Genomic DNA, 72,089 nt, shown 5'->3' with positions numbered 1-72,089 from the left:
GGTCGGGCTGGATGTCAAGAGAGGGACACGTCACCAAGACAACGGCCGGGTAAGTATGAATTTCTTTTTACTTTTACTAGGGAAAGGGCTGTCCCTTCTCTGTATCCTGCACTGATAGAGAGAAGGGAAAGTACTTTCACCTCAATACGCAACGGCCAGTCCGCATCAATTTAATGCCCATTTTAGGCAAAGCCGCAACAGAATCTGCAACGCAGATTCTGTGCGGCAATGATGCGGACAGTGTATGCAGAAAGACGCCACGTCTGGGCATGCCCTAATTGTGACCTCAGAATGCGCAGGTTATGCAGGTTCAGTATTCAGGTTCGTGTCTTTCTATCAGTACTTCTTCTATTAGAGGGAACTTCATCTCCATCACCAGTGATTCACTTGCACATTTCCGCAGCACCAGGAGCAAAGTGCTGCATAAAACATGCCCCAACGTCTACACGTGATTCACTCCTTGACTTTCCTTGTCCTGCAGCAGCTGATCTAGAACCTCCTAACATATAACCCAACTGTTCCAGAATTAAATACACCCTCCTGCTGCTCTAGAACACACCAACACATGTGTGCTGATCTAGAACACGATCATACACATTCTGGATAATCTAAAACGTCATAATCTCTACCCCAGCTGCTCCAGAATCTCATAATATACACCCTCAGCAGCTCTAGAACCTCACAATGCACACATTAGCTGCTCTAGAACATGATAGCAAACATCCCATTGCCCCAGAATCTACAGCCATCTGTTGCAGAACCTTATACTATACCTCATTATGCAACATTCGATGGTATGGAACCTCATAACACACAATAAATTGAATACAGCTGTTCTAGAAAATAATAACAACACATGTGCGCTGATCTAGAACATGATAATACACATTCCGGATGATCTGAAACTTAATAACACACACCCAGCTGCTCCAGAATCGCATAGTATTCACCCTCAGCTGCTCTAGAACCTCACAATGCATACATCAACTGCTCCAGAACATGATAGCACACATTGTATTGCTCTATAATCTATAGGCATCTGTTGTAGAACCTTATACTATACCTCATTGTGAAACATTTGATAATCTGGAACCTCATAACACGCAATAAAGCTGTTCTAGAAACCCATAAGAACATGTTTGCTGATCTAGAACATGGTAAAACACATTCGAGATAATCTGAAATATCATAATACACACCGAGCTGCTCCAGAATCTCATAATATACATCCTCATCTGCTCTAGAACCTCGCGACACACACACACACACACACACACACACACACACACACACACACACACACGCGCACACACACACACACACACACAGCTGCTCTAGAACATTATAGCAGACATCCGATGGCTCCAGAACCTATACCCATCTGTTTTCGAGCCTCATACTATACTTCATTGGGCAGCTCTCGCTAATCTGGAACCTCATGACACACAATACAGTTGTTCTAGAATCTCTGAATACACACCCCAGCTGCTCTAGACATCACAATACACACTCCAGCTGCTCCAGAACCTCATAGTCAACTCCTAACCTTTTTAGGAACTTCATACTACACTCAACGGCTCAACACAATCATAATACACACCCCATCTGATGAAAATATGCACTACAAATTCATAATACAAGTCATTGTTCTAGAACCATATAATACACAAAACCATCTGCTCAAGAACCCCACGAATATTCACCCACAAATGTTCTAGAACCTCATTATACACCATCTACACGTCCTACAGTCATGTGCTGCATAGCCTCTTTGAAAGGAGAATAATCGAAAGGTAATTGACCCAACGCTCCCATTTTTTTCCTTTTAAAAGAGCTTCTGCAGTAGCTGAGGCAGGTGGTAAAGATGTCATATATTCTCTAGTGTAGATTAGAAATAATATTACAAACCAATTCTAGGTTCTGTGGCCCGGCTACATTCCATATATAACAGGAAAACATTATAATCTATCAAAAACATTAAAAAAAAATAAAGAAGAATAATATAATATAAGACAAAAGCATCGTCCGGTGGATCATAATATAAAAGAAGAAATCAGCTTTCCCCGGCAGGAGCCTCTTCTGAGGTCTCGTTTCAGTGTTTTTCCCTCTGAAGAATAAACCCCATCTCATACCATTTATTGCTACAGGGATTTAATATATTTTTGCATCTCATTGAATGTAACGCTCACATCTATCTATTCCTTTCTCTGGTCACCTGGGTCTCTTCAGCACTCGAGGTAAATGATATTACTCATCATTCAATAACATCAGGTAAAAGCAAGGAGCTTAGCAGAAGAACCGTGTCAATTATAAGTGATATCTGCAGAAAGTAATAAAGTATATCAGCCCGGCCACGGAAATGAATGTTGAGGAGTCAATCATTGCAAAACATCCGAAATGAAATTTTGGTGCATTCCGGTATTCATTATTGTTCCCCCCCGTCATTAAAATATGGGAGGCCTGTATTACTACAGGGGATACACATAGTCCTGGCATTTAATTCTCGATGCCGATGCAGTAGGGTGGGCTACACGCATGTCGTACACGGATCTACATCAAATAGGTCAATAGTTATGTAAGAATTCCTGCATCGTTCAATGGGAGGGCTTTTCCAAACACAATATACCCGGTAAGCATGAATAGAATTAGGAATAGTAATGACCCATATGGAATCCATTAGAGAAAAAAAGATCCAGGGTGGTATTATATACCATATGTGCAGAATGGGGTCCTGTAAGCAAAGGGGTCCGCTACTACCTTTAGTTTATTTTTATAGTTTATTTACTATTGACATTCATTCTTGATATCTTGACATTTTTCTGATACAGAGCTCCAAATCCCCTGCAAGGTCATAGAGTTAAACAAGAAAAAATTCTGGCTACCTGCAGTCACCACTAGGGGGAGCTTACTGCATACAGATTAAACTCCTTAGTGACCTGCCTATTTTAGGCAATTTTTTTTCCGTTTTCCATCGTCGCATTTAACGAGCTGTAACTTATTTATTATATATATAGCTGTATGAGGACTTTTTTTTTTTTTTTCGGGATTAGTTGTATTTTGAAATGGCACCATTTTGGGGTACATATAATATTTTGATGAACTTTTATTAAATTTTTTTTGCAGGGGAATAGAAAAAAAAACCCCAGCAATTCCACCATTGTTCTATGCGTTTTAAATTTACACCGTTTACCGTGCGGAGCAAATAAAATGTTACCTTTATTCTATTTGGCGGTACGATTACGACGATATCACATATTTGTAGTTTTTTTTAATGTTTTACGACTTTTGCACAATAAAAACTATTTTAAACTAAAATGATTTCTTTTTGCAGCGTCGCTTTCCAAGAGCCGTAACTTTTTTTATTTTTCCGTCAATGTCGTGATATGAGGGCTTGTTTTTTGTGGACAAGACGTAGTTTTCATTGGTACATCTTGGGGGTGCATGGGACTTATTGATAAACTTTTATTATTACTTTTTTGGGGGGCAATGGAAAAAAATAGCAATTCCGCCATTGTTTTTTGCGTTTTTTTTTACGATGTTCACCTTGCAGATTAAAATACATTTTAACTTTATTGTTTGGGTCGTTACAGTCGCGACGATACCATACTTGTGTCATTTTATTTCTTTTTTACACTTTTACTAAATAAAACCACTTTTTAATGGAATAAAATGTTGTTTTTTTACCGTAATTTTTTATTAATAAATCTTATTTCACATTAATTACTTATTTTTTTTAGTCCCACTAGGGGACTTCACTATGCGATCTTTAGATTGCTTCTATAATGCTTTGGTATACTTACCAGAGCATTATTGCCTGTCAGTGTAAAACTGACAGGCAATCTATCAGGCGTGCCCATGGCTGCCATGACACCCATTAGAGGGAGGCCCACAATTGCATTTGCGGGCCGCCGATGGGTGAGAGAGGGAGCTCCCTCCCTCTGTAAACGACTTAAATGCTGCGGTCGCAATTGACCGCAGCATTTAAGGGGTTAAACGGCCGCGATCTAAGTCATCAGACAGCCGAGCTCCACGGGACACCCGTGCAAGACTTAGACTAGGCTGCCGTGAAAAAGCGGCGGCCTAGCCTAAAGCCCCTTAGTGACTGCCGTAAAAAAGGCATATTGGTGGTCACTAAGGGGTTAAAGAGCTCATTGGATTCCCTTGAATCTATAAATTGTAAGCATTGACCTCCCCCTAGTGGCTTCTGCAGGCAGTCAAAATCTTATCATTTAAAAAGGATCTGTCACCTCTCCTGTCTGTTTTAGTAAATAATTGTATTGCCCATGAAATTACAAATAACAATGACATAGAAATAAAAATAAATAAATAACTAAAGACAATAAGGGTATGTTCACACGGCTTATTTACGGACGTAATTCGGGCGTTTTCCGCCTCGATTTACGTCCGAAAATGCGACTCGATAGCGTCGGCAAACATCTGCCCATTCATTTGAATGGGTCTTACGATGTTCTGTTCCGACGGTCATTTTTTAACAGCGGGGCGTAAATAGACGCCCGCGTCAAAGAAGTGGCTGTCACTTCTTCAGACGTTAAATGGAGCCGTTTTCCATTGACTCCATAGAAATACAGCTCCATTTACGTCCGTAATTGACGCATGCAAAAAGCGCCTCAACATGCCATGACGGCTGAAATTACGGAGCTGTTTTCTCCTGAAAACTGCCCCGTAATTTCAGCCGTAACGGACGCTGCCGTGTGAACATACCCTAACAATCTGTTGTTCCTCCTAGAAATGTATGAATAATTGACAACTGGGTGTTACCAGTTAGGGGTGTGTCTCTACACAGACTGACACTATCCAATCAGGGCTGACAGTGAGACTGTAGGGACACGCCTCTTTGACAAGGAGAATAGTAATACCCAGTTGTCAATTTATTCATAAATTTACAGCAGGAATAACAGAGGAATGAAACAACACAAAGATCTAAAAAAAATATTTTCCAGAATTGTTATTTAATGGGGAATACAAGTATTTCCTATAACAGACACGTCAGGAGAGGTGACAGATCTTCCTTAAAGGTTTTTCCCATCAGTTATGACCATAGCTGTGGTATATCGCTAGGATATGCTCTTACTCACTGATCATGGGGGTTTAACCATTTAGATTGATGCCAGAGCATCCATGTTTATGCCAACACAGGCCGGGTTCTGCACCGACCCAAGACAAAATCCATCACAGCAGACCATTATTTCCCCAGGGGGTGTCTGATATTCCTATAGACATGAGGAGACATTGAATGTATCGGGCAACAGCTATTTAATGTCTATGGGTGTCTTAATATTCATGAGGCCTGACTAATATTCTAATAACATGCTAATATCCAGACGTTCAATCACTCGGCTGCTGACAGGAGTAATACCCATTATAACATTACATTTGGGAATTTCCAGGGGTTCCCTTGTTTTGGATAAATAAATCTTAATCATTGTTTAATTTAAAAAAAACGTTCTACTATACTTTGAATTTCCAATCTTCACCATTTTCATGATTTCTGCTTGCTGTCAGTGAATAAAAAAAACAAAACTACATCCAGAGGCTAAAAACCCTACAAACCTAATACTTTGGATTGCTGCAGGTTTGCTACAGTTGTATCCCGCCTAGACAATCTATGAGCTAAACAGTGTGGACTCCAGACCGATACATTTTACCTGCACTGTAAACTATCAGGACAAGAAAGTTGTCCTTCTGATGTATTTACCTCACAGAGGATTGTCTAGACTGGATACAATTGTAGCAAATTCTCAGCTATGACAGGTTTTCAGCCTCTGGATGTAAATGAGAATGTTCCCGTTCACTGACTGCAAGCATAGATTTTGAAAAGAGTAAGAAATTGGAGAATGTAGTATATTAGAAAGTTACACAACTAATATCTTCAGAGTTCCTGTTAGTAATTTATCCTGTGGCAGAACGCTGCAGTCCATTTGGGGGTGGCCTTTTTAGGGTGCGACAAAATATATTCAGTCCCCCTATGTTAATATCAGACCCCAGACCAGACCTCCTAAACATGTTCAAACCCCCTATATTAATATCAGACCCCAGACCAGACCCCCAAAATATATTACAGCCCCATACCAGACCCCTTTAATATTTTTAGACCCCCAGACCAGATCACCTAAATATATTCAGACGCCGGACCCCCTATATATATTCAGACCCCAGAACCACTAAATTAATATCAGACTCCTAACATAATTCAGACCCCAGACCCTTAAGTAAATACAGTGCGTAGATCAGGAAAAAAAATTATATTCAGACCCCAGACCAGACTATATACTTACCCTCCTTGCTCCCGCCGCCTGTGTTTTACAGTGTTACGACATTATATGCGGTGCTGCACATTATGTTCCGACGCTGGACGCGTGACATGGTTGGAATTCTTCCAATCGTTGCAAGTTTCCTGTAGGGAAACATTCGGGTTGCGTGACAATCGTCCCACAAAAGTGGTCGTAGAGCTGTAGCCTGAAACTGTTCAGAAACATGACTCAGGTAGGGGATGGACATTGGCTTACAAGTTAGCCACATAGAGATATTTTTCTTCCTTTTCCCATTTTGCTTGCTTTTCCCATTGCCTTAAAGGGGTTGTCCACATTTAAAAAAAGTTCCTGCTTTTTTCCGGAAACAGCACCACACCTGTCCATTGGATGTTTCTGGTATTGCAGCTCTATTGAACTGAATGCGGCCGAGTTGCAATATCACACACAACCTGTGAACAGGTGTGACGCTGTTTTTGGAAGAAAGCCGCCATGTTTTCCTAATCCTGGACAACCCCTTTAACAAGAATCGGTACCACCTTTTAAGATCATGTGATCATCCAGTTGACAGTGGAATGGCTCTGGTGGCCAAGGGTAAGTAGGATTTGATTTGCTCAGGGGCGTTACTGTAGGAGGGGCAGAGGTAGAAGCCCCACCCATTCCCTGCGGCCTGAGAAGAGCCCATTGGTCTGTCTGGCACATAAGAAGAAATAACAGAGGAAATAACTGAAGTCCAAAGGGACTTGTGAAGATCCCCAGAAGTGGAGATCTGCTCTACTGGCATCTTCGGATGGGGTTGTCCTCTTCTGAACCCAATCGGTCACGTTGCGGATGGTCTCAAGAACCTGACACCCTGGAAGATGGTCCAGTTGACCTCTGGGCTGCAGACAACCTACGATGACCAGGGTATTAGTAGAAATATCCAACACTATGACAAATCAAATAATCCATCTCTTTACCAGCCCCGAATGTGTCAGATTACAGCTGCTTTAATGTAATGGGAAAAAAGAGTGCAGTCTTATGGGTCGGCCCGGCAATATCCCACTATACGCCTCCCCGGGGGTTTAAATGTAGTTCATTTAGCTTCCAGCAATTACATGCGGCTGCAGATAGAATTTCTGAATAATGCAGATAACCCGGCAGTATTAGCACATTTCTGTGATTTCTGCTCTGAAGCATTAATGCGGATGCACACACACACACACACACACACACACACACAGGTCATGATTACAAATCAGCGTCCCCCAAGGACCATCATTTAGTCAGTAAAAATTTTAAGTAAGAAAAGTTGAAGAAGGCAGAGAGCTCCTGAATATTCATCATATCCACACTTCTATGTTCTCCCTCTGTTCAGGGACAAAATCCCGGCCCTCGAGCACCTGCAGATGAACTTTCTGCTTTGTATTCTCTCAATGAGGAATTTTGCGCAGTTTTACAGACGATATAAAGTCAGCCGGCATAGAGGGAAATAACAAACGACACATTTATTTCCCACTATAAACGGGGTTGTCCACCTACAGGAGGATGTAATGCATGCACTGCCTTTGGGCAATGAATAGTTTTCGTGATTCATCTCTGCTGCCCCCTACTGGCTGTTTCAGGAACAACTTCTCTTAAAGGGGCACTATAAGTTAAAAAAATTAGTGCCAACTTTTTAATTAGTGGGGTATGCGCAGGGAACAAGTGCTCCCCTACGGCCCACGTTGTGTCCTGTAAATGCTATAGTATAGGATCCAGAAGAGTAACTACTGTGGGCTGGACCCCATGCCACACTTTTTAATGACACCCACCCCCAGCATGGACGCCTAAATCAGGAACAACAAAAAAACTTTACTTACTTACCGCTCCTCTTGTCGTCAGGGCTGGACACACAAGGTCCATCTGCCACATCAGGACACGGCACAAGGTCCTGGTGCTGGGCATGCCAGATAGGACCTTTTTAAGGAGGTTCTCCGCTCAATAGGAATTACCTGGACAGCTATTGTTTAATGTTACCTGTGTAAAGCACATTCACAGGGGCAGTTCATTTTCCTTGGCGGGTTCTGCCGCAAAATCCGCCGCGGAATTATTCCTCCTCCTATTCACTTCAATGGGAGGTTCGGGCGGAATCCACCGGAGGATTGGGCAGCAGGACACTTCTTTTTCTCGCTAGCTGAAAAAATCAGTTAGCGGGAAACAGAAGCGAAAATGAACGGAATCCGCCCAAAGAAATTGCACTGTGTGAGCATACCCATACCCATACCCATACCCATACCCAAAAGGCTGTTTCTTCTACTACCACCCCAGGTAATTCCAAGGCAACGAGTGAGAAAACAGTAGCCATCTCCTCTGAACGATGGATTTCTTATAGGCAGCAGTGGTGTTGCTAATACCTGGCACCAGGGGCCCATGCCCAGGGTCTTTTGCCTGGTGCACCTGGTCTTTTGACATCAGTAATCACCATATTCAATTGTATCTGCATCCTCAGGAAGAGCTTCAAGGTGCCCCAAGTATCTTCATAGACTTCTCACATCACTGATAGACAGTATAAATGATGATGATGGGGAAAGGGGCAAATAGCCCTAAAGGGGCTTCTTCATGAGGATGAATGCACATTACTATAATTAGATAATGGACAGTTTTATGGGAATCTGATCTCTGAAGAATGACACAATAGCAGTCACACAGTCCAGAAATACGGCACCCTCACACTCAGGACAATGAGATGCTGATAGGACTGATAATTGGGATCCTAAAACAATGGCAAACTGATACATGGGGCCACAGAACAGACACATTGGCATTTTGGAATCCTGTGCAATGATACATGAGGTTCTAGAAAAATGGTACGCTGACACTCGGGGTACAAACAATGACACACTGACACTTGGGCTACAGGATAATAATACACTGACACTTGGGGTACAGGATAATAATACACTGACACTTGGGGTACAGGATAATAATACACTGACACTTGGGGTAAAGGACAATGACACTTGGGGGACAGGATAATGACACACTGACACTTGGGGTACAGGATAATGATACACTGACACTTGGGGTACAGGATAATAATACACTGACACTTGGGGTACAGGATAATAATACACTGACACTTGGGGTACAGGATAATAATACACTGACACTTGGGGTAAAGGACAATGACACTTGGGGGACAGGATAATGACACACTGACACTTGGGGTACAGGATAATGATACACTGACACTTGGTGTAAAGGATAATTACACACTGACACTTGGGGTATGGGATAATGATACACTGACACTTGGGGTAAAGGATAATTACACACTGACACTTGGGGTACAGGATAGTGACACACTGACACTTGGGGTACAGGATAATGACGGGTACAGGATAATAATACACTGACACTTGGGGTACAGGATAATAATACACTGACACTTGGGGTAAAGGACAATGACACTTGGGGTACAGGATAATGACACACTGACACTTGGGGTACAGGATAATGATACACTGACACTTGGTGTAAAGGATAATTACACACTGACACTTGGGGTACGGGATAATGATACACTGACACTTGGGGTAAAGGATAATTACACACTGACACTTGGGCTACAGGATAGTGACACACTGACACTTGGGGTAAAGGATAATGATACACTGACACTTGGGTTAAAGGATAATGACACTGACACTTGGGGTACAGGATAATGACACACTGGCACTTGGGGTACAGGATAATGACGGGCACAGGATAATGATACACTAACACTTGGGGTAAAGGATAATGACACTGACACTTGGGGTAAAGGATAATGACACTGACACTTGGGGTACAGGATAATGATACACTGACACTTGGGGTACAGGATAATGACGGGCACAGGATAATGATACACTGACACTTGGGGTACAGGATAATGACGGGCACAGGATAATGATACACTGACACTTGGGGTAAAGGATAATGACACTGACACTTGGGGTACAGGATAATGATACACTGACACTTGGGGTACAGGATAATGACACACTGACACTTGGGGGACAGGATAATGACACTGACACTTGGGGTAAAGGACAATGACACTTGGGGGACAGGATAATGACACACTGACACTTGGGGTAAAGGATAATGACACTGACACTTGGGGCCACAAAATAATGATACACTGACACTTGGGGCCACGGAATAATGACACACTGACCTTTGAGGTCTCAGAACAATATGACATTAACGTTTGTGGACCCAGAGCCATGACATATGAGGTTCCAGAAGAATGGCACACTGACATTTGGGGTACAGAAAATGTGACTCCTACTTTTGAAGTAAGAATTCATCCCCTACAGCATCACTGCACATTGAACCTTTAAGTGGATCAATCATGTCTCCTGACTTACCTGCCGCACAAGAAGAAGACACAGCAGTAATGAGATCATTAGCCCTTGAGCGCTACAGATGTGTATAACTGGATTCCGTCCAAACCCATACCCCACCGGTAGGACAAACCATTATAAATATTAATGAGGCAACAAGTTGGATGAATAATATTTATTTCATATAGAAATCCACTTCTCCTCTGTCAGTAGTGTGTACAGGGGCTCTGTCGTGGACATTTTACTAGGAGCACCGGTCTTGAATTGGGTAGGATTTCCCCTTTGCCCACAGAACTTTCTGAATTCTTCATGACGTGGATTCAGCAATGTAGAGAGTCTGGTTCAGGTGGACAGGATACCATCAGACAATTGCTCTACTGTATTGAGATGACTGTGCCGACACTGAACTTATTGTCATGTTCCTAGCATTAATATGTGCTGACGTGTGGTATGTGACATGACATGATATAGCCATTACTAAATATATATTCTGTATACTGTGCCAGGGATGCCCATGGACAGCAAGTAGGCTGTGGCATATAAAAAAAGACTAAGACATGTCACCTCTCCTGAAATTTCTGTTTTAGTAAATAATTATATTCCCCGTGAAATAAGAATTCTGGAGCATCTTTTCTTAGAACTCTGTCGTGCCTCTATTATTCCTCCTAGAAATGTAAGAATAAATTGACAATTGCGTGTTACTAGTTGGGGGTGTGTCCCTACAGAGACTGACACTGTCCAATCAGTGCTGACAGTCTCAGACTGTGTAGGGACACGCCCCTTTGACAAAGGACTGGTAACACCCACTTGTCAATTAATTCACACGTTTCTAGGAGGAATAACAGAGGAACGGTGCAATGTAGAGTTCTAAGAAAACATGTTCCAGAATGGTTATTTCATGGGGAATACAAGTATTTACTAAAATAGACATGTCAGGAGAGGTGCTCTTTAATTGGCATAGAATGCCCATTTAGTGCCATACATTGTCCAGATGCAAGATGTAGGCTACGCTGCCCAGAGTACCATAATTAGTCCAGATAGTGCCACACTGTGCTCACATAAAGCTTGCAGTGCCGTATTTCGCCCGCATAGAGCTAAACCGTGCTCCGAGAGGGACATATGTTGCCCACAGAGCCATATAGTGCCCACATACTGCCATAATATGCCAACATAGTGCCAAACAATGTACAAAGAGTGCCATAATTTGTCTTAATAGAGCCATACACTGCCCACATATTACTTCTCGTTTCAAACAGTGCCCAGAGAATGCCGTACTTTACCCAAAAGAAGTAGTGCCCATTTAATGCCTGCAGTCCAGCAACACATGTGGCTCTAGGACACTTAGGAGGGATGTTTCTTGAAATCCTCAAACCAAACTTTCTGGTGCCAATTATTCTACAGCCGCAAACTACTCCGATCCCATTCTCCACCATTCTGGAGCCAAAACTCGGACCATGTCCGCAGGGGTTGGTTGTCACCCAGCTTTCCTAGGGTCCTGAATGACAAATCTATCCAGTTCTGTACATCCCCAACTCTGGCCTTAATGCAGAACGTGGCAAATTTGCAGCCCAGGTAAAAGACCTAAGTAAAAAAAACAGCTGACATGGTTGTATTTTTTATTTTACAAGTCTCCAGTTGTACCCCATTAATAGTATCAATGCCCCTGGGTATATGCCCCCCTCTCAGTAAGATCCTTTGTCTATCCCTTCATTAGTATATTTCCATTTCCAGCCTTCATGTATAAAATGCTTGGGTTCCACCTGACAGCTTTGTATCTGGGCCAGTAAGATTAATTCGCCACCCTCCAGTCCTCAGCCTGCGCTCCAGCCACACTGAAGAGATGCACTTTAATTGTTCAGGGGAAAACTCCCCAAAGAGTCAATGATTAAGATGCCGCCGCGTATTAACGCTTTGAAGGGAAAAATGCAATAAAACAGAAATCCAGGGGATAATTTTGAAATGAAAAAGGAATCTTGGTGTCATTATACACGGCCGCTACCGCTAAATACCCACTATATATACACCGCCCCCCCCCCATATATACATGCTGACAAGAAAGTAGCAGAGGGGTCGGGAGACAGGATCAGGCGGCCGGGCTCGCCCTTATTGTTTGTCTTATATTCCAGGACAATATATATTCCAGCCATGTCTTGTGTGAAGGGTCTCGGTGCGCGCTGACATTGTGAGTGTCAGACCCAGATCACTTTAATCAGAGAGTGGATATGCATGATATCACGGATAAGGGACTTTAATCAAAAAATCCGCTGGTCTGGAAACGTGACGCAGTCTGCCAAACACTTCATCCCCATTCCTTGTGTCACTGCCAAGATTTTTATTTCATGAATATGCATCAGACATGATATTACATTAAATTGTGACATTGTTTTTTAGTATTAGGGATTTAGAACGAGGGGGAAAAAAAAATAGACTTCGTCAAAGTTTTCATCAATTGAACATTACTGTCACCGGATCAATTCTCACAGCTTATTTCTCAGACAGGATGGAAGTCGTAAAGCGTACAGTCCCGGAGCAAATACTAAAATAGTCGCCCACCATTGAAGATTTTTTTTCTAGGCTTCGACATTGAAAGGGCGTGGTTTGGGTCAGATCACGGGTCAGAGTTTTTGGATCGCTGATTATCATAAGACGGGTTTGAAATAATTAAATTGTCTTCCGAATATTTCCTATATACTGTCTTTACTATAAGGACAGTATAGAGGGAGGGGATTGACTACAACAGTGGCCTCAGATGGCATTTTCAGTTTAAAAAAAAAGACCAGTTACCTGCCCAAAAAATTGCACTTGACATCTGAGTCCGATTGCCGACACCTCACAGATTCTAGTGCTTTTTTTTTTTTTTACTTCTAGCCCCCACCGTTCCTCAGATACCGGTGAGATTAGTTGTGGCACCCGATATGCGAATGAGGACTTTGACAGTCAAGTGCAAGGGGGTGTGAACCTTGCCGTTTTGACACCGTCCCCTCGATAGAGCGATGTGTATGGGAAATCAGAAAATACAGAAGCGATAAGAAAAATAACTTCTGTCCCTCATGTGGACTTTGAAACTGGTGATCATGGGGGGCATTATGGCTGGCACTTATGGGACACTGGGGCTAATATTCATGGGAGGCATTGTGGCTGGTACTTATGGGGCACTGGGGCTAATATTCATGGGAGGCATTATAGCTGTTACTTATGGGGCACTAAGGTTCGTACTCATGGGAGGCATTATGGCTGGCACTCATGGGGCACTGAGGATGGTACATATGGAGGTCTGAGGCATGACACTGCTATGGGGCACAGGGGTTAGCACTTCTCTGGGCGGAGCTGTGACTAACACTCCATGGAGGCATTGTGGCTAACATTATGGGGGCACTGTGTGCGTTGGGGGCATTTAAGTTTATAGATTAGTTCCTTACCTAAGTGTAACGTCTGTGGCCGCGGACCGTCGTCCTGACTTACCCTCTGACGCCCGCGGCCATGGACGTGTGAGTTATCAGCGGCATCTCCCTCCTGAGAGACGCCGGCACTCAATTCCTGGTCCGGACACTGTCTCTCGCAGGGCGTGTGCCCCGGCACGTGCAAGGCCTTGAAGGGCCAGTGCGCGCACAGTTGCAAAAGATCTGCAATTAGCCGAGAATGCTGATGGACTATAAAAGGGGCTCCGCCCTCTTGTACATTGCCTGAGCGTTGTTGTGTTACCTAAAGTTTGTCATTGCAAATGGTCTCCTAGAGTTTTCCAGTTCCCAGTGTTACCCGTTCCTGCTGCCTGTATCCTGTATCCCGTGCTACCGTGCATCTGTGCCTAAATATAGGAAAAAGAAAAGAAACAGTAAGGAAAATTCACAAGATCAATAAACTTTCTTGTTCTATAGAAAACAATGTAAAGAGCCTCCAAAAAGGACAATGTACAGGGTGGTAGTTATAGGGAATTCAGCGATAGCAGTCACACCCAGGCTCCGGTGCCTGAGGGGCCCAAATGCCCCTCTGCCACATTAGAAGACACCAGTGTGGTAAATGGCACATGGTAGATGAGGACCCGTTACACATTTTACATTGGGCCCCAGGAGCTTCGATACAATAGAGAACTGCACAGTACTGCAAGTGATATGCGAATGAGGGGCCCTGGTATCCAGTTTGAATAGGGGCTCAGGGATCCAGTAACACCGCGGTGCAATAACGTACGCCATTTTACCGCAGGCGATTTTGAAGCCAACCATTTTGTTTCTCCTCCAGAGAGGATGTCCCCCTGAGGGATGACTGTACCGTCACTTTATCCTGCAGTCATTCTTTATCCTGGATCACGGACAACTCATTTTCACACTTCAAGTTTTATCAAATTAATGTTTTTTGGCGGTGCGTGTTGTGATAAACCGGCGCAGATTAATTAATTGCACTATATCATAGTTGGCTCCATAATCTCACCGTGGTGTTCAGACGCTGGCCGGAGCAGAGACACTGAGAAGCTGCTTCTTACTTGGAAAGGAACAAGAGATGTAGACAAAGTTGGGAATTGTGATTTATTTCTCCCCTGGGATCCAAAGGCCGATTAACAAAGGGGAAGAGCGGAGCAGAGAAAGTGTCAGCATTTCATTATTCCAGGACAAGAAGATATCTTAGATAAATACATTGAATAGAGAATTATACACGAAAGATCTAGATAGATAGATAGATAGATAGATAGATAGATAGATAGATAGATAGATAGATAGATAGATAGATAGATAGATAGATAGATGGATGGATGGATGGATGGATGGATGGATGGATGGATGGATGGATGGATGGATAGATAGATAGATAGATAGATAGATAGATAGATAGATAGATAGATAGATAGATAGATAGATAGATAGATAGATAGATAGATATGAGATAGATAGATAGATAGATAGATAGATAGATAGATAGATAGATAGATAGATAGATAGATAGATAGATAGATAGATAGATAGATAGATAGATAGATGATAGATAGATAGATAGATAGATATGAGAGATAGATAGATAGATAGATAGATAGATATGAGATAGATAGATAGATAGATAGATAGATAGATAGATAGATAGATAGATAGATAGATAGATAGATAGATAGATAGATAGATAGATAGATAGATAGATAGATAGATAGATATGAGAGATAGATAGATAGATAGATAGATAGATAGATAGATAGATAGATAGATAGATAGATAGATAGATAGATAGATAGATAGATAGATAGATAGATAGATAGATAGATAGATAGATAGATAGATAGATAGATAGATAGATATGAGATAGATAGATAGATAGATAGATAGATAGATAGATAGATAGATAGATAGATAGATAGATAGATAGATAGATAGATAGATAGATAGATAGATATTAGATAGATAGATAGATATATAGATAGATAGATAGATAGATATTAGATAGATAGATAGATATATAGATAGATAGATAGATGATAGATAGATAGATAGATAGGATATTGACATGTAGCTCTCATATCTGTCTATCTATCTATCTATCTATCTATCTTGTTTCACATACGACATATTCTTTCATTTTGCTCAGTTCCCCGCCGTCAGCTTGAACTAGCGTACAATATATACGTGTAAGGTATGTATAAAAATGTATACATATTTATTGTTTTTTTTACTTGTCCCCGGGGATAGTCTGTGCTACCCACACTAATTGTAGGTTTTTCTGTAAATGCAGCGTGAATCATTTATAAATAAAGAGATTTTAAAGTCCCTAAAAGACTCCCCACCGGGCCCTGTATTTCAGCATAAAATAGCTGTTAAATGGAGTTATTCTGAATTAGCTTTTTACTGGAAAGTGGTGAAAATACAAGGGGGGAAAAAGGAGAGAAAGTTTTCTTTTAGCGTTCAGTAATCTTTTACACAGCCACTCTGTATAAATGACAACCAATTTTCATAATTCAGGTTTTAGCAAAGAAATAACCTGAAGTGGCTAAGGACGGAAGGAGGGGGTTGTTATAAAAGCCTTGCTTTCAGGAACGCAACGTGAGGTGTCAATGCTAAGACCTGTGTTGAGACCGGGAAGTATAATTTCAGCTTTGTAATAAAAACAGAGGCACGAAAGCTCAGTAACAAATTTACACCCACCCTCCCACGCGCGCAGCTTGGCGAGCTATTTTTTCTGCAATTTTACTTTTTCTGATTAGTTTAATGTATAGATAACGAAAATAAAACACGTTCGTCCGGAGGGAGGTGGCGGCGAAGACGAGTGAGTCACCTGTAATGTGTTCACCTCCACCGTACAATTAAAGGGGACCCGCGCTTATTCTGGAGAACAGAAGACAGAGGAGGATTCTTGAAAATTCGTCCGGTTTGAGTGACAAATTGCCCTGTCAATCAGCTGCTCCTTCATCGTATCGTAAGCAGTAAATAAAATTATCTGTTCCGTGCATATGTTCCGAGGCTCTCAGCTTTGCAGAGTCATCTTCACAGATAAATAGTTACCATTATAGACTTGTATCTAATCATCTCCTGGTTGTTGGAAGACAAGCTAAATAGTGTCAATGCCCGACTCAGTCTTCCATCCTATTCCAGCCTTCTAGTAAAGCGGAAAAAGGTTGTTTGCTGTAGAAAACTCATTTTAAAATAGCCTTCTGCAGAGGTAATAGAGAAGGGGTCCCCCCATTTAGGACCATCGTCCATAAACCAGTTACAAAGAGCATCTCTCGCTCTGGAGGACCCGGCACATCAATGCAACCCATTGATTTTAATAGGAATTGTGTAATACTTCTTCTCACCTGTGGTGGCACTGCAGGGAAATTGAATACTTGCTACTAGGTTCTCTCCCAGGCTGGAGATCACCCATGATCAGCTTATCATCGGGAGTTGGTTCAAAGTAGACGATCCCTTTAACTTCACTTAAATGTTAAAAGTTCGGGTACGACTTCAGTTAAACCAAATATAACGCCCACACATTATGTCACACTCATTGGGGTCCAGGTAGCTGAGATATGAAGAGCTGTTTGATGGGTTACTTACTATGTAGAGTTGTTTTAGTTGTTTCTGCATCTGCCTTTGACATGGGGGGAACAATGATCCGCGGAGATGTTTTTGACTCCCTTCCCACCGAACGGCAAATTTCTTAGTTAGTAGAATGAAATCAATGATGACCACAGTGATACCACTGAAAAGCTTAAAGGGGTTGTCCACTACCGGACAACTGATGACCTATCCATCAGATAGGTCATTAGTATATGATCTGTGGGGCTCTGACACCTGGACCCCACATCCATCAGCCGCTCCGGCTGCCTCCGGGCACCAATCGTCCATGCCAGAAGCAGATGGGGTTCGGTCATGGAATAGCGGCCGAGCTGCAGTATTCAAGTGAATAGGAGCAGAGCTGCAGTTCTGCAGTGCAGCCGCTATGCAATGTACGGAGCCAAGTGCTTCCTGCTCCGTACATTGCATACTGTGCAATGACATAAGGTGCCCGCAGGCAGTCGGAACAGTTGATCGGTGCAGGGTCCGGGTGTCGAACCTGCACCGATCATATTCTGATGACCTAATCCAGTGGATAGGTCATCAGTTGTCCAGTAGTGGACAACCCCTTTAAAGAGGATGTCCTATCTTGTCAACCCTTGCCCATACAACTTGCTTGGTAGCTCCCTCTATGAGCCAGAGCGGAAAGGCGCTAGAAATAGTGGATCCTACTCTAGAGGACTTGGCGTGGCCATTTTATACATGGTTGCCCATTCAACTTCGGTCGTCGCCATATTGGACTGTAGTATGGTATTTTTTGTCACACAGAGTAGTCCCTTCAGATCAGATCTCTATGAGAATATATACAAACTATGAAGCTTATTGAAAACTGCCGTGCAACATGTAAACCAATCAGGCGGCAGCATTTGCTTTCTGAAACTATGCCGGACTGTTAAAGGCTACAAATGAAGCAGAGCTGAGTTTGTGTACATATTTGATATTCATGGTGATATCCCAAAGTGTCAGGTTTGACTTTTACAACTACTGAATTCAGTTAAAGGAGAACTCAACTTTTACAGTAAAAAAAACTGCATAAAATGTTGTGTAACTTTGTAGATGCGTTGTAGCTTACCTATGAATGGAAACCTAAAATAATTTAAAACTGAAACCAAAATACTAATGTATAGGGTTTACAAAATGTATCAGTATTTTGTGTGATGTGTATACAGTATTTTTGTATTGTGTTATTATGCTGTGAAAAGTTGTCTCTGCTACTTTGACAAATTCAGCTCTGCTACAATTACGCTGCATAAATAGATTGGTTCTATTGTAAACGTTTCTTATACATAGTGACAATAAATTGTCGGCTCAAATTAGAGTCCGATTCGGTTGAACTTTTGGAAAATTCGGACTGAACTCGATTTGTTTAGAACAGATTCGCTCATCTCTTTTGAGACCCCCTCACATCAGGACAAGCCTTAGCCGGCTATGGAAAAGCCACGCACTCCGCACCAGGTTATCATACACAAGGCATTTACACAGTGGAGTCCCATTATTATGATCACCTCCTGCATTAGACGTCGGCAGCGCGCAGCCCATGAAGGAAGTGATGTGTCGTGGCTTGGTGGGTATATAAGGTGTGCGATTGGCTGTCTGATCACATATTGTTCCCTTGGTAAAAGGGGCGATTTATCAGCGTTGTAAAGAGTGATGATTATCGGCTTTCGGGCCGGGGTGTCGGTATTTCTCACACAGCGCACTTTATAAACTGTTCGCGTGCTGCTGGGGTGACCGTGTATCGTGGGTGGACAAATGGCAGCATTGGGAATAACCGAGGTGGAAACTGTGGATCACCAAGTGGCATTGATGTAAGAGGTGAAAGTTGGCGATGAAGCTGCGCGAGGGCCGAGCGACACACTACAGTGGAGCCGCTCACCGTGAATATCAACCAGGGGGTGACCAGGCGGGGGTCTAACACAACAGTTCAGGGAACCCGACTGCGTATGCGGCTCCATAGCCGACGGATGGTCATTGCTCCTATGTAACAAAGGTGAATCGCAAAAAAAGGCTTAAATTTGCACGGCAGTATCGGAATTGGACCACCGATGATCGGCACAGGTTGTCTTCTCCAATGAGTCACGTTTTCTGCTTCATGGAATAGATAGACATTGGCGTGTCAGAATGAGAAACATCTGAGGACAAACACCCTGCAACCATTGCTGGAAGAACACAAGCCGGTGGCGGCAGCGTTATGGTCTGGGGATTCTTTCATGCCATTCTCTGGGTCACTCATCCATGTGGAAGGCTTTGAACCGACTTGGGTATGAATCCATCGTTGCAGATAATGTCCCCCCACCATACATGCTGTTTGTCTTCCCTGGGGCAGATGGAATCTTCCAGCAAGACAATGCGACATGTCACCCGGCTAGAAATGTCCGACAGTGGTTGGAAGAGCCCGACCAAGACCTCCAATTACTTCCCTGGCCCCCGAATTCTCCAGACTTGAACCCGATTGAGAATCTGTGGGACCTCGATCGTCTTGCTCTTTCTATGGATTCTCCCCCACGCACCCTCCAGTAAATGTGGGATCTACTGCAGTCAACATGGCCCAGATACCGGAGACCCCCGACCAGCACCTTATTGATCACTCCCAGCCTGTCTACTGATGTCCGTGCTGCACACGGCGGTTACTCTTGATATTCGCTGCTGCTCAGAATAATGGGACTCGACTGTGTATAATAATGTAGCATTACAGTTTATCTAGATATTTTACAAGACATCTTCCTTAGTCTTGGCCATAATCTCATTGTTCTTTTCCCAGCAGCAGAAATTGTATATTTTTTCATATAATGGCCCTTAGATTAAAATGTTTTTCATTGATATTAATGCGTCTGTTCTTGCAGTACAATATACATGAGTGTGTTTGTCATATCCGATAGGCACACATAGTAAATAGGATATAGGCAAAGAGCTGGGAGTCAAAGGTCAAGAACGCCGTATGGGATGTGGATTGACTGTCCTTGATCTGCCTATTGTTATGCACAGCAGTTTATAAGAAGTACAAACAATATACATATATATAATGTGTATAAGCCAAGGATCGGCCAAGACGGCTCAGAAGCTTTTATTTTACTCATCTACGTAAGAAGCCAGGAAAAGATGCATTAAAATAAATACAAGAAAATAATTGTTAATGGACAATACAGTGTGTAAAGGGAGGTCAGCCTGAGAGAGCGGAGGACAAGGCCACCAAAGACCGGCGTGAGCACTGTACCCGGGGAAAGAGTGGGCATGCTTTAAGGAAAGTGGGTGTGGCTTGACTCATAATGGCCGAAAAATAGGATACAAATAATCTTCGTGTGTTAGATTGGTTCCAGCAACTGGAATGTTATTAGATATAGTATACATTTTTTTGTTTGATAGGAGTTATTTTATATCATTCTAAAATATAAAAGTAGGCTATATAATAGCTATAAATAGATGTATATGATATAGATATATAGGGATAGATTGATATATGTAGCTAATATATACCATATACTGTCATATTTTATATATATATATATATATATATATATATATATATATATATTCTATCTTTTTATATATCAACATTCTATCTATCTATCTATCTATCTATCTATCTATCTATCTATCTATCTATCTATCTATCTATCTATCTATCTATCTATCTATCTATCTATCTATCTATCTATCTATCTCTCTCTATCTCTCTCTCTATCTATCTAACTATCTAACTCATATCTATCTATCTATCTATCTATCTATCTATCTATCTATCTATCTATCTATCTATCTATCTATCTATCTATCTATCTATCTATCTATCTATCTATCTATCTATCTATCTATCTATCTATCTTGTATATATTTTATGCATATATTATAAATATACCTGTATCAGGATTGCACACAGTATTTGGTACGTGAGAAGGTCACACAATAAATATTATGTATAATGAATAATAATAGAACTGATATATTGATAGTTCAGTGATGACATACAATTACACAGGGTACAGTGACATTATCTACAACATACCAGCTCTCCATCATCTCAGTCCCCCTGCCGCTCCAGAACTTCATACTGCATGCCCCGGATTCTGCAGAAACTCTTTTAGAAAGTATTCATATCAATTATTAAGTAACATATACTTCCTCTACAATAGAAATCACCTTGTTGTTTGAGGACCTGTATATATGCATGGCCATGATTCGTATGGCCCTCAGTGACTTGTAATATTCATATAATTTACAACTGGGGGTATAATCCTGAATCAGGGTCCCACAACTTTAACACTCACTGCTGTCCTCTTTTGTGTCAGGGGGGGCCACCAGACACGGTTGAAAGTACAACATCTGCATCCCCTATAGCAGCACCAATGATGTTATCCCAGATATATGTGCCAAACATAATGCCTGATCCGTTATGTATTTATGTTTTTTGGATTAAATTCCTGTTTTTTTTTTCTTTATTTCTTTATGTCGCTATGATAAGAATTTTTTTTTATTTTAGATAAATATCTTGTAGTCTTCAATCCTGGGCTGATCACTCTTTACACGTTCACTGTGTTGTGTGATATATGAACTGCAGCTTTATACATCAACATGCAAAATGGGTAGCAATAAATATTTCAGGTTTATTTCAAGCTTTTTGGCATCTGTAAAAAAAAAAAAAAAAAAAAAAAAAGATTCTAAAATCGCTACATCGGATTCTCTTTGAAGCTGAAAATATCTAAATTTAAAATAAACCTTTTTATAGAAATCAAAGTCGTATCTGCTATATCTGTTGTGACTGCCGGAAGCACCCCCTCCTCATTTTTTAAGGTAATCTCCAGAAAGAAGTTTGTCCTCATGTTTTCACAGTGATTAAATATGCAAAGTAATTTTCATGATTATCACCCGGTTCTGAACCAAATCAGATGCGGCCACGCTTCCCGCTGAATTTGGCAGATCATCGTTTTAAAAGGGGGCTTGTTAAGGTATTGATTAAATTAAACCACCCCTTTAAGAATATTTAGATCTGGTCTGCCAAGCAAAACCGTCTAATGGTTTTTGAATTAAAGACTGAGAACGCTGGTGCGGTCCCTTTGTGGGTCAACTAGGTATTAATAAATGCTAAGAAGTAATTTTTTTGTAGCCACCTTGACATCTGCGAAAAGACAAGAAGAAAAAGACCCTGCATTATGTGTGATTTTTTTTTTGCTAGAGAAACTGATATCAATATTTGTTGCTTTGGTGGCACTGCATTGGTTAAATGCTAAAATCTCTGGTCATTGAGAGTGATGTGACTCCTCAGAAGGACCACTGAGGTATCGCAGTATCAGTATTCCCAGCCAAAACTGAGCTACTCAACTCTTATGTGCTGAGCTACACAATAACTATGAGCTGACCATTCAGAATGACAGATGTCACAGAGATTAAAGGAAAACTCCTGCCAAAAGTGATACACTGTGCTGTGCCAGTGCAAAGGGCAGAGAATGGAAATCTATCTTTGATGTTGATTGGATCCTTGTGTCATGCTCCGCCCCCTCAGGCCCTGCACTGACATAACACAATGTATCAGTTTTGTTCCTTTAACTTGAGAGTTGTAAGCCGAAATGGACGGCATGTTGTTAGAACCACATTGGTAATGATTATATCTAATGTTGGTTATTTTAGGACAATGATTTTTACATCTTTGGGTGTCTGAAGGAGAATTAGCAGAAGATCTACATTGAAATCCCTGTGTTTAAAATGTGTGTAAACACATCCTATCTTATATATAATCACATCCCTTTCCTTTATCCATCCCTCACTTCCTTCCTTCCTCTCTTCCTTCCTTCCTCTGTTTCTCTTTTCTTCTCCTTCTCCTCCTTCATCCGTTGTGTTTCTTTTCTCTCCTCTCATCTGTTCTCCTCAACTCTTTTCACCTCTCCTCCCATTCTAACCTTTCTTCTCCATCATTTAATTTATGTATATTTTAAATACATCTTAATCCTAAATATAGTCAGTTTAGTTATTTTTTCTTTCTTTCTTTCTTTCTTTCTTTCTTTCTTTCTTTCTTTCTTTCTTTCTTTCTTTCTTTCTTTCTTTCTTCCTTCTCCTCTCTCTCCCTCCCTCTCTTCCTTCCTTCCTTCCTTCCTCCCACCTCCTTTCTTTCCTTCTCCTAATCCTCCACCTTCCTTCAATCCCTTGTTCTCCTCTCTCCCACCCTCTTTTCCTTCCTTCGTTCTCTCCTTCTCTTCTTTCCATCCGTCTCCTCTACCCCACCTTCCTTCCTTCTCCTATCTCCCACCCTCTTTTTCTTTCTTCCTTCCTTCTCCTCTATCCCACCCGCTCTTCCTTCCTTCCTCTCTTTCCTTTTCTCTTATTTCAACTTCTTTCATTTCTCCTCTTTTCACCTTTCATCTAATCTCTTCTCGTATTCTTTTCTTTTCTCCTCTCTTCGATTTCTTTCTCTTCCACTCTTTTCTTCTCCTCTAATTTTCTTTTCTTCCTCCTACCTCCTTCTTTTCCTTTCTTTCCTTCCTTCTCCTCTCTCCCAACTTCCTTCCTTCATACCTTCCTTCTCCTCTCTCCCACGCTCCAATCCTTCTTCCCTTCCTCCCTTCCTTCCACTCTCTCCTTTTCTCCTATTACAACTTCTTTCATTTCTCCTCTTGTCACCTTTCATCTAATCTCTTCCCCTATTCTTTTCTCTTCTTTTCTCCTCCCTTCCGTTTCTTTCTCCTCCACTCTTTTCTTCTATAATTTTCTTTTCTCCCTCCTACTTCCTTCTCTTCCTTCCTTCCTTCTTTCCTCCCTTCCTTTCTTCCTTCCATCCTTCCTTCCTTCCTTCTCCTCTCTCCCACCCTCACTTCCTTCTTTCCTTCCTTCCCTCCTTCTCCTCTCTCCCACTCTCTTTTTCTTCCTTCCTTCCATCCTCCCACCTCCTTTCCTTCCTTCCTTCCTTCCTTCCTTCCTTCCTTCCTTCCTTCCTTCCTTCCTTCCTTCCTTCCTTCCTTCCTTCCTTCCTTCCTTCCTTCCTTCCTTCCTTCTCCTCTCTCCCACCTTCCTTCCCTCCTTCTCCTCTCTCCCACACTCTTTTCCTTCCTTCCTTCTCCTCTATCCCAACCTCTCTTCCTTCCTTCCTTCATTTCTTCCACTCTCTCCTTTTTCTCCTATTTCAACTTCTTCCAATTCTCCTCTTTTCACCTTTCATCTAATCTCTTCCCGTATTATTTTCTCTTCTTTTCTCCTCTCTTACCTTTCTTTCTCCTCCACTCTTTTCTTCTCCTCTAATTTTCTTTTCTTCCTCCTACCTCCTTCTCTTCCTTCCTTCCTTCCTTTCTTTCTTCCTCTCTCCTTTTCTCCTATTTCAACTTCTTTCATTTCTTCTCTTCTAACCTTTCATCTAATCTCTTCTCGTATTCTTTTCTCTTATTTTCTCCTCTCTTCCCTTTCTTTCTCCTCCACTCTTTTCTTCTCCTCTAATTTTCTTTTCTTCCTCCTACCTCCTTCTCTTCCTTCCTTCCTTTCTTTCTCTCTCCTTTTCTCCTATTTCAACTTCTTTCATTTCTTCTCTTCTAACCTTTCATCTAATCTCTTCTCGTATTCTTTTCTCTTATTTTCTCCTCTCTTCCCTTTCTTTCTCCTCCACTATTTTCTTCTCCTCTAATTTTATTTTCTTCCTCCTACCTCCTCTTCTCGCCCTTCCTTCCTTCCTTCTTTCTCCTCTCTCCCACCTTCCTTCCTTCCTTCATTCTCCTCTCTCCCACTCTCTTTTCTATTCTTTCTTTCCTTCCTTCCTTCCTTCCTTCCTTCCTTCCTTCCTTCCTTCCTTCCTTCCTTCCTTCCTCTCTCCTTTTCTCCTATTTCAACTTCTTTCATTTCTCATCTTCTCACCTTTCATCTAATCTCTTCTCGTATTATTTTCTCTTCTTTTCTCCACTCTTCTCCTTCTTTTCTTCTCCTCTCATTTTCACTTCTTCCTCTTCTGATAATTTGTTGTGACCCCCACATACTGACAAGGCTGCCACAAATCCATTGTTCTGTAAGAGCAAACACTGCTTCAGGTGGGCTTCTTGTACTATACATATATGATATAAGGAGAGAATACATAAGAAGTCAGAACCAAGAACTGGCTGCATGTTTCAGAGTTACACCCCATCCGATTGTTGTCTTTGGAGCAACCTTTTAGTTAACCCCTTCAAAACTTTGTGTGATTTTAAAGGAAATAAGGACAGCTGCAGAATTATCGTCAAGAGAAATGTACATTGTTTAATACAAAAGAAGCTGAATTATTATTTCAAGCAAGGTCCTCCGAAGCCTAAATTACCCGTCCTATTAATACAATAGCTGACAATGCAGTATATGTAAAGTCCAGGGCTAATTATAACACTTGTAGTTAAGAAAGTGTCACATTAAACATTTTTCACAAGTCAGGCTCTTTTTGGTTCTTTTTGATCTAGAATCGTTCAATGCGAAGGAGCTTCAACCCCACAATTAATCTTCCTAAAAACTCTATTCCCATCTTTTGATGATTTTGTCACAAGTCATTTTCTTAAAGAATAGTTTCCATAAAAATGACTCTCTTGAGCCATAAAACATTATTTTGTAATTGATCATAAGGGGATTAATAGGGCTAAATCTGGCAGAAGGAGGACAAGGGCTCTAACTGGCCACCGCCGGTGCTTGACTACAAGCCAACTGTTCAATTAGCAGAGAAGAGTTACTGATCTCGTCACTAGTCTCATTTATTTTATCTCGAAGAAAAAGCCTTTTTTTGCCCATTGAAGATGAATGTTACATTTTTATCATCACAATTCCACAATTCCAAATCAATTTAAACATTTAAAGATTCATTCCTGGTAGCTGCATTCACTAGGCTTCAACTTAATCAATTGTCCACTTTGGAACCGATAAAAAGTATTTTGCTTTGGTGTGAAACTTTTTCCGAGGTGGATGACTTACAGTCTTAGGATAGCTACCGCTCTGTTGACTGGGAAGTCACAAGGAATAATAATTCTGGGAGCCACAGGTGTAGTATTTCTTAGTGATGGTAATCACTATCTGGTCAGGACACATAGAACTGTTCATCCTGTTCTTCCTGGTTCAGAAATAGAAATACATTGAAGACTGAACCTATGGAAATGACATCCCCTGTAGACAGTCATAGAGGCCATTAGGGTAGTTGTCACCTTTGAAAATCCAGCATCTGTTAGGCCAAAAATACATAGAAATGGCCATATAAAATATTAACCCCTTCCCACCCCTTCACACACTGGATAGATAAATAGATGCACTGATAGGTAGATAGATAGATAGATAGATAGATAGATAGATAGATAGATAGATAGATAGATAGATAGATAGATAGATAGATAGATAGATAGATAGATAGATAGATAGATAGATAGATATGAGATAGATCGATAGATAGATAGATAGATAGATAGATAGATAGATAGATAGATAGATAGATAGATAGATAGATAGATAGATAGATAGATAGATATGAGATAGATCGATAGATAGATAGATAGATAGATAGATAGATAGATATGAGATAGATCGATAGATAGATAGATAGATAGATAGATAGATAGATAGATAGATAGATAGATAGATATGAGATAGATAGATAGATAGATAGATAGATAGATAGATAGACCAGCAAAGGATGGATAGATAGATAGATAACAGTTACATCATAGATAGATAGATAGATAGATAGATAGATAGATAGATAGATAGATAGATAGATAGATAGATAGATAGATAGATAGATAGATAGATAGATAGATAGATAGATAGATAGATAGATAGATAATGAGATAGATAGATAGATAGATAGATAGATAGATAATAGATAGATAGATAGATAGATAGATAGATAGATAGATAGATAGATAGATAGATAGATAGATAGATAATGAGATATATAGATAGATAGATAGATAGATAGATAGATAGATAGATAGATAGATAGATAGATGATAGATAGATAGATAGATAGATAGATAGATAGATAGATAGATAGATAGATAGATAGATAGATAGATAGATAGATAGATAGATATGAGATAGATCGATAGATAGATAGATAGATAGATAGATAGATAGATATGAGATAGATCGATAGATAGATAGATAGATAGATAGATAGATAGATAGATAGATAGATAGATAGATAGATATGAGATAGATAGATAGATAGATAGATAGATAGATAGATAGATAGATAGATAGATAGATAGATAGATAGACCAGCAAAGGATGGATAGATAGATAGATAACAGTTACATCATAGATAGATAGATAGATAGATAGATAGATAGATAGATAGATGATAGATAGATAGATAGATAGATAGATAGATAGATAGATAGATAGATAGATAGATAGATAGATAGATAGATAGATAGATAGATAGATAGATAGATAGATAGATAGATAGATAGATAGATAGATAGATAGATAGATAGATAGATAGATAGATAGATAGATAGATAGATAGATAGATAGATAGATAGATAGATAGATAGATAGATAGATAGATAGATAGATAGATAGATAGATAGATAGATAGATAGATAGATAGATAGATAGATAGATAGATAGATAGATAGATAGATAGATATAGATAGATAGATAGATAGATAGATAGATAGATATAGATAGATAGATAGATAGATAGATAGATAGATAGATGATAGATAGATAGATAGATAGATAGATAGATAGATAGATAGATAGATAGATAGATAGATAGATAGATAGATAGATAGATAGATAGATAGATAGATAGATAGATATTTTTTTATATACTTAGGTTGAAAAAAAAATCTTATGTCCCAGGGTTTTGTTCCATTTGATCTTGTGATGCGGCAGTCTATTATCATAGCCATATATTAAAAAAGAAGCAGAAATGACACAACCACAATATACCAGATATAAAAAGAAATCCTCTATAAATGGTATTAAAATACTGAAATATTAATTTAAGTGGCATTAAATGATGAAATATTAACTTGTCCACTGATATAAATGATAACTTGTCCACTGATATAAATGATAACTTGTCCACTGATATAAATGATAACTTGTCCACTGATATAAATGATAACTTGTCCACTGATATAAATGATGTCACACTAAGTTATCTCTCAGTAAATAGAAAAAGGTTTTTTTTTGCATTTTACTGAACAGATTACTCAGAGTTTTTATTTTTTTATTTTTAACTTAAATTTTTTTTTTAGCTGCAGATTCCACTTTTCTACCTCATGGCCCAGATTGCATTTTATAATCAGAGATGTGATGGAAGAGCAGTCTTTACACTAAAATGCAATCACATTTAATCATATTTAATATGCTTATTTTTCACCTCATCAAACTTTTAACATTTGATTTCCAGCATCTGATTTCCTGGAGATACAGTATCTTGCATTGTAAAATATTACATTTCTTTCAAGTCCATCGCATGGCCGAATATTTATTTCTCTAGATCAGACTTTTTTCTCTGATTTGCCACAGTCGTTAGATCCTTAGAACTTGCTAAATTTACAGAAGGGGTTTTTCAAAAATATCAAAAATGTTCCTCGACCATCACAGTACATGTAATTTTATGATTGGTTGGTTCTTTTTATATAGGTCCTACACATCTGGAATATAAGTGTCAAAAGAGAGACAAAAACAGTAAAGTTTGTACACCTCCTAATATTAGGACTCATGCAACCGGCAATGCAATGCTTTAGAGTCTCCGTCGGACTCTGTACATATGTCTTGATGCAGCATTTGACAGAAAATAAAGTATTGTTCTATAAGTGGTTGTCTGGGCACGGGACATTTTTTCATACTGATGACCCATCCACAGGATAGGTCATCAGTATATGATCGGTGGGGGTCCGACACCCGGATCCTGCACTGATCAGCTGTTCCGGCTGCCTCCAGGCACCGGTTGTTATGCACTGTATACAGTGTTCAGTGCCGGAAGACGTGCTGCAGAACTATAAGGGCATGGCCAGACATAGCGGATTTGCTCTGGAATTCCGCAGCGGACCCGTTTCTCCATTGCCTTCTACAGCTTTGGGGTTGGGTTCGTTTGCACGTTGCGGACAATTCCGCTGCGGAGCATAGGCTGCGGTGCGGAATTTGGTGTCCGCAGCATACAATGGTTGTTGCGGACGTGTGGCGGACTGGTTGCGGACTCATTGCAGAATTTCTCCATTGACTTCAATGGAGATTCAAAATTCCGCAATGAAGTCCGCAGCTGTCATGTACATGTTATGTGTGCTGCGGAGCGTATTGGTTTTTTAACATGAAATTTCTTCATTCTGGCTGGACTTATGTATTTCTAGGTCTACAGCCAGACTGAGGAAGTCAATGGGGCTCCCGTAATTACGGGAGTGTTGCTAGGCGACGTCAGTAAATAGTCACTGTCCAGGGTGCTGAAAGAGTTAAGCGATCGGCAGTAACTGTTTCTGCACCCTGGACAGTGACTACCGATCACAATATACATCAACCTGTAAAAAAAATAGAAGTTCATACTTACCGAGAACTCCCTGCTTCTTCCTCCAGTCCGGCCTCCCAGGATGACGTTTCAGTCTAAGTGACGGCTGCAGCCAATCACAGGCCAATCACAGGCTGCAGCGGTCACATGGACTGCCGCGTCATCCAGGGAGGTCGGGCTGGATGCCAAAAGAGGAACGCGTCACCAAGACAATGGTCAGTAAGTATGAAATTCGTTTACTTTCACTAGGGAAAGTGCCGTCCCTTCTCTCTATCCTGTACTGATAGGGAGAAGGGAAGTACTTTCACCTCAATACGCAGCTGCTAGTCGGCATCAATTTATTCCCCATTTTGGGCAGATCCACAACAGAATCTGCAACGCAGATTCTGTGCGGCATTGATGCGGACAGTTGCGGAAGAATTCCGCCACGTCTGGGCATGCCCTAACTCTGCTCCTATTCACTTGACCCTGCTCATATTCACTTGACCCTGCTCCTATTCACTTGACCCTGCTCCTACTCACTTGACCCTGCTCCTATTCACTTGAATTGCATGGACATCTGGTGCCCGGAGGCAGTGGGAGCAGCTGATCGGTGCAGGGTCCAGGTGTCGGATCCCACCTATCATATACCGATGACCTATCCTGTGGATAGGTCATCAGTATTAAAAAATGGCCCATCCCCGGACAACCACTTTAATCTAAAAGCAAAAAAAGTTAAAATAAAGTAAAAAAAACTAAAACAATACTCACATGTTCCATCCCATGCTGCTCCAGCGACACCACTCTGGTGGTCCACGGCGGTCCTTGTTGACTTCCCCTGCAGCGATGACGTGCCTTACATACACCTGACCGCTGCAGCCAATCACTCCCACTCTCACTGGGCTTTGGAAGAACAACTCTATAGCAATTTAGCAAGAGAGGGTTTGGAATAACTGGGTGACAACCCCTCCGGGAGCTGTAATGGTGGGCATTTCCTGTTGTCACAACTATAACAAGAAAAGGTGTGAAAATAATTTTTAAAAGGGGTTTTTCCAGGATATTGATGGCCCCTTCACTGCAGTACCAGCCACCGTGACGTCCATACAAGTGTGACTGTGCCTGGTACTGCAGTACAACCATGCTAAAGTCTGTTCATTCGAATAGGCGAAACCGCAGTATCAGGCCCAGTCACACTCACATGGGCACCACTGGGGTTTACAAACTTTGTGCAATGTTCAATCAATATAGAAAAAATTAGAACAGGTGACAGTTTAACAAAATGATCGCAGCTAGGCTTACTTTCACCTAGCACAAAAAAAATGACTTGCATCTCTAGCTCTGTACCTACATACCCTGGCCAAAGCAGGGTGGCGTGTTGGCACCCTTCCTGGCCAGGGACGTAGTTATAAAGGGTGCAAAAGTACCAGTCACCACTGACACCTGGTACCCGAAGGGGACCAAAGGCCTCTCTGCCACCTACAAAGACACCAGTATTACAAATGGCACATGGTAGGTTGGAGAACCTTCTTAGAGATTTTGAATCGGGGCCCAGGAGCTTTAAGCTACACCTTTGCTCCTGGCACCCGAGGCACATGTCCTGCTATGCCCCTGCCAAAAAGTTGGAAAAATAAAATAAAAAAATCGCATTGCATAACTCTTAACCATTCACCCCGGTTGGAAAGGTAACAAATTCAGAAACACAATTTACTATTATGATGAGAATTTTATTAGCCTGCCGCCGATAACCCAGAATAATGGGCCATTGCTCAGATGCCATTGTCTCGGATAGGGAAGGAGTGTAATTTGGGGTGTAATGGGTAACGCCGCAGAGCCCGTTTCAGTCCGAGGATGGCGCCTCCTGATGAAGTTACAAGTTTATTGAGCCTCTTAAAATGAAATATTTAAACAATTGAGATTGCGCGGTTCTGGAGCATTAAGTCGATTCTAGATGTAAATCAAACAGCATCTGAATGGCCTCTGACAAAATCAATTATGTTATGTAAGTTTGAAAGAGATGTAGCGGCATTGTACGGGGATCAGACGCTGCTGATTTCCATGAATATTGAAAATTAATAATGCTTCAACTCTGCCTTATTAGAAATGTGATACCTTAGTAATGAGAGATGGAACGATGAAGCCGGATCTGTTTTGCTTGCAGATAGTCCGCTCGCTTGTGTTACCCAAACATGTCCCGAAATTTACCTATATTAGATTATGCAGATAAAATCTATGAAAATGCTTCTAATCTCCTTAGGTTCGGCAGAGTATAAGCATATACTTAGATTTGCATTAGATTTCTGACTTTGAAATCCATTATTATAAGTCACTTGCTGACTTTGATATCCCGTCTTTACATCTTACAGAAAGGTGGAACATTCGGTTATAGAGATCTCGCTTTTAGGATAAGGCCAGTCAAATCTCTTTTGAAGGTCAATTCGTCTCCTTATGATTTAAAAATAATATTAAGAAAGATAGGATCGGCGGAGTTAAGACTGATTGAGTTTTTCTTCTTACGAAAGGAACAGAAATAACAGTTGAGTCTTGGGAAGAGCTAATAGTCTTGGCGAGTCCAAACTAAATGTCATATCCTTCAAATGACCCTGACTTTTAAAAAGGAAGCATTGTGAATATAATTTTCGATTCTCTATATCAGGGTCGGCGTTAGCGGGGGAGCAAACTGGGCATTTGCCCAGGGACCCCATACTCTAAAGGCCCCCTGCCCACTATAGCAGCCATAGCGACTGCTACGGGGCCTGTGGCATGAGGGGGCCCACGCCAACCGGCACATATCATTTATGGGCCGGGCGTCACTGGCCCCCTCATATCGGGTGGCGCCGATAGCATCGGGGGAGCCCTGGTACTAGCAACTGCCACATTCAATTGTATATGTGTTTCCTCAGGACGCAGATACAATTGAATACTATAGGCTGCAGGCCACATAAGGCCTGCAGCCTATAAGACGCTGGGACCTCTCTAAAGAGGACCTGTCACCTCCCCTGATGTCTGTTTTTAGTAAATACTTGTATTCCCCATGATATAACAATTCTGGAACATATTATTGTAGGACTCTAAGTTTTGGCGTTCCTAGAAATCCTAGAAATGTATAAAAAAATTCACAAAACAATTCACAACTGGGTGCTGCCATTTCCCTGACAAAGGGGCGAGTCCCTACACAGTCTCACTCTGTCAGCCCTGATTGGGCATTTTCAGTCTGTGTAGGGACACACACCCAACTGCTAACACCCAGTTCTCAATTTATATATAAATTTCTAAGCGGAATAACAGAGGAACAGCACAACCTGGAGTTTTAAGAAAAGATTCCCAAGAATTGTTATTTTATGGGGATAAAATTATTTTAGTCAGGTGAGGTGACAATTTCTCTTTCACCAATCACACTTTGATGGCCTGGGTTTTTTTTCGCTTTGGACAATCCCTACTTGTTAAAAGTGTCTCTACACAATAAGCCGGTCATAAAGTGTCTCCTTTCTGGGACCCCCAGTGATCATCTGTAATCTATAGGGAAACCTGGCAGTTAGTGTTCAGTTTCCCTGCAGTGCCACCACAGGGGAAATGAAGTATTACACAGTGTCCATTCCATATTAATGTGTTGTCTGTGTAATGCAGGACAGGACAGGTACTCCAGAGCGAGAGACGCTCTTACTAACCGCTCTCCACTCTGGATCATAGATGAGGATCCTGAACAGAAGAACCCCCACTATTAACTCAAAATCCCTAATAGGGTGTATGGAAATGGGTTTTCAAAAAGAAACAACCCCTTTAAGGACAACTTTCCTTTAACATTTACGGTTATTATTGAGCCTATACATCCTATACACCCTCGTTTTTTAGGGGATTCTCATGTCTCTACCATGGTAGCCTATGTCATATATGGAATATTTGAGATTATTGGACCTATCTTTTTGTTTTTTCATATATTAGCAATATTTCTTTGTAAATGCCTGCGGCGATATACAGATAGGTTAACATTGTTAATTAGACCCTGGTACAGAAGCAGAAGAATCATCATTCGATTGTTGATTTTTTTCAATCCATCTCAAATTCTGCTTGCCTGTCATGTGGTTACAGATGGGGTCCAACATTTTCGTTTCCCGCTGACTATACACAAGGAGTATATTTCCCCTGCAATACTTCATGGCCAGGAAGTGTCATTTCGAATTTCCACCTTTATTGATCCTGGTCAGCACTTATTGACAGCTGAAAAAGATAATATTTTAATTGGGGATCAGATAGATGTCGCCTGGTATTGTGTGTCAGTTTTGTGTCCCAGTAGAATATGCGAGAAGCTTTGCAACCGGAGTACAAAGATTAATGTGTTGTCCTTTTGTTGAGGTGACCCACAATATGAGTGGATTTGGCTGCCATGACTGAACAGGGCTCAATGTTACACTTAAAGGTTAACTGAGAAATAATCAATGCGTCTTATAGAGAAGAAGAGTGACTACAAATAGAGTCAAGCTGTATTTCCAGTGCCTGATTCTGATGGATTGTAGAGCGAACGGATCAGAGTTCACCCATAACCGGCCAATGATCTCCCCGGAGATGTTCCTAGACCTACATGATGTCCACATGAAGAAGCTTCTTCTGGACATTCAAAGGACGCAATTTAAATAAATTTTCTTCCCGGTTTGGAAACATTGTAGAATTTTCTAGAGGCAGTGGTGTAATGATTGTGGTCACAGAGGGACCCGGAGGGAAAGGCGGCCCGTCCTGGTTCCCCCGGGTGTGCACCACTTTCAACTAGATCTGTGTCCTCAGGAATGTGTTTAGTTGAAAACTCTCCTTTGCCCTTCGGTGCCCCTATTGCCGTGCCCACAGGCTTCTTTCCACTTCAGGCCCCGGCACACAAGGTCTGTGCCACGGACGCATACAAGATCCTGACACCGAGGTCCTGACATACAATGTCAGGACATTGTGTGCTGCATTGCATGCAAAGGATTGACGCTGCCCGGCGTCAGGACCTTGTATACGCCGCGGCACAGACCTCGACTGTCGGAGCCGGATGCGTGCCATGGCCTGATTTGACCAGAAGCCTGATGTGTGCTAGATGGCCTAATATGTGCCGGGCCTAAAGATCAAAATAATGCTGAGTTTTACTATTTTCTTTTCTTTTTTTTAATGTCTGATTTAGGATTGTGAGAGGTCTATGCTTGGGATGGGGAGGGGGGGGGCATTCAAAGATGTGGCATGGCACACAACCAGCTGAAGTTACCACCGTGCCTAAAGGTGCAAGTAATTAGAAAGTAATTAGAAAACAACACTTGCGATATAATGCAATGTATGATGTCCCATTCTGGCCCAAATGATGTCCTCCGGCGCAGGAAGTTATGCAGTGGTCGGTGGCGGAAGCAGATGGCTCCGACCATTTTATAGTGGCCGTTCTATAGTACTGCAGCTCTACTCCTATTCACTCATCTTTTTTTTCTAATCCAACCCAACCCCTTCCAAAGAAGACCTATTACTAATGAAGTCTTAAAGCCAACAATTTTTTTTTTTTGTGTTTATTTATTTTTTGCAACTTTTTAAAAAAATTCATACAAAACTTTCAAAAACAATCAATATACGTTTAGTCATTAACAACAAATAACAGCTCGTCACAGAGTGACCCGTGCCCGTCTCTGGCCAAAGTCCCTTTAAATCTGTACTTTAAAAGAGCAGGGATCAGCTTAATGTGGACCTTTTCCGCTCACTCGTGTTCCTAACCATTGTCAGTTTTCACCTTAACAAGAGCGGAATAAAAGGTTCCAGTGTTTTTTATGCCTTGTTAGGTCTATCATCTTTTTTTAATTAATAGTGTTATTTTGAAGCCGTCTGAACTGTGTCATTCCCATTATCAAAAAACCAATGCCATTAATGAATAATTTTCATTTCTGATCCTTGATATCGTTCCAGTTGATCTTCTGTTTCCCAAGCCGACGAGTGATAGCATCATTTTCTGCCTGCGATCAAACTTAATTTGGACTCTGATTATATTATGCTGTTGCGACTGAAGTGTCAATTTTTGTCAGGCAATTAGAAGCTATAACCTGTGAAGTTAAGTTTGATAGGCATTGTACTGTAATTGGATTGTTACAGTAATAGTCTGGAACGTTCCTTTTTACCCCCCATCCCCCCTTTACCTCTTTGATTGCTGATACTTTGGTTGTATGAACAAAAGCCCCTTTTTACTATGCAACTTTAGGGCATGTGAAAATACAAAGGGGTCTTGTGGGTTTATTGAGAATTGATCGTTTTAAAAATTGTAATCTTTAAACTAATTAGGAATTTGATATCATGTCAACTTTTTTTTTACTGGTTGTTATGTTTAATGTTACATTCTACGTCGGTAAAATTTATTTCTCTGGTAGGCACTAACAATGATCCATGGGCAAATAGGAATTCATAATTTAGAACGGCAGAACAGTTTAACATCGAATACACAAGCCGAAGTGGTAAGACTGTTGTGTGAGTATATATAATATATACATATAGCTCACCCATTGCTACTTAAAGGGTACGTACACTTTTGCAACCATTTTTTATTGTTCTGTTGCATTCAAAATATCAAAGTGAAGCAGCTTTGCTCTTTGATAAAAAAAAATCATCCTACCGTTTTATGTATACAGCTCTTATGCAGATCTATGGGTTTCCTTCGTTGCTAATTACTAAGGAAATATTGTGTATAGTCTGAACCTGCAGTCATGTGTTACTCTCTTTCACCTGCTCCCTTTTCTTGGTAACAGAGTGTATAGGAGGGGGCAGAGGGATGGGAGTACCACATAACTGAAGAATTTGACTGTATAGGGTTTGTATGTAGCCTATGAACTCCATGATGATCTTTGGTTCCACGTTGGTCGCTGTATAATCGTTGGTTGAAGTCGTCGGTAACTTGCAATGACTTTTTCCCCCCCATAAGTCAACACTGAGGTCGCACAATGGTCATAAGTAGCCCATGAATTCAGCGCTACCACTCTGCGTAACTAAAAGTATTTGCAAAGTCCTGAGTGGTGTATAATTGTTATAATAACACACGATCTGTAATATTTGTCGCTGTTGTTTTTGTTTTATTACTTTATATCAGGTTTTTAATCTTAAGTATAACATTTTTTATTTACTTCTATGATATAAAATAACCCGGCAGAATATAACCTGTATTGTTATCATTGCAGCTATGTTGAGCAGGCTGTTTATGATTGTTTTGTTTTTTTTGCATAATTCAATAGCAAATATGTAATTGGGGTAACATGGCATGTCACTCCCCATTCCCGGCCTGCAGACCAGGGCCGGCCTTAGGGGTGTGCGACCTGTGCGAGGGTACAGGGCACTGCACCCTCCCACCATGTAGGGGGAGCCACTGGGCTCTGCCTCTACTCTGTCCTCTGCTCTTAGTGGAGGAAACAAGAGCCGAGGAGGAAGAGCAGAGGAGGAAGCTCCGCCCACAGCCCGTCCTGCAAGAAACCTGTGCAGCAAGGAGAGATGGTAAGTGTCTACGTGTGTCTGTGTTTGCGTGTGTATATGTTCCAGTATGTGTGTGTGTGTGTGTGTGTGTGTATATATATATATATATATGTCTCTTTGTAAGTATGTGTTCATTTTATTTGTTCTACTTTAATACTGAAGATATCTGTACTGATATTCTATGCTGCCTCTTATATTCTATGCTGTCCCTATATACTATGCTGACCTCTTTATATTATGCTGCCCCTTATATGTTATGCTGCCCCCTATATACTATGCTGCCCCTTATATATCTGTGCGTGTGTGTGTGGTTATAGTTATCACTGTGTTATCTGTGGTGTTACATAGTACTGTAGATAACATCTACTGCATCATCTGTACTCAGAGAGTTATCACTGTGTGTTATCTGTGGTGTTACATGGGACTGCATCTACTACATTATCTGTACTCAGAGAGTCATCACTGTGTGTTATCTGAGGTGTTACATAGGACTACAGGTAACATCTACTACATTATCTGTACTCAGAGAGTTATCACTGTGTTATCTGAGGTGTTACATAGGACTGCAGGTAATGTCTACTACATTATCTGTACTCAGAGAGTTATCAATATGTTATCTGTGGTGTTACATAGGACTGGAGGTAATGTCTACTACATTATCTGTACTCAGAGAGTTATCACTGTGTTATCTGTGGTGTTACATAGGACTGCAGGTAATGTCTACTACATTATTTGTACTCAGAGAGTTATCACTGTGTTATCTGTGGTGTTACAGGTGAAATCTACATTATCTGCACTGTGTATATATGTGCCTGTGTGGGTATGTATGGTCTGTATGTGAATGTGTCTTTGTGCTTGTATATATGTGCCTTTTATGTATTTGTATATGTTCCTGTCTGTGTATTTGTGTGTGTGTGCGTGTGTGCCTGTATATACAGTATGTGTATGTATGTCTATATATTTACCTTTATGTATGTATATATTCCAGAATGTGTGTATATATATTTACCTGTATGTCTAAATATCTGCCTTTATGTATGTACAGTATTTATATTCCAGTATGTGTGTGTCTATATATGTGGTTCATTTTTTTATTTATGGCGGGCAGAAATAGAGAGTCCCGCACACGGCACCATCCAACCTAAGGCCGGCCCTGTGCAGACTATCTGTAAATTTTCAGAAACCTTCTCAAGGCCCTCAGAAATCCTTCTAGAGTAATGCAATTCTTAGTAGACAGGGAGAAGGGGGATGCAGCTACAGTATCTTTCCCTCACTTCAGCCATGACTAAGGACGCTTGGAGCGTCTGAAACGCGTAGGCTCTCTATCTACCACTACCACAATTTTTTCTCCACTATATCAGGATGTCACACCGTGCTCTTTATTCCTGATTTTAACCTGCCAAACATACTGGCCCATTAAACTTGGAAATAGTTCTTCCATTTTAAAATAACTGTCCGTGCTGGATTCAACCCCATTTTTTCTAGTCTCGTCTAATGTGTGCCGACACAAGGATCCGTGCATGAACTTTCCTAGAAATACATCTGCATATCAAGGTGAGCTGGAGGTGCTTCTCTTATCTATCTGTGTATATCTTTCCCTCAGTCAGACTGCATGCTGTGAGAGGGGAGGAGGAGCTGCAGGAGGAGACATATGATTTCACAGAACACCAGGCAGAGACTACCCACTCAATAAACATGGAGAGAGAAAATGTACATTTACAGAAACCATCAGCAGGAAGGATAAAGACATAAAATAAGTAACACAACATTTTTCTCTGCACTACATCGGATACATATCAACAGCCGACTATTGAGCTCCTTTGCTATAACCCAATGGGAGTATTTCATGGAAGTACAGCCAAATTGGGACTTAAGATTAGAGACTTTGTGGGGACAGATAGGAAGCAAACTCCAGGTGAACGATTAATATTTGGCTGGAGTTACTTTTCATCATATCTATGATTATACTTAAACTCATGTTCATCTACACAGCCATTTTTATGTGTAAAACAAAGCACTTTTGCAAATAGTCTTCATTTTGTGTTTACAGCTCATATGCAGACAAATGTGTCTCCATGGTAACAAAGAGGACGCAATCCTTGCGTAGGCTTATCTCATAGTCACATTCCCTATTATCTTTCCTCCACTTCTTCCTAACATACATTTGATAGAAGAGCAAAAAGAGAGGACAGATGGATGAGAGTATGACTGCAGAAGGAGACTACGCAGGGCTTGTTTGTAGTCTGTTACCATGGAAATGCATAGGCGCTGTAGACACAAAATGGTGGTGGATTTTTATTGAAGATTATTTACAAGATTGCTCCATTTTTTATTTTCAGTTGCAGTGGAGTGATAAAAAAAAGAAAATCATTGCGAACTGGACACATCCTTATGTGATTAGTGTAAAAAAATTAATCTTGATCGTACCAATTACTGTGAGGTTTTTACCACTGTCCATTTTTTTTATCTTCTGCTGTCTTAGGCAAGGGCTACACGGCAACTTTGACTTCGACACAGGTCACATGGCCAAAGATCGCTGTGTTATTGCAGTAATGAAAATTCATGTTGCCGCGCTGCGACTCGCAACCTACAGATCGTAACGTGGCCACATTCACTTTCGTTAATGTGATGCAGCCAGCACTGCGATAACGCAGCGATCTTTGGCAGTGCAACCTGTGTCGGGGCCAAAGTCGCCATGTGGCCCTGCCTCTACAACCTCACCGTTCTGGGCCATGCTTGATTATTATAATCAACATATTTTTCTGGAAAATCTGTTCACAGACCTTTTTGTTTTGGAGTAATGCTATGATGATTTGGTTCTCTCTTTGTCAGTGTTTGATATTCATGTGGACACTCTATGCTGTCTAATTAGTGTGGGATATATATACACACTACCGTTCAAAAGTTTAGGGTCACTTAGAAATTTCCTTATTTTTTAAAGAAAAGCACAGTTTTTTTCAATGAAGATAACATTAAATGAATAAGAAATACACTCTATACATTGTTAATGTGCTAAATGACTATTCTAGCTGCAAACGTCTGGTTTTTAATGCAATATCTACATAGGTGTATAGAGGCCCATTTCCAGCAACCATCACTCCAGTGTTCTAATGCTACATTGTGTTTGCTAACTGTGTTAGAAGGCTAATGGATGATTAGAAAACACTTGAAACCCCTTGTGCAATTATGTTAGCACCGCTGTAAACAGTTTTGCTGTTTAGAGGAACTATAAAACTGACCTTCCTTTGAGCTAGTTGAGAATCTGGAGCATTACATTTGTGGGTTGGATTAAACTCTCAAAATGGCTAGAAAAAGAGAGCTTTCATGTGAAACTCGACAGTCTATTCTTGTTCTTAGAAATTAAGGCTATTCCATGCGAGAAATTGCCAAGAAACTGAAGATTTCCTACAACGGTGTGTACTACTCCCTTCAGAGGACAGCACAAACAGGCTCTAACCATAGTAGAAAGAAATGTGGGAGGCCCCGCTGCACAACTGAGCAACAAGACAAGTACATTAGAGTCTCTAGTTTGAGAAATAGACGCCTCATAGGTCCTCAACTGGCAGCTTCATTAAATAGTACCCGCAAAACACCAGTGTCAACGTCTACGGTGAAGAGGCGACTCCGGGATGCTGGCCTTCAGGGCAGAGTGGCAAAGAAAAAGCCATATCTGAGACTGGCTAATAAAAGGAAAAGACTAATATGGGCAAAAACACACAGACATTGGACAGAGGAAGATTGGAAAAAAGTGTTATGGACAGACGAATTGAAGTTTGAGGTGTTTGGATCACACAGAAGAACATTTGTGAGACGCAGAACAACTGAAAAGATGCTGGAAGAGTGCCTGACGCCATCTGTCAAGCATGGTGGAGGTCATGTGATGGTCTGGGGTTGCTTTGGTGCTGGTAAAGTGGGAGATTTGTACAAGGTAAAAGGGATTTTGAATAAGGAAGGCTATCACTCCGCAACGCCATGCCATACCCTGTGGACAGCGCTTTATTGGAGCCAATTTAATCCAACAACAGGACAATGACCCAAAGCACACCTCCAAATGATGCAAGAACTATTTAGGGAAGAAGCCGGCAGCTGGTATTCTACCTGTAATGGAGTGGCCAGCGCAGTCACCAGATCTCAACCCCATAGAGCTGTTGTGGGAGCAGCTTGACCGTATGTTACGCAAGAAGTGCCCATCAAGCCAATCCAACTTGTGGGAGGGGCTTCTGGAAGCATGGGGGGAAATTTCTCGCGATTACCTCAGCAAATTAACAGCTAGAATGCCAAAGGTCTGCAATGCTGGAATTGCTGCAAATGGAGAATTCCAAGACGAAAGTAAAGTTTGAAGGAGAAAATTATTATTTCAAATAAAAATCATTATTTCTAACCTTGTCAATGTCTGGACTATATTTTCTAGTCATTTTGCAACTCATTTGATAAATATAAGTGTGAGTTTTCATGGAAAACACAAAACTTTTGAACGGTAGTGTATATATATATATCAAATTGTCACAACCATCCCTCAAGAAAAAACAACTGATTGACATTCATTTACTTCTTAGGCAGATGGTGCCGCTGACGGCTGCTGACACATTAGGTTTTGGACACGGGATATCTTTTTGGAGACCCCCTGAGTTCAAACAACCCCCCTCTCCACAGGGATGTGTTTCTGAGGTGTATACAGTTTCCAGTGATTTTACCTTTATCCTCTTATTATTATTACTGTGATATGAAGCAGATGGTGACCGCTGATGTGTACTTTCAGTTGACAAGAAAGCAGGCACTTTGAACTGCTAGCTCTTTAGACAAGTGTGATAATTACAATTTATTCTATATTTATCAGGCGAATGGCGGGTGGGGGGGGGGGTAGTGGTCTGATGTATATTCCTTAACATAATTAACAAGCTGTAAATGGAGATTCTCCAGTATCCCAAACAGCTTAAGTATTGAGACGCCGAGCTTGGTCTTCTTTACAAATTTCTGTAATTTTTCATTAATTTACAGCCTCATCTCATATCAAGACATGACAGAAACTTGAAGCCAAAGTCTTGTCCAATAGACACATTCAGTGAGAACATAAATGGCTTTGTAGGACTTCCATGAACTGTGTAGGGCAAGTTGGCCTTTAACTTTAGGGAGTATCCATTGACTATAGCCAGCCATTTGACCAATGATGATCATTCATTATACTTGAGTTAACATTGTAATAGTGGACGTAAAAGGGGCCCCTAAATGAATAAAGGGGTCCCTCCCCTACTGACTTTTAGTCTTTCCAACCCACCATAGGCATAATCTGAAACTGTTGGTAGAACATCTATACCTTGGTCTACCATCTAATTGCTGATGACCTCACATTAAGTCATATGTAATTACATACTTCTATACAGGTTCTACAGACAATATCTGGACAGTAAGAAAGTTATGTATGGCATGATAACATCATAGTACCATTGGCGTCCTATATAGTTGTGCCTCCATATTGGCAATATTAAGTGTTGGTCTGAGAACAATCTAGGAGCAATGGCCTGAATGTGGCCACCACCTCTTCTACCCCTATAGCTACACCAAAGCTTCCCCATTCCCCCTTGTAGGGAATAGGGTGGCATGAGCCCCGGGATAGTTCCTCCTTGTTCTGGGTCACTAGTAGATTATCTGATCAGACTAAAACTGCGCACTGAGAAAGAACTCGCCTAAGCCTTACCCAATCTCCTCTCCACAGGCTCCCCGGTGCCCACAAAGGCCGCCTCTATGGAATATTCACCCTTGATGTAGGGATGGTCATGACTGACTTGCCACCAATCAGATTGTATTCAATATCAGAATATACATCCGATAACACCGATTTTCTATCTAAAAAAATAGAGGGGAGAAAGCGGTGTCATTAACCATTTCATAGAAAATAGGGCCCTGGGCAAGTAGCCCCCACTTGCCATTTTTTAGACAGTATTTCTTGTCATTTCAACCAACATAACACTGCTATATAGTACCAAGATAATATAGTCCTGCCATATACAGCCTACATAATGCCATTATAGTACTACAAAATATAGGCCTGTCATCTACAGCCCACATAATACCGGTATATTGTACCAAGATAACATAGTCCTGCCATATACAGCCCACATAGTAATGCTATATAGTACCAAGATAATATAGCCCTGCCGTATACAGCCCACATAATACCACCACAGAGTCCCAAGATCATATATTCCTGCCATATACAGCCCACATAATACCGCCATATGTTACAAAGGCAAAATATTTCTGCCATTTACAGTCCACTTAATAACACTATATAGTACTAAGATAATATAGTCCTGCCATATACAGCCCACATAACACCATTATAGAGTACCAAGATAATATATTCCTGCCATATACAGCCTACATAATATCACTATATAGTACCAAGATAATATAGTCCTCCCATATGTAGCCTACATACCACCACCATATAGTACCAAGATAATATAGTCCTGCCATATACAGCCCACATAACACCACCACAGAGTCCCAAGATAATATATTCCTGCCATATACAGCCCACTTAATAACACTATATAGTACCAAGATAATATAGTCCTCCCATATATAGTCCACATAATACTGCCACAGAGTCCCAAGATAATATATTCCTGCTATATACAGCCCACATAATATCACTATATAGTCCCAACATAATATATTCCTGCTATATACAGCCCACATAATACCGCCACAGAGTCCCAAGATAATATATTCCTGCCATATACAGCCCACTTAATAACACTATATAGTACCAAGATAATATAGTCCTGCCATATACAGCCCACATAATACCACCACAGAGTCCCAAGATAATATATTCCTGCCATATACAGCCCACTTAATAACACTATATAGTACCAAGATAATATAGTCCTCCCATATATAGTCCACATAATACTGCCACAGAGTCCCAAGATAATATATTCCTGCTATATACAGCCCACATAATATCACTATATAGTCCCAACATAATATATTCCTGCTATATACAGCCCACATAATACCGCCACAGAGTCCCAAGATAATATATTCCTGCCATATACAGCCCACTTAATAACACTATATAGTACCAAGATAATATAGTCCTCCCATATACAGTCCACATAATACTGCCACAGAGTCCCAAGATAATATATTCCTGCCATATACAGCCCACATAATACCGCCACAGAGTCCCAAGATAATATATTCCTGCTATATACAGCCCACTTAATAACACTAAATAGTACCAAGATAATATAGTCCTCCCATATACAGTCCACATAATACTGCCATATGCTACAAAGATAATATATTCCTGCCAAATACAGCCTACTTAATACCACCATATGGTACCAAGATAATATAGTCCTGCCATATACAGCTCCATATCATGCCACCATATAGTACTCTTTTAAAGAGCCCACATATGCTGCCACCTAGTTCCCATATAATACTACAATTCAATTTCTAAGTAATACCGTCATACACTGCAAAATAATAAAAGGGGGTTTTACTTTGCTCCTGGGGCTCTTATCCTTGGGGAGTGAGTAGGAAATTGAAATGCTGAGCAATTGCCACCACCTAAAATGGCGCTGCATTTAGCCCTCAGACCTGTGCTTCTGGAAGTCTATTAATGAACCCCAAAACTCCAGATGAGCAGAGATATACGTCTCAATGCAAAACCTATATTAGGGCCCCTCACATATCATGTGGCATTAATATTACTGGTATTGTCTTATGTGGCAGAAGGGCAATTGGACCCCCTCAGACACCAGTGCCCGGGTGCAACTATTGTTTGTGCAGGCCCCTATAACTACGACCCTGGGTCTCTCCTATATACAGGGGGGTTGCAATGTATGGAATTACAAGCAGTGGCAGAGAGAACTGGATTTGCATTTTGTTTAATAAAACGTGACCATCCTCAGAAGGTAATGCTACATTTGTGGTGGCAATCTATGGGGGACCTCCTGGTATATGACTTTAAATATAAGACTAGTTCCAAACATGGGTTTCAAGATGTTCATACTTTGTGCATCTGGCAACAATGCAATAGATAAAGTGCACGTATTCCTTTTCATGAGCGCACATGGTATTCATATAGAAACACACAGATAGGACGGGGTCTTCTGAGAACATCCACATCTCCAGTTCTTCATGCTCTTCAAGACCAGTTAGCCAGAGGAGAAAAAAGCACAGCTGTCCTCTGTTGATAAAACATCAGACATTTCAGTGGTTGTGAGAAGAGTTGCGGTCATTTAACCTCTCCAGACGGCACGTGGCTGATAGAATCCTTTCTTGGCAGGAAGCCACGTTTGAATGAGAAGAAAAAAACCTAGACGGCACCTTTGTTTCTTATGAGAGACACCTGGATAGCACCATGTAAAACCTCATAGAACTAGAGCGAGACGCCAACTGATGCCTCAGCAAGTGTAATATTTCTTGTGTGAATACAACGTGCCCATAATCCCCTGCAGTGCAAAAAACGGGAATGGAAAACAAAAAGAAAGGCTGTATGGAATCGGTTTTTGCACTGCAGGGGATTATGGGTAATTTTTTAAATGATGGTAGTCGTTGTAGCTTTTTCCATCGTGATCGGATGGTCACTTTTCATGTTGATTAGATTAATCTGTATCTATATGGGATACTACCCTGTTCCAAATTTATATGGGATAAAATCCTTTTAAGCCGGGTTACAGGGGATCTGGTATCAAATAATCCGTATTATCGAAAGGTCACAGGAAATTATGATTGTCATGATTTCTGGATTATCAGATGGTGATATAAAGGATGTAAACTGTTTAAAATGGATCCTGAGGACCATTATATCAGAGCTGTTCTCAAGATTAGGCTCAGTCTAAATCCCATATAAATGGGAAGCCCTGGGGCCCAGTTGTAAATGGGCTCTAACTTATAAAAGTCCGTGGATGGGGGTGATACTACCCAACCTCCGCAATGGTGCTGATCTTAGGAAGTGGAGAAGATGCTTGGCATCTAGGTGAGGGTATACACAGGAGATGGGGAGGGTGCTTAGAAGAGTACAAGCCAATCAGAGACCAACATAAAAATGGGCCCCCCTTTATGGTGCTGAGTTTTGCCACCCAGAATGGTGATTGTGCCCTTTTCATGAACCTTGGGTCAATTATCTGCGCCCTTGTTCCTCTAGGGAAGGGGGTCCTGTTTAGGTTCTTGCCACCCAGTATCAAAGGAGAATGTATCAACCGGTGCTGGGCCCCTTTGCTCCAAGGCCCCATGTTATGCATGCCCTTATGGCAAATGACACACACCAAAAATGGGGGCTTACTTTTGATTTTTCTTTCCTCCTCCTTATGTGTCCCTTATTTATTTGTTCATTTTTTTTATTTAGTCCCAATGCCCTTTGGTCCATGCAATAAAAAATATCAGGGAAATGTTGAAAAATTGTTCCAAATTGTACCCTTTAGATACTGATAGACAATCCGTCTGATGGAAATTTTGCCCAAATTTTGGAGGTGACTTATACGAACATGAATATTTTTTTTCCATTGATTCTCAGAGATAAATTAACTGTTTGAAATTTCAACAATGAAACAATGAATGGAGATAACGCAGATTCAAGGATGCGGAAATGCGTGTTATATATGACCCTTCTGTTCTCGCACGGCGCTGTTTGTGGGTGTCTGTATATTGTCAGATCTCGCAATGTTGGGGGGGTATCTCTCCTTTTAGGTTTGTATCACACATAAGCAGCCTGATTAAAGAGCTTTTTTCTCTACATTCGTTTGCACAGATGCTTACAGGCAGGATAGGAAGCCTTTGATGCAGCACTTCAGAGAGCGTGCTTCCTGGGCTTGGCATATACATGTATTAACTGTACTGTCGTGTCTCTGCCCCAATTTTTCCGGGACTCCATGTCTGCCAGATAACAACTTTCATATAGTAAAGTATAATATAAAAACCAGCCTACAAAATATCTGCATGTTACTCAAACCACTAATTATTCTAATGGATAAGGCATTTTTGGAAATAATTTGTGAAAAGCAGATCGAAAGGAGTACAAACCAGTCAATGGGTGGCATGGTGGCACAATATATAACTGCTTTGAAACATATAGAGGCAATCTCATTGATTACGACCAGGCAATGGCATACCTACCATAGAGGCAGTGGCATAGTTAAAAGATTCATACCTGGCTCTGGTGTTTGAAGACCCCTAAAGTGCTTTCAATTGCTCACGATAACTAGGGGTACCTGGTACAGATTTTACACCTGGGTGAGACGTTTCGCGCTATGCCTGGCGCTAAAATGTACATCACCCAAGTGCAGATGCTGATGCTAGAGTTGGAGTTAAAGGAATTATCAAAAGATGGGGGTCTCCAGACCAGGACCCTCATCTCTTAGCTGCAAAAGATTGTCTTTCACCCTGGAGGACCCGGCACATCCATGCATTACACATACTGCCCATTGATTTGAATGTGAACAGTGTAATTCTTTATTTCTCCTGTGGAGGCACTGCAGAAAAACTTGTACACTCACTGCCATGAGGCGTTGCAGCAGCAGGACATCCCAAGATCAGCTTATTGTCAAAGGTCTCTGCTCACAATAAGGGCACAGGTAAATATATACTAAGCTGCTCTGACGACCCAATACATCCATAAAACTGAGTCCAATAGTACTGATGGTGTCCTATAATCCACCTTGAGGAAAAGTTAAAACACAAAGGTACTGGTGCAGCAGTAGCACTCTATTTGTCGTCACCTCTATAGTAGGCTTATTGGAAAACATCGGAGGAAGCCAGGGACGGCTGTAGAACTACAAAGCCCAGCCATCATTGACAACTGCTGCACCAGTATATATTTATATATTATATATTTATAATATATATTTATCTGTGTATATTTTGAAAAGAGTTCTTTGGGACTACACTTAGGCCCAGTTCACACAGAGTTTTTTTTTGGCACTAGTTTTGACGCGGAAACCGCGCAAAGAACATCTGAAATCGCTACCTGTTTATTTCAATGGGAGGCGGAGGTGACATGCTCTTTCTTCCCGAATTTCCATCTCTGAACTCCCATTGAAATCCATGGGAAGCAGAGAAAGCGTATTTCGCTGCAAAAACGCAGCAAAAAATGCCACCAATAAAGGTAAAGGCAGGTCAAAATCTGCCTCAAAATTCCTGAAGGACAGCAGCCATGTTTTTCTAAACCTAGACAACCCCTTCATAGGATTTGTGTAACCAATCAGAATTCAGCCCTCATGCTGTATATGGATAAAACTTCACGAGAAAACTGCAGGACCTGCTTTATTTAGGGATCTGTGTTGGACTCCAGGATACAGTACTCGCCAATCTGAATTATTTTTTGTCGGGGATGGGCTCATATTTTTGTATTCATCTGGATTTCCCCCTTTAAATCCTTAAATACCGTTTCTTGTCTCGACCAATTCAGTTCTGAGTTCCTGTTTCTATCTTTTGTTTTATGGCGCATAATATTTTATCTTTCTGTTACGATGTCCTTTTATTCACTGTTCCATGATAAAGAATTACTGCCCCTACTTAAATAAATGTCACCAGCATTGACTTATCACCTCTGAAGGTGCACAAAAGTTGCAGATGTAGCAGAGCTGATTTTTTATTTTATTTAACCCTTTAGGGCTGAACTGTTTGTGCATCAGGATAACTCTTCGACTTTAAGCTTTTTTTGTAGTCATTTTTGTTTGTTGCAACATAAAACAAAATGATACATTTATTTCTCATTTCAAATTGGCTTCTTTTACCATTTTATGTTTTATCCCAGGCTTCACCTTCCATTAAAATAAATCAAAGTACAGGTGTAGCCATCTTTATCATAAGAAGTAGTGTCCCATTGCATGCTGTATTATGCAGGTAATGCTTTTCGGGGAGGATAAGGCGCCATATAGTGTCACATGGATTTCTTACGGCTTCTTAATATGGAATAGTAGCGACCCAGTGTAGCCTTTGAAAAGAAGAACGTGGGTGAGAACTAGTGGCATACATTAAAGATTGGGGACCCCAAAGCAAAGATCATAACGGACCCCCCTTTCATGGTGCCAGGTTTCTTTTGGTGCCAGACTGATGTTTGTTTTCTCCACCACCCCCTTGGACCAATTTCTCAACCCCTTTGCTTGCTAACAATGCAGTTCCCCTGTTGAGAGGTGTCCTGCATAAGTCCTTGCCATCCAGTATTAAAGGAGATGGGTAACCAGGGCTTGACCCCTCTTTTAGGAAACGTCCATCCCTTTAAGATTGCCGTTACTACTAGTCTAGCTTCTGGGCGATTCTGGTTTTAGTTGCAGAGCCTATTCCATTTCTCTGTCTTTCTTCCTATCAGATTGAAGGGTGGAGGATTTAAATCTGGTTTGGTTCTGTTATATTTGATTGTGATTCTCCTTATTTGCATGTGTTTGATCAAGCTCCTGATTATACCCTGTACCTTTGACTATTTTAACTTTTGGAACGGGACCTCGGCTTGTCTCTGGATTTAACCCTTGCTTACTGATTTGGACTTTTTGCTCCTGGCTGGTTTTGACCTCTGCAATTCATTATATCCTCTAGCTTTGAGATTTGGACTTTCTGTTTACCGTCTGGCTTTCTTGTTATCTGTTCTAGTTTTGCCTGCATTGCACCTCTTGTCCAACACTGAATTCTGTTAAAGCAACCTGGGTTCTGTGCAACCAAATCCAACCTGCCTTGCGGTGGGCTCCGGTGAAGACCATGGAGTAGCCTTAGACTCTGCTGATCAGAGTTATGACGGATTTGAGGTAGCGGATTACTTGCATTCTTGTTCCAGACTGTCTCCAGCTACTTTTGAGGAATCGTTCAAATAGCAATTCCATCAACTTTCACACTGGGAATTGCTCAGCTAGTAATTCCATAACACCCTCTTTCCAGGAGCCTTATAGCAGCAGCCTGGTTTGCCTCTATGGTGTGTACTTCATGAGAACTTATTATTTGGGCAGAGTCCTCTTGTTACAGTCATTGTTACAAATGACAAGCTCAGCTCTGCTATATCATTGAATGCTAAAATTATAGTTTTCAGTTTATAGGAATCAAGGTGGAAATTGTATGCGCCACCCACATAAAGTAACACACAATTCCCTCCATGTTCTTTACCTATAATAAGAGTAACGTAAAGTATATTTATCAGTTGAAGATCTCGGAGAAGTGTTGAGATTCTCTGCACTTTAGCATATAGTTTTAAAATCACAATTTATGGAAAATTATTCAAAATTTCACCCTTTAATCTATCTCTAAAACAATTTTCTCTGCTCTTAAAATGTTCTAAAGTAGCACTTACTGCAATGTGGTGTGACACGGGGGATGTGATTTATAATTGGGTAAATGCTCCATTACTAAATAGTCATATTACCATTCCATTTTCTCACGTCAAAAACGTATAATCCCCTTTTTACCAGTCTTTATGATATATCTATATTATCTGTGTGCTCGAAAGTCAAAAGTTATCCTGTTTCACATGGGGCAGGGCCAACAATATTATATCTGTATCAGTGCTGGGGTTTATACATATTGGCTTTTTTTGTCCATTTTTAATTTTTATTATTTTTATCTGTTATTAGACGTTTTTGCTTTAATTTTGCTTTTTATTTTTTATTTGCTTTCATTTGCTTTTTTTATTCTTATTTATTGGCTTTTATGTTACACTTTTTACAGAGGTTCTAAATATACTGACACTTTATATACACACTATATAAACACTACATATATAATTTTTTTATATTTATATATATTACTTTATTTTATATATATATATATATATATATATATATATATATATATATATATATATATATATATACACTTTGATGGGATGCATACACCAAACGAGGGCTGACTCATGCAATAAAATGGTCAGAGTCTCCTGAGCTCCGTCTCACATATTTTACCCCATAATATACTCCGTTCAGGCATAACATGAAAAACACTAACAGGTGATGTGAATGATGATCTGGTTACAATGGCGTCTGACATGGGGTGGAATATATTAGGCAGCAGGTGAACCGTCAGTTCTTGAGGTTGATGCGTTGGATGCAGGAAAATGGTCAAGTGTAAGGATCCAAACAACTTTAACAAGGGCCAAATTGTGATGTCTAGACGACTAGGTCAGAGCATCTTCAAAACGTCAGGTCTTGTAGGGTGTTCCCAGTATGCAGAGGTTATTACCTACCAAAAGTGATCCAAGCAAGGACAACCGGTGACACGGCAACAATGTCATGGGCGCCCAAGTCTCATTGATGCACATGAGGAGCGAAGGCTAGCCCGTCTGAGAAAGTTCCTGCTGGCTATGATAGAAAGGTGTCAGAACACACAGAGCATCGCAGCTTGTTGTGTGTGGGGCTGCACAGCAACAGACCGGTCAGAGTCTCCATGCTGATGCCTGTCCAACGCCAGAGGAGCCTACAATGGGCACGTGAGCATCAGAACTGGACAATGGAGCAATGGAAGAAGGTGCCTGGTCTGATGAATCACGTTTTCTCTTACTTGATGTGGGCGGCCAGTTGGGTGTGCGTAACTTACCTGGGGAAAAGATGGCACCTGGATGTACTATGGGAAGAAGACAAGCCGGCAAAGACAGTGTGATGATCTTGGCAATGTTCTGCTGGGAAACCTTGGCTCCTTGCATTCTTGTGGATGTGACACGTACCACCAACCTAAACATTGTTGTAGGCCAAGTACGCCCTTCATGGTAATGGTATTCCCTAATGCTACTGCCCTCTTTCAGCAGAATAATGTCCCTACCACACTGCAAAAATTGCTCAGGAATGGTCTGAGGAACATAAAGTTCAAGGTGTTGACTTATCTCCAAATTCCCCAGATCTCAATCCGATCGACCATCTGTGTAGTGATGCTGGTTCTCGGGTGAGGAACGCAGTAAGCGAGGCAACAACACAGTTCACAGTAAAAGTCAATAGTAATCCAAAGTTTGTCACACTTCAAGAAGTTGTACTGCAGCAAGCTGAAATAAGAAATAGCTGTAATTTGGTTGACAGAGCCTAAATTTGGGTACAGAGTCTAAGAAATCTCCTGGTCTTCACCCTTATTCCCAGCAAGGGGGTGCAGGAGGATTCCAAGGTCGCTGTCCCCGTGACAGTCCACAATGGACAGCTGGACTGCAGGTGACGGAGTGCAATGGAGAGATCAGCTGTAGTTAGACTAATGCAAAGTTCGGTACACAGAAGAGCGATAAAGATAAAGCACAGGGAACCTGGATACCTGACAAATCAGAATACTCAGGGAAAGACAGTACAGACCGGTGGGTAGTTATAGGGCAGGAACCACAGTGATTGACCACCGAGCAGGTGCAATCCATAACGAACTTCTAAGGGCAGCAAACAAATGGCTGAGGCAAAGAAAGACCACGCAAGGGTCTCTATAGCACAGTTGTCAAGGCCGCAAAGCAAGACAGGGGAGACTAGAGTTCAATTGCTAGAAGGTAAGGTTCTTGCAATCTGGGGGATGTGCTGGAAAAACAAGTCAGATCCATCAAGGCCCCACCTTGCAAATTAAAGAGTCTGCTGCCATTGATTTAATGCCAGAAACCAGCTTTATAGCAGTCAGGACACCATTTTTACTGATACCGAGCTCCAAATCCTCTGCATAGCCATAGAGTTAAATGGAAAAATTATCTTTGCCTGCAGCCACCACTAGGGGGAGCTTACTGTATGAATATTGAGTTCAATGTATATGTCGTATACTTTATAGCAGACTGGGGGACGTCATGAAATAAAACATTATGAAACATCCGGTAGTTTATCAGATGCTGGATTATTGGAAGTGTATTGTATGCATTTCTAGCTAAATATTCTTGTGAATTAACTAAAAAAATGTAGAAATTGTGATCCATTCCTCCACAGGCTGAAATTGCTTCCTAAATTCGCCTATTTACATTGCAGCTATAAATTCCAGTTAGGTGCCACTAATAAATCATTCAGAATATATTTATTAAGTTTTATTAGTACAAATTAAATAATCACCTCTTAATTACTGCACAAACCTCTTATGTTTTCAGCGCATGACATGAATTTCTTATTAAAGTATCTGGAACTTTTGCTCCTCAGATATCACTACGGCTGGCTCAGGTTCGATCAACATTCCATTTTTTTCCATTTATAGGAAACCTGAAGCCACAATATTTGTTAGCTGCAAACCAATCGTACAGCAACCAAACAGCATATTTGCCAAAAAAGTATAAGTGAGTGTGGTAATCATAAAAAAGTTGGTGCTCTGGAATAATAATGTAGTGCTCTGAGATAATAAGGTAGTGCCTGAGATAATAAGGTAGTGTTCTGAGATAATAAGGTAGTGCCTGAGATAATAAGGTAGTGCCTGAGATAATAAGGTAGTGTCTGAGATAATAAGGTAGTGCTCTGAGATAATAAGGTAGTGCCTGATATAATAAGGTAGTGCACTGAGATAATAAGGTAGTGCTCTGAGATAATAAGGTAGTGTCTGAGAAAATAAGGTAGTGCGCTGAGATAATAAGGTAGTGCCTGAGATAATAAGGTAGTGCTTTGAGATAATAAGGTAGCGCTCTGAGATAATAAAGTAGTGCCTGAGATAATAAGGTAGTGCCTGAGATAATAAGCTAGTGCCTGAGATAATAAGGTAGTGCCTGAGATAATAAGGTAGTGTTCTAAGATAATAAGGTAGTGTCTGAGATAATAAGGTAGTGCTCTGAGATAATAAGGTAGTGCCTGAGATAATAAGGTAGTGCTCTGAGATAATAAGGTAGTGCCTGAGATAATAAGGTAGCGCTCTGAGATAATAAGGTAGCGCTCTGAGATAATAAGGTAGTGCCTGAGATAATAAGGTAGCGCTCTGAGATAATAAGGTAGCACTCTGAGATAATAAGGTGGTGCTCTGAGATAATAAGGTAGTGCCTGAGATAATAAAGTAGTGCCTGAGATAATAAGGTAATGCTCTGAGATAATAAGGTAGTGCCTAAGATAATAAGTTAGTGATATAAGATATCAATGGTTTAGGATAAGTCAGTTCTTTGAGATAATAAGACAGTGCTATAAGATGACACGTCAGTGCCAGTACACTGAAATAAAAAAGACATTGTTATTATATAGTACGTCAATGTCTTGGGATAATAAGTTAATACTCTGAGATAATAAGTTATTGCTATAAGATAATGCTGGATTTCCAAAGGGGACACCACTAATGACAACCATTTCACTCACCTGGCTTTCCCATATGTACAAATCTTTGACTCTCAACTAATAGGACATTTGTCAGCCCCACCCACTTTTTCACAAAAAAAATACCAAAAACACCCCTGTTATTGCAACTTTGTATAAACTCCATCCCATTTGTGGTCCAGTTTGCAGGACAGTTCATTGAAAACAGAACTGCTGGCCGGTAGATTGTTAAACCTTCATTACACATCATTTCACCCCCCCCCCCTGGTTCCCTCTTTTCAAAAGCTTTCTCTGTGTGTCAGTCTTCACTGTCATTCTAACATTCTATTCATGAACCAGGAAGATCAGGCTGAACACTGCTATAGATTCAGACCATATAAGGGATTACGGTGTAGTCTATCATTGTGTATTTTAATAGTAAAATTAATATTTGAATGCAATTACCATCAGTAAACGCAGCCTCTTGGAATATCAAAATGGTCTTTATATGATCAAACTCCTTCAAACTTATACATATCTTTTCAAATACAATCTTATTGGAGATAAATTAGGATCGAAAGACATTTATTTCACAGGTCAATTACCACGCTGATCAATTGCCACGCTGATCGATTGCCACGCTGATCAATTGCCACGCTGATCAATTACCATACTATTACCCAGAGCAGTATAGGACCAACTCCAGGTTGGCAGAAGAGACAGCTCATCCTTTCTATTACTGTCTGCTCCCTTTTATTCCGGAAAATGAATGAATTTCTGCCTGTCGGGTTGCGCCATTTATAATAAATGCTTTCCGTTTCTCAGCTTAGGTAGATGGAGTTTATGTTTGTTATAATGAAGGAAGAGCGGCGTGCAACACTTATGAATTTATGAGTGATTTACATCTGCCTCTAAAGTTCATAAATGAAATGGTGGAGAAGCAGATGCTTCATTCCTTGACTGTGTCGTGTCTGCACATACTGATGGTGAGGAGGAAGCTAGAATGTCCAATAAATCAGGAAAATCTATTCTCCCACTTGTGATTTCCAGCTTGCGTATCCAAGCAGCCTCAACAGTCTTATTGTAAATGGCTTTCTTGAGAAGGTCTTAATGCCTTGTAACATTGTGGCTGTAGTCTCTTGACTTCGAATGAACAGATTCCCATAATAAACGCACGGAGAAAATGTCTCCACACGGAGGGGACGAGAACCGGGAGGAACAGATGGGCGCCTTGGATCTGACCAGCTTATCTAGAAATTATTAGGGCACCGTCGTAGGTTCCAGATAGAGGGCACAGCTTGTTGCTATTGCACATTAATTAATGCAAACAACGGAAGCGCAATCCTTGAGGTGTCTTGTTTCCATGGCAGTAAAGTTATGCAAGATTAAAGTTGTAATAATTTCACCAGCAATTTCTCTGCAATGGAGCATCTGGCTTTTAGGTCACGGTGCTATAGAGGGGACAGTGAGATGTTACTAATGTAATTAATGCTGGTCTTCTCCTCCGAGAGCCCTGGTGGCGTCTTCCCAGGTAGTGGAGGAGTAATGAAATCGTCATGTGTTTAGGTGTGACCCTAGTTGGCTATATACGTGAACGCTCACTAATGTGTATAGGCTTGGTGTCTTAGGATAGCTCTTTTTTACTTAAAGGATAACTCCACCTAAAATACATTCGGCGGCCATGATAAATCCACCATGAATGGTCATTGATCTAGTCTTACAACCACTCTCTTTTTCATCAAAGCTTGACCCCCATGTCCTACTTCTATCCATGTCAGTAGAGTACCGAAAGCTTAGATATAGGGGGTGGTTGGGCAAGATCCTCACATTAGAAGCTCCATTTTTTATCCCTGTTATCTAACAAGAGGGCATATCTACAAGGTCAAAATACATCACCAGTGATCAACAACTCTCCAGTAAGGACCTTACCATACAGTAAGCTATATCTCAGCTTCCTTGATCCTTTTCAATGTGATGGGAGAAGGAGAGTAGATGAATTGGGGTTTACACACTTACAAATTTGGGGCTTAAGTTGGGTCCTAACCGGCAGCATTATGGATATCCTTCCACTCATTATATTTAATATTATTAAATTATTATGCGTATTACAAACATGACTAGGTCAAAATATAACCACGTCTAAGCATGTCCTGCAAGCATTACTTGATCTTTCTGTTTTGGGTAAGAAGCGGTAACATGGACCTGGTCGGAGGTCTACCGGGAGAGACAGGAGGAGAAAAGGTTGAGCTCAGAGAGTCCAAGTGAGTTAGAAACTAAGGGTCTTCTAGGTCCTTGGAAACTCTAACCGAGAGTTCTACTCTAAATCTTAAGTCATGTAATGGATAATGATATTCTCTACCACTGGTTCCCTAACTTTGACATTACAAGATATCCCGGTACCTTGCTCTAACTTGCAAAGAGTTTTTTTCGACCAACTACGATCCCATGAATGAAGAATATAGTTCAATGGCCACTACTGTAGGAGGTCAAAAGTCTGTATAGTGCAATCAGTTTGAGTGAAGAAGGAGGAATAGACCGTCTCCCTTGTTGATACCCGAGATCCCCACACTCTGGGTAAATTCAGCTGATGGACAGTCCAATGGAGCTCCATATGTTCCCCGTTTTACTTACATGATTGTCAATGCCGTTCGGTTGTTATGTAGTCATGGCCATCCCATAGACTACCAGGTGTCTTCAAAGACGTAAGGATATTCAGGGTGGTCATCTGATGCTGACTGGTGGGTGCGCCTAAGAAATATTAAAACTAATATCATGGAGACTCTGAAAGATGAGAACATTTTTAATTTTAATTATATTTCCTTTTAATCCAAGTTAAATTGTGTCAGTTTACAAAAATAATTGGAAGCCATATTGGTTGACAGTAAAATGAAAAATGTGTAAATTAACTTGACATAATTAAAGAGCAAAGGGGGCATTTACCAGACACCATTCTAGGCTCACAGTCATAAAGAACAAAATTCCCACCCAGAGCTTGATATTTTTTGTTTTAAACCCACAGCATGAGAAAGCACTGTCTTCATTAAAAATTCCATTCATGCTTCCCCTAATAGAGGCCATTGTAAAAACAATTGTTTAAAGACAAAAGAAGAGACGGTATCAGTACAACGTGATACAAAATGTAAGTAATTAAGACATGCAAACTATTTTACCAGGAGTCTTGTATGAACAATTTACTATTGGTTTACTGTTTTCTTTCCTGGGTAATAATGCCTTAGCAAAAATTCCAGTAAAACGGGCCGGAGACGTAAAAATTTGCCCCCGATCCGACCAGTATTCCTTTTAGTATATCTTTCACTACAAATTGCCGTGGGATATAACGTAACATTGCTGCGACATTCTTTTTTGCAAAAAGTAGAGACCTAACTGACCCATTATCAGTCAACGGATCCATCAGGATCAGCTACACAGTGGATCCGTCATGACTGCCATAGTTCCGGTAGTAATGGTAGGCTCTGTTCACGCTATTGTTATGGCCTTTTTTTTTACAGGATGCATGAGGGATGATATGGATCCATTATGATCCTTATTAAGACCATTAAAACCCATAAAGCTCCTGTTGGATCTTATTGGACTTATAATGGGTCCTTCGGGTTTATGTATGGGCTAAAAACAGAAACCTGGTGGAAAAGAACTAGCGGAAGTTTAGTACTGCATGGTGATCTTTCGGTTGAGTAGAACCTCAGGGGTCCAAATATGGCCATAAGATGGATGGTAAAAAAAAATGTGGCTGCATTTTGGCTGTCTGACCCTAAAACAGGTAAGTTACATAATTACAAAGCTAGCATCAGGGTAGGAACACACACGGCGTAAACACTGCGAATTTTCCGCAACAGATGCATTGCGGAAAATCCGCAGCGTTTTACAGTAGCAGCAGGCTGGGTGACATTTAAAAAAATCTCGTCCCCACACAGTGGAAAAAAGTCGCCCAAAAAAACGCACATAAATTGACTTGCGGTGCAGTTTCCTCAACCGCAGCATGTCAATTAATGCTGCGGAATCGCAGCTCTTTTGTTGCGGGTTTTCCCCATTGAATTCAAAGAGGTGCTTAAACCCGCAACAAAGTGTTGTGTCTTGCGACATTTGGGGTGGAATCACAGCCGCAAAAATCGCAAGTAAGAAAAAAATAAGTTATACTCACCCACAGTTCCCTGCTTCTTCTCCAGCCCAGCCTCCTGGGATGACGTATCATCCCATGTGACCGCGGCAGCCAATCACAGGCTGCATCGGTCACATGGCCTGCAACATCATCCCAGGAGGCCGGACTACGCGCAGAGAAGAGGGAGGGGGTAAGTATGAGCGTTTTTTTCTTTTTTTTCTGGCACTGCAATTGCACAATGTTTCCGCCCAGAACACACCGTGTGTGTTCCTACCTTTATAGTGTATTTAAAAGAAGACATAAGTTCAACCTTGAGCATTGACCAAATAATAATACAGTGAAAAATAAAATCCTTATTGTCCCCCTGGTGGCAATAGCACAGATGCCTAGATAAACATTCTGCATAGTTACTACCAGGGCTGCCATTGGGGCCAAGTCAAGGGCCCAGTCAATAAAGGGTCCTGCTTTCACCATTCTCACCTGCTGCCCAGTAGTCAACCCCATGGGACCTGCGCAACTCACCCTATATTAAGACTCCATGCACACAACCGTATTTTTCATCAGTAATTACGGACCCATTCATTTCTATTGGCCACGGACAACTTTCAGTATTTTTACGGGTGGGTGTCCGTGCTGAAAAAGTTATAGAACCCGTCCTATTCTTGTCCGTAATTACGGCACGGACTCTCCCATAGAAGTCTATGGGAGCTTCAGCAAATACGGACGGCTACGGATGTGCATTGTATACCGTCCGTATTTACGGAAGCGTGGCTATGCAACATGCTGATGACATCATTTACACCCTCCCTTTTTTTTACGGATCCGTATATACGGTTGGAATACGGATGCCTATGGATCCGTATTTACGGACAGTATTTCGGGATAGCTTAAAATGCGGTTGTGTTCATGGGGCCTAAACGCACATTCCCTATTTAATAGGCATTACCGTGCAAAAATGTGGCCAATTTTATTAACCCCGCTGACCAATCTCTACTCTACATTTTAGAATTCGGAATTTTGAAATTTTACTTCATTTCCCAACTCATTTGTACTCATTGAATACGTTTATATAGACACCCGGATTCTCACTTTGTGGCACGCCAATTTTCGGGGGCGATGCGGATGCCGCAAATGCCATTTAAAATGTTTGACTAATGAAACAATAGTTTGCTTTAATCCCCTTTTAATGTCCTCCAGCCTTCAGACATGATATATGACTGTCTACAGTTTCCTTGTCAGCCGCTCTGCAATACAGTAAAAATCCTCGGCGTTCATTGTAAAGAAATAACGAACTATTGCGCTCTACATGTTCCGAATAGACAATGAGATTTAAGTCGACGTATTGACGCTCTTCCGCACTTTTAATCTTATTATACCTTTGATTTTCTTTTTATCATAACTTTCTCTGATGTGTATTTGTTCGGGTTGGAAGGATGTGAAGTTGATAAAGCTTTGTAAGGAGCAGTAGCGGGAAGGAGGGGCGAAGCGATTACCGTCTGTAACGTGTCTGTGTATACAATGTAGCAGAGCTGAGTTGGCCTGGTATAGCTGGGCTGGGCACAACTCATCGGGATATGATTATAATAAGTTATCTGAGATTTTACATAGGACTGCAAGTAAGTCCTCATGCATGTAGCTTGTAGGGCCACACCTGGAGTCCCTATTGTTTGTCTGGCCCAATATGGGGTCTCTGTACAGCTCTGTATTACAGAAATATCTCCCACTAAATCTTAGGCTATGTTCACACGGGGTCTTTTGCCGAGTTTATTGACGCGGAAACCGCGTCGCAAAACTCGGCAGAAACGGCCCGAGAACGCCTCCCATTGATTTCAATGGGAGGCGTCGGCGTCTTTTTCCCGCGAGCAGTAAAACTGCCTCGCGGGGAAAAGAAGCGACATGCCCTATCTTCGGGCGCTTCCGCCTCCGACCTCCCATTGACTTCAATGGGAGGCAGGAGAAAGCGTGTTTTCTGCCCGCGGCGCTCAATGGCCGCGGGCGAAAAACGGCGCGATCATTGCTATTCACACGGAGTATTTTGGGGGAGGAATATCTGCCTCAAAATTCCGTTTGGAGCTTTGAGGCAGATATTCCTCCCCCAAAATACTCCGTGTGAACATAGCCTAAAGCTTATAGGCGACAATACCACAACAAAGCCAGTCATAACAGGGCACCCACCCCCCATGAGCCATGTATAATACTGGTGTCTTCTTATGTCGCAGAGGGGTCTTTGGGCCCCTCGGGGTCTGGGTGCTGCGACACCCACTTTTTTTCAGAAAATCTCTGCATGTCTGTGTATGAAATAAAAAAATATAGAGGTACAGAAGGGCCCCCATATAGTGCAATGGGCACCTTATTATGGCTCCGCATACCTCGAAAGTTGTACGGAGCCATAATACATCCGTGTGTATGAAACCTTAACCTCTTCCATCCCCTTATTTCAAACCCTGACCCCCATACACCAACCATGAGGCCCCAAAGAGTTAAATAACACGTTCAACTCTGCTTCATCTGTATATATTTTTTTAAAGGTTACCAGAATCTTGCCCCTTAGCAAATGTGTTTTTCAGTCTATAGATACAAAAACATAGAGATGCATTTTTTACAGTCTCCTATTTGGGTAAATATGGTGGGTTCCGCGCACGGTGTTATTTTTGCAAAAATCACTGTCAGCCGTGGAAGTTTTCAAATAAGAACAGATTCCTGTATTTTGCGGAGAAGTTCATTTTGACAGACACAGCATCACGAGTAGTTCAACAGCATGTTGATTGCTTATACTCTATTTAATTTCCACCAAAAAGCAAATACATCTCTTCACCTAAGTAGAAGAACTGAATTTTTCATCAGCAGTTAACAAATGTTCATGCAAAAATAGGCAGGCGCGTTGCCAAGTTGTTCCAGATTGTCTAATAGAGCTAATTTTTGTAGACTATTAATTTGTCTTCTTAACTCAATCTGCATTCCAAACACATAAAACTGCATTTTCCTCCATCTATAATTGAAACACTATATACAGTATATGTAGGACTGGATTCACACATGCAGTTTTTGATGCAGTTTTTTTCCGGCCAAAGCTAGAAGTGAATCAAAACGCAAGGGAAAATATAAGGCTGTTTTTTGCAGGCGAAATTTCTGCCTCAAAATTCAGTTTGGAATTTTGAGGCAGATTTTCCTCTCCCTGCATGCCGATTCACGCGGCGTTTTTCGCCCGCGGCCATTGAGCGCCGCGGGCATAAAATGGCGCAAAATATGCTTTCTCTGCCTCCCATTGATGACAATGGGAGGTCAGAGGCGAAGATAGGGCATGTCTGCCTCCCATTGAAATCAATGGGAGGCATTTTCGACCGTTTTTTGGCGCGTCATTAAAAAAACTCTGTGTGAACTGGCCCTGAGACCTCCTTCCCAAACACTATTTGTTATGCGTTTATAAACGTTTGTAAATAACGCCATGGCTTTTTTGTGGCATTTTACGAGCGTTTTTGGTGCCATTTTTATTCAGAAACATTTTACAGATGAGTTTTTTTCTGCCATTTTTGAAGTCCTATAGAGAAATCTATGGAAAAACGCCAGAAAAGCGCTATAGCCAGAGCATAATTTGTTTTGAGAAAAAAGCAACTGACCCCCAAAACACCACAAAAACACCACAAATGAAAACGCTTTCTACGTAGGGTTTTCCATTTTCCATTATAGACTTTAAAGCAACATCTAGCGTAAAAAAATACCAATGAACATGCCACGAAATGGCAGCAAACATCTGTTTTTGGTGCAGTTTTTGGTGTCATTTTTAGTTGCAGTTTTGGATGCAGTTTTTTTTTTTTTGCATTTTTTATGCATTTTGTTTTAAGTGACTCCAAACAGAAGGACAAGTATAAAGGAAAAACTTGTATTTCTCCTCTTTTTTTGTATCCACTTCCATGTTTGGCTGAAAAAACTGCACCAATAACTGCATGTGTGAATCTAGCCCAATGCAAAGTAGCAAAAGAAATACACAGGAATCCATCCAAATCATAAATGCATGTTGTAGTTGTATCTTTTTTTTTTTTCTTTTATCAATAAAACAATACTTCTCAGTGAAGAACCACTGCCATTGTACTTTAAGGGGACTATTTTTTAAGTGTTACTTTGAATGATCTCCTAGAACTATAGGATTGTCTGTGCAGATGAGGATTTCATTATTTTTTTTTCTTCATTTGCTCACATACAGTTCTAAGCCTTTAAGCAAATTATACTGAATCCCCTTGTGAAAAAAAACCGACTCTATAATTTACCTCCAAGCTTTCAACCTCTCACAATATTGTTTGTGTTAGTATAATTAATATGTAGAAAGTACTCCTGGTATTAATTCCTTAGTTTATTTTTATTTTTATTTATTTTTTTTTATTATCATTTTTATTTCCACTTAGAAAGTTTTTGTCACAAATTAATATTGTTATTTGTATTTCATTATTACCAAATATTAATTATTTTTTTTTAAATTAATTATTACTTCTGCCAATGTGTAATATATATATATTATAGAAATGGATATTAAAGCAAGAGGGGGATCTACGGGTGGGCCGTTATCCTACAGTGTTTTTGAGATTGAAAAAAATTGGAAACATTTTATACCTAAAAATATCCAGAAAATAAAACTAATTATTTTAAAGATATTTTTTTTAATGAGTTATTGATCGAAGAATCACGTTAATAGGTTATCTATGACTCTATGACTCTATGACTCTATGACTCTATGACTATGATCTACTTTACACAGGCAGCAGATTTAAGACATTTTGAGTATTATTTTGTACATTTTTTTATATTACTACCGGTACATAGGTTACTATTAATTTAATAAACGTACATTTTTAAATTTTTAAAAAAATTAAAAAAAATCTCCGAGTGATATCAATGCCTGCAGCTGTTTTAATCTTGTCTAGAACTCTTGGTATTTTCTGATGTTTAAATGGTTTGCAATTGTTTTACAGCTTTACATGTAGAAAGCACGCAAAATGTATTGTTATTTTGGTTACATTAAATCAAATTCACAAAATAATATATCAATCTATAAAATAAGATGAGAGGCCAAATAGACACCAATTTACTCAGAAAAACAAAAATCAATGTCTGTAATTAATTACACTGCATCATTAAAAAAAATTAAAAAAAATAACAGACAATGCTATGGTATGAAAAAAAATCAAATGTTTTTAGTTTCACCATATATAATGAAGCAGCTTGAGTTATTTATTTTTTTTCACAGCATTTGTATTATTACAATGAGAGGACACGGCAATAAAAATAAAAAATAAAAATGCACAAACTCATATTTCTGTGAAATTTTGATAAATATAATTATTTTAGAAAAATATACAGAATTATTTTTTTTTTTTTATAGAATATATCATTATTTTTATCTTTCAAAAATTCTATAGAGCAATTGTTTTATTATTATTATTAATAATAATAATAATAATAATAATATTTTTGTTACATTTTATGCCATAAGAATTTTGGAATTCAGTATGCCTTTACATTTTTGTGTGTAGCACAGACAAAAATTAAAGGCATGTGGTTCATGCATTATGCATTACTTTATGATATCTAGATGTCTTTTATGTACAGTATGCCAGGACTGGTCAATGAGCAGCGTTATGTATCATGCTATTTCTTACCTCTAGACGAGGCTGCAGGCGATGAAGGAAGGCCTCTGGACTCGGGAAATTATGGAAAAAATAACGCCATGGAGGAAAGTTTTAATGAAAAGGTTTGTCTGCAAGGTAAGCCTTTGAAAATGATTTCTCTACTCATCTAAAACAGGCTTCCTTCTGTCAAGCCAGTCAAAGACATCATTGGCAGATGCAACGGAACAAGAGAATCAGTGCATCTTGGCTGTCATAGAAAAAGCAGCAATTTTAAATAATAATTGAGAGTGAAGTGGCATAAATTAAACAAAGAAATGATTACATGAGAAAACAACAGGAAAATAGAAAACATCACATACAAACAGTCCTCATTATGTGATGGTGCGAAATCCTAGTTTAAAGGGAAACATTGCTCATGCATAAAACATATATGCTATCTATCTATCTATCTATCTATCTATCTATCTATCTATCTATCTATCTATCTATCTATCTATCTATCTATCTATCTATCTATCTATCTATCTATCTATCTATCTATCTATCTATCTATCTATCTATCTCATATCTATCTATCTATCTCATATCTATCTATCTATCTATCTATCTCATATCTATCTATCTATCTATCTCATATCTATCTATCTATCTATCTATCTATCTATCTATCTATCTATCTATCTATCTATCTCATATCTATCTATCTATCTATCTCATATCTATCTATCTATCTATCTCATATCTATCTATCTATCTATCTATCTATCTATCTATCTATCTATCTATCTATCTATCTATCTATCTATCTATCTATCTATCTATCTATCTATCTATCTATCTATCTATCTATCTATCATCTGTCTGTCTGTCTGTCTGTCTGTCTGTCTGTCTGTCTGTCTGTCTATCTATCTATCTATCTATCTATCTATCTATCTCTATCTATCTATCTATCTATCTATCTATCTATCTATCTATCTATCTATCTATCTATCTATCTATCTATCTATCTATCATCTATCTATCTATCTATCTATCTATCTATCTATCTATCTATCTATCTATCTATCTATCTATCTATCTATCTCATATCTATCTATCTATCTATCTATCTATCTATCTATCTATCTATCTATCTATCTATCTATCTATCTATCTATCTATCTATCTATCTATCTATCTATCTATCTATCTATCCTCCATAGCAATATTATGTAAACATATATTATATAATCATGAAATAACTTCAAACACTTGTTTATTCACAGGAAAGTCTTGCCTCTGTATTAACGTAACTGCATGTTTTACACACGTTTTTACCTATTCATATAAATTACAAAAACAATAAATGCCCCCAGTGAATGCCAAACTCATATAAAGCAAGACTAGAGACAGGGAAATGTTAATTGGGAAATAAATTATAGTATTATATTTTTACAGGATGCACTGCGTACACAAAAACTAAGTTCAGGCCAAGAATTCTTCATTTTACTAGAAAGCAGACATACAGTATAAGAACTTAAAGGCTGGGCTGACATTGGCCCAAGTTTAAATATTTCTTCTATTTATGTCTTTTATTTTTTGGAATTAGTCTAAAAATTCATAAATTAAATTCAATATTATAAATGATATAACGTAACATAGTAGTAGTATTAATAAAAACAACAATAAGAATAATTCTAACACATTGAAATTCCTTTAATCTGGCATCTGATAGGAACGAGTCCCTGGCGGCCCCCTGAGATATCATAGCTTTTTTCACATGTAATCACTGCAGCCTGTGATTGGCTGCAGCGGTCACGCGGGACAAAACAACTTAATCTCAGAGGAGGAGTGTAGCTGAGTCCATCACCTATTGTCACTGGTGGATCCTGTGTTATTTATAAATAGGTGTTAACTGTCAGTGTAATCCTGCCTGTGATGATAATAACTGCTGAGATGTGATCTCTACAGAACAGGAAGGGTCAGTCAATTATTAGTGGTGGATCCTGTGTTATCTATATATAGGTGTTAACGGTCATTGTAATCTTGCCTGTAATGATAATGAGATGACTGCTGAGAAGTGATCTCTACAGAACAGGAAGGATCAAGAATGGTGGATCCTATGTTATCAAAGTGTAGGTGTTACCTGATATTGTAATCCTTCCCGTGATGATAATGAGATGATGCTGAGAAGTGATCTCTACAGAACAGGAAGGGTCAGTTTATTCTGAATCGTGGATCATGTGTTATCTATATATAGGTGTTACTTGTCATTGTAATTCTGCCTGTGATGATAATGAGATGATGCTCAGAAGTGATCCCTACAGAACAGGAAGGGTCAGTCTATCTTGAATGGTGGATCCTGTGTTATTTATAAATAGGTGTTACATGTTATTGTAATTCTGCCTGTGAAGATAATGCTGAGAAGTGATCTCTACAGAACAGGAAGGGTCAGACTATCATGATTGGTGGATCCTGTGTTATCTATACATAGGTGTTACCTGTCATTGTAATTCTGTCTGTGATGATAATGAGATGATGCTCAGAATTTATCTCTACAGAAAAGGAAGGGTCAGTGTATCATGAATGGTGGATCTTGTGTTCTCTATATTTAGGTGTTACCTGTGAATGTAATCCTTCCTTTGATGATAATGACATAATGCTGAGAAGTGATCTCTACAGAACAGGAAGGGTCAGTTTATTCTGAATGGCGGATCCTGTGTTATCTATATATAGGTGTTACCTGTCATTTTAATTCTGTCTGTTATGATAATGAGAGTACTGCTGAGAAGTTATATCTACAGAACAGGATGTTTCAGTCTATTGTGAGGCTCAGTGGCCAGAGTGAAAACTGCAAGACTTTAGAATTATTTCTAAATCAGAAAATGACATTAAAAAAATTACAAATATTCTTAAAAAAATATTGTAACATAAAAACCTGATTTAACAATAGGTCATTTTCTGATAACACATTCCCTTTAAATACTTTAATGTTCACATATAACCTGTTTTGAAGCGAATATACATCCAGTAACCAATGAGGGTGTCAGAGGAATACCCAGATCTACCAGTAGACTATGACCCGTGAACTCATACCAATGAGCAGAAATGTAGAAGACAGCAAGTAATAAGACCAGTGTCTCCATGCTGGAATGGTAATGGAATCTAAAAGAAAGCTACAACAATGGCCTGAGCAGGGTCCAAAAATATAACCTGAGATGGTTGAATGTTTGGCTCAAATTCCCCTCTGTATTGAACTCATACATCCAAAGTGGCCCTCTTTCAGACAAAATATCTGGGTTTTCTGCAAAAAAAATTACCCATCAGGATTTCCGGCATTTTTTTCTCAATTAAACCCAATATGGTATTGTTATTAAATAATAACTATTATTCCCTGTTTCCAGCATTAGTTACTATAACCGCATTGTCTGCATTTTTCTGTTTGGCTGCCATCTTTTGATGCTCTCAGAAGAAGCGCTCCCTCTTGCGTCCCCACACCACTATGTGATGTCGAGACAGGGGTGGGGGCATTCAGCGAGAAGAGCAGTGTGCAATGGCTAACTCAAGCTTGCAGGCAACCAGAAGTGGGTCACGCCAGGAGATGGTGACCCCCTCCCTACTGCGACAGAGACTCAAGGAACTCCCGAGGGGGTCACTGTTGGATCACGTGACCCAATGGACAGGATGAAAACATGGAGTTTAAGGCGGAAAAGCAAAAAGCTACTAAGTTAATACAAAAAATATTTGATATATTGCCATATTAGGTGTATAAAAAAAAAAGCACGGTGTATATTAGGTGTATAAAAAAAAAAGCATGGGAGTGCTTCTTCAAGCCGTATTCTAATGGGGCTGACTGCGAAGGAACGGAGGCCAGTAGAGAAATAAATTAAGGCTCTGAGTTCAGGGGAAGGTAGAAATTAAGGTATGGCGGTGATTTAACTTTTTTGGGGACATGACACGTCCTCTTTAAGTTATAATGGTGATGACTGGAGTCAGTATTGGGCAATATTTAAAATGGAGGGTAACCTGTGGAATGGCTGTATACTATTTTTAATAATAATCCTCATATGGAGACTATGAAACATCTGCAGCATTACTGAATGACTAGGCAATTGGGCAAGTCACAATGGGTTGGCTACTGTTAACCACTCCATATAGACGTTGGGGCTCATTGTTAGATTCTTTCTTGAATCAGTAAAGTGGCTTCAATTTTGCTTGACCGATCATGTTATACTTCGTTACCCTGACCCTGAGGCCCACTTGGCTTTCAAATTATATAGGAATAGTTGCCCTTTGTAAATTAAACCATACCCATAGTCACCTGTCAGCCAAATTCTCATTCGGCCATCACCTATGTCTCCCGACCACCCTTCTGCCATAAACATGCTCAGCCAAGTGTACATGCTTATTTTAATGGGGAAAGGAGTATACCTCCTGGAGGAACAAAGGAATGGGCATGGTAAAATCCAATATGTCCAATCCCTCTTCTGCTCAACATCTGCAATCATAGGATTGATGGGCTATCCCCATATATATTAGATCAGCCTCAAATTCCTCCGGAATCGGCTGACATAAATCTAATGTGTGAGGCCATTACTGTGGGTTCGACCAACATTAATTTATTATGACCAGGCTGGTGGTCTCCACCTTGTGGCTCTACAGCTATCGCAAAACTACAGTCACAGGTTGTCAGGACATGCTGGGAGTTGTTGTTTTCGAGAGACCCATAGGTTGGACAACACCTATCCATGCTGTCCTATAAACCGTATATGTGAATATAAGCAACAGTATTGTTCATATACAACTGTGAAATAATAGGACTTAAGAAACTCAGAAAACCTAGAATCTTTTTTTAACCTGCAATGGGGAAAAGATCTGAAAGTTGAAGAAAACTTTTGATGCAGCTGCATCTAGTTTAATCTCATGAACCATCTGGTGCTTTGCCCTCTTTGGTTATCTATGGTCTGTGGTATACGTCGCCAACAGCAGCAGCCTGACATAGGTGGGTGTCAAATGAGTAGGCGAGTCAATGCAATCCACATATCTAGGTTCTAATCCTCCATCGTTTTTCCACTTCCTATGTCTTAAACCCCAATTTAGCCTAAAATCTCAAGCTGTGATGTCAATGCAATGTTCTTACTAGAGATACAGGTTGGTCCGGTGACTGAGGTAAAGAAAGATTCAAAACTTCTGATAATAATATCCAATTTTGCTTAAAGTGAATGTCGACCCTTTAACACCATTTTGTGTTAATAAAAAGAAATCTGTTCTGATCAGTTTCTTAAAGCGACACTCCAGTCCCAGGACAAAATTATAAATGTGATAGTGTATATGGAGTTATATTATCTGGTGCCCTCCAGTTGAGCCCAGCTGTCGTGGATCTGCAGCTTTGGGGTCCCCTCTGTGCTGTCCCAAAATTCCGTCTAAAACACGCCCTTTGTTCTCGGATTGGCCAGAATTGCTCACGTGAGCAGCACTGCCCAATCAGAGAACATTGAGTGTCTCAGACCCGTAGTCTAGAAAGAACTGCAGCCATCTTGGGACAACACAGGGGGGACCCTAAATCGGCTGATCCAAGGCAGAGGGGTGCAACTGGAGGGCACCAGGTAATACAACTTCATATACCACGTTATATTTAAAATTGTGTTGCGGGACTGGAGTCACTTTAAAGGGCGACTAAACTTTCTAAAAACTTCTGACATGTCATAGCGACATGTCAGAAGTTTTGATCAGTGAGGGTCTGAGCACTGAGACCCCCACTAATCCCTAAAATGAAGCGGCAGACCCGTTTTTCTTTTTGAATCGGCTATTCTCGGAAAGCTGAGCAATTGGTGTATGGGCTCATAGACTTTCTATTGAGCTCGTACACCACTCGGAGAAAAGCCGATCAGAAACGAAGCAGCTCAGCGCTCACCCGAGCGGTTCTGCCGCTTCGTTTTAGCAATCAGTGGGGGTCTCAGTGCTCGGCCCTCCAGCAATCAAAACTTCTGACATGTTACTATGACATGTCAGAAGTATTTTGCAAGTGTAGTTACTCTTTAAGATATTGTTATAGGGGTCGGAGCACCAAATGCCCTGCACACAGAGATAAATAATAACATTTTAGCTACAGCCACCACTAGGGGGAGCTTGGGAGCTTGCTAAATACTGTTTATAGATTGAACTCGATTAATAAACAGTATGCAGTAAGCTCATAAACTCCCCCTAGTGGTGGTGGAAGACATACAGAAATTCAGCATTTAACTTTAATATCTATGCATCCTGCATGTAGGCCTAAGCTACACAGACAATTTAGTTGGACAGTTAAAAAAATAATATATATACACTACCGTTGAAAAGTTTAGGGTCACTTAGAAATTTCCTTATTTTTGAAAGAAAAGCACAGTTTTTTTCAATGAAGATAACATTAAATTAATCAGAAATACACTCTATACATTGTTAATGTGCTAAATGACTATTCTAGCTGCAAACATCTGGTTTTTAATGCAATATCTACATAGGTGTATAGAGGCCCATTTCCAGCAACCATCACTCCAGTGTTCTAATGGTACATTGTGTTTGCTAACTGTGTTAGAAGGCTAATGGATGATTGGAAAACACTTGAAAACCCTTGTGCAATTATGTTAGCACCGCCGTAAACAGTTTTGCTGTTTAGAGGAGCTATAAAACTGACCTTCCTTTGAGCTAGTTGAGAATCTGGAGCATTACATTTGTGGGTTCGATTAAACTCTCAAAATGGCTAGAAAAAGAGAGCTTTCATGTGAAACTCGACAGTCTATTCTTGTTCTTGAAGGCTATTCCATGCGAGAAATTACCAAGAAACTGAAGATTTCCTACAACGGTGTGTACTACTCCCTTCAGAGGACAGCACACACAGGCTCTAACCAGAGTAGAAAGAGAAGTGGGAGGCCCCGCTGCACAACTGAGCAACAAGACAATTAGAGTCTCTAGTTTGAGAAATAGACGCCTCACAGGTTCTCAACTGGCAACTTCATTAAATAGTACCCAGCAAAACGCCAGTGTCAACGTCTACAGTGAAGAGGCGACTCCGGGATGCTGGCCTTCAGGGCAGAGTGGCAAAGAAAAAGCCATATCTGAGACTGGCTAATAAAAGGAAAAGATTAATATGGGCAAAAGCACACAGACATTGGACAGAGGAAGATTGGAAAAAAGTGTTATGGACAGACGAATCGAAGTTTGAGGTGTTTGGATCACACAGAAGAACATTTGTGAGACGCAGAACAACTGAAAAGATACTGGAAGAGTGCCTGACGCCATCTGTCAAGCATGGTGGAGGTAATGTGATGGTCTGGGGTTGCTTTGGTGCTGGTAAAGTGGGAGATTTGTACAAGGTAAAAGGGATTTTGAATAAGGAAGGCTGTCACCCCATTTTGCAATGCCATGCCATATCCTGTGGACAGCGCTTGATTCGAGCCAATTTCATCCTACAACAGGACAATGACCCAAAGCACACCTCCAAATTATGCAAGAACTATTTAGGGAAGAAGCCGGCAGCTGGTATTCTACCTGTAATGGAGTGGCCAGCGCAGTCACCAGATCTCAACCCCATAGAGCTGTTGTGGGAGGGGCTTAACCGTATGGTACGCAAGAAGTGCCCATCAAGCCAATCCAACTTGTGGGAGGGGCTTCTGGAAGCATTCGGGGAAATTTCTCCCGATTACCTCAGCAAATTAACAGCTAGAATGCCAAAGGTCTGCAATGCTGTAATTGCTGCA

At 40.4% G+C, this 72,089-nt stretch overlaps 1 long non-coding RNA gene across 4 annotated transcripts; it reads right to left on the bottom strand.

The window, feature by feature from the left end:
- Window positions 1-11,558: 11,558 nt before the first annotated feature.
- Window positions 11,559-64,608, bottom strand: LOC142664761 (uncharacterized). Of its 4 annotated transcripts, XR_012851371.1 has the most exons (7): window positions 64,405-64,608; window positions 57,268-57,384; window positions 26,527-26,662; window positions 25,459-25,642; window positions 21,635-22,253; window positions 15,047-15,152; window positions 11,559-14,426 (listed from the first exon to the last, which is right to left on the bottom strand). It is a non-coding gene; the product is annotated as an uncharacterized LOC142664761 (long non-coding RNA). The 4 variants fall into 4 exon arrangements; XR_012851368.1 differs by lacking the exon at window positions 26,527-26,662; XR_012851369.1 differs by lacking the exon at window positions 26,527-26,662 and having other exon boundaries at window positions 21,635-21,706.
- Window positions 64,609-72,089: the final 7,481 nt, after the last annotated feature.

Source organism: Rhinoderma darwinii, chromosome 12, assembly GCF_050947455.1.
Source record: "Rhinoderma darwinii isolate aRhiDar2 chromosome 12, aRhiDar2.hap1, whole genome shotgun sequence".
Taxonomy (NCBI): domain Eukaryota; kingdom Metazoa; phylum Chordata; class Amphibia; order Anura; family Rhinodermatidae; genus Rhinoderma; species Rhinoderma darwinii.
This window is presented reverse-complemented; position numbering and strand designations above follow the sequence as displayed.